General features: G+C 39.4%; 2 protein-coding genes, 1 non-coding gene and 2 pseudogenes across 3 annotated transcripts; 2 read left to right on the forward strand and 3 right to left on the reverse strand.

Moving 5' to 3' along the window:
* Positions 1-13,707: 13,707 nt before the first annotated feature.
* On the reverse strand, positions 13,708-17,496 carry LOC120874602 (annotated as a pseudogene).
* LOC120874601 (N-alpha-acetyltransferase 20) lies at positions 15,818-17,027 on the reverse strand. The gene is made up of 2 exons (XM_040256084.1): positions 16,954-17,027; positions 15,818-16,751 (listed from the first exon to the last, which is right to left on the reverse strand). Exons 1-2 carry the CDS (start codon positions 17,004-17,006, stop codon positions 16,268-16,270), a joined length of 537 nt encoding a protein of 178 aa, XP_040112018.1. The 5' UTR covers positions 17,007-17,027; the 3' UTR covers positions 15,818-16,267.
* A 7,934-nt stretch (positions 17,497-25,430) lies between the features above and the next one.
* LOC120874600 (solute carrier family 22 member 10-like) lies at positions 25,431-53,178 on the forward strand. The gene is made up of 10 exons (XM_040256082.1): positions 25,431-25,927; positions 26,866-26,969; positions 31,217-31,371; positions 31,474-31,642; positions 33,121-33,244; positions 35,745-35,860; positions 46,200-46,414; positions 48,472-48,580; positions 50,500-50,703; positions 53,073-53,178. The coding sequence occupies exons 1-10, from the start codon at positions 25,544-25,546 to the stop codon at positions 53,125-53,127; spliced, it is 1,635 nt and encodes a 544-aa protein (XP_040112016.1). The 5' UTR covers positions 25,431-25,543; the 3' UTR covers positions 53,128-53,178.
* LOC120874902 lies at positions 28,431-28,537 on the reverse strand. The gene has a single exon (XR_005723743.1). It is a non-coding gene; the product is annotated as a U6 spliceosomal RNA (small nuclear RNA).
* A 4,797-nt stretch (positions 53,179-57,975) lies between the features above and the next one.
* LOC120874603 lies at positions 57,976-59,702 on the forward strand (annotated as a pseudogene).
* Positions 59,703-72,089: the final 12,387 nt, after the last annotated feature.

Genomic DNA, 72,089 nt, shown 5'->3' on the forward strand with positions numbered 1-72,089 from the left:
GCTAGGACATGGAAGCAACCTAGGTGTCCATCAGCAGATGAATGGATAAGAAAGCTGTGGTACATACACACAATGGAATATGACTCAACTATTTAAAAGAATGCATTTAGATCAGTTCTAATGAGATGGATGAAACTGGAGCCTATTATACAGAGTGAAGTAAGTCAGAAAAACACCAATGCATTATATTAATGCATATATATGGAATTTAGAAAGATGGTAACAATGACCTTATATGTGAAACAGCGAAAGAGACACAGATCTAAAGAATAGACTTTTGGACTCTGTGGGAGAAGGTGAGGGTAGGATGATTTGAGAGAATAGCATTGAAATATGTATATTACCATATGTGAAATAGGTCGCCAGTCCAGGTTCAATGCATGAGACAGGACGCTCATGGGCCAGTGCACTGGGATAACCCTGAGGGATGAGATGGGGAGGGAGGTGGGAGGGGATGTTCAGGATGGGGAACACATGTACACCCATGGCTGATTCTTGTCAATGTATGGCAAAAACCACTACAGTACTGTAAAGTAATTAGCCTCCAATGAAAATAAATGAATTAATTTTTTAATAAAGAGTTTTATTCAATTGTTGGTTCTGAAAATACTTGTTAGGCACATAAAACTTACAAAGGACTTGACTTATTACCATGGACAGAGATTTAATGAGAAACAAGTATGAAATCAGATAAAACAGATAGTCCACAAATGTAGTTTCATGGTCACATTGTGATTCTCTACTAGTCCATTTGATTTTTACCTGGGAGGCTCAAGTCTCTGTCGCTTGGCAGGATTCCAGAATTATTTGAGGTCCATGTACCTCAAAATCTCCCCATTTGAGGGCTCAAGATACTAGCATCTTCATACAAAACCAAGATTATGAGTTAGAGATCAAAGAAGGAGTTTTCACTTATCTATTTAAAAGTGATTTCTAGGTCTCCAGCAGTGCACCCTTTAAAAAAATTTTTTTTTAAATTTATTTTATTTTATATTTTTTTCAATGGAATGCTATGGATTTATTTCACGTTTTCAAGGCTATTTATAACATGGACATAACATGGAAAACAACATGATATTAAGTGAAACACTGTAAGTAAAACTGTACTGAATGCTTCTCCCAGTAACATCATGTTACGTTGAAGGATATACAATTCAAACAACCGCTTCTTCTTCTCCAAGAATGCCCATCTCTGCTGTAAGCTACCCTCCATCCTTGCCTCTGAAGCCCTTCTCTTTTTTTTTTCCTTTATTTTACTTTACAATACTGTATTGGTTTTGCCATACATTGACATGAATCCACCACGGGTGTACATGAGTTCCCAAACATGAACCCCCCTCCCACCTCCCACCCTATATCATCTCTCTGGTTCATCCCTGTGCACCAGCCCCAAGCATCCTGTATCCTGCATCGAACATAGACTGGCGATTTGTTTCTTAATGATAGTATACATGTTTCAATGCCATTCTCCCAAATAATCCCACCCTCTCCCTCTCCCACAGAGTCCAAAAAGCCGCTCTACACATCTGTGTCTCTTTTGCTGTCCCGCATACAGGGTCATCATTACCATCTTTCTAAATTCCGTATATATGTGTTAGTATACTGTATTGGTGTTTTTCTTTCTGGCTTACTTCACTCTGTATAATAGGCTCCAGTTTCATCCATCTCATTAGAACTGATTCAAATGTATTCTTTTTAATGGCTGAGTAATACTCCATTGTGTATATGTACCACAGCTTTCTTATCCATTCATCTGCTGATGGAGTACATGTGTCTCTTTCAATTCTGGTTTCCCGGGTGTGTATGCCCAGCAGTGGGATTGCTGGGTCATAAGGCAGTTCTATTTCCAGTTTTTTAAGGAATCTCCACACTGTTTTCCATAGTGGCTGTACTAGTTTGCATTCCCACCAACAGTGTAAGAGGATTCCCTTTTCTCCACACCCTCTCCAGCATTTATTGCTTGCAGACTTTTGGATTGCAGCCATTCTGACTGGTGTGAAATGGTACCTCATTGTGGTCTTGATTTGCATTTCTCTGATAATAAGTGATGTTGAGCATCTTTTCATGTGTTTGTTAGCCATCCGTATGTCTTCTTTGGAGAAATGTCTGTTTAGTTCTTTGGCCCATTTTTTGATTGGGTCATTTATTTTTCTGGACTTGAGCTGCATAAGTTGTTCGTATATTTTTGAGATTAGTTGTTTGTCAGTTGCTTCATTTGCTATTATTTTCTCCCATTCAGAAGGCTGTCTTTTCACCTTGCTTATAGTTTCCTTTGTTGTGCAGAAGCTTTTAATTTTAATTAGATCCCATTTGTTTATTTTTGCTTTTATTTCCAGAATTCTGGGAGGTGGATCATAGAGGATCCTGCTATGATTTATGTCGGAGAATGTTTTGCCTATGTTTTCCTCTAGGAGTTTCATAGTTTCTGGTCTTACGTTTAGATCTTTAATCCATGTTGAGTTTATTTTTGGGTGTGGTGTTAGAAAGTGATCTAGTTACATTCTTTTACAAGTGGTTGACCAGTTTTCCCAGCACCACTTGTTAAAGAGATTGTCTTTACTCCATTGTATATTCTTGCCTCCTTTGTCAAAGATAAGGTGTCCATAGGTGTGTGGATTTATCTCTGGGCTTTCTATTTTGTTCCATTGACCTATATTTCTGTCTTTGTGCCAGTACCATACTGTCTTGATGACTGTGGCTTTGTAGTAGAGCCTGAAGTCAGGCAGGTTGATTCCTCCAGTTCCATTCTTCTTTCTCAAGATTGCTTTGACTATTCACGGTTTTTTGTATTTCCATACAAATTGTGAAATTATTTGTTCTAGCTCTGTGAAAAATACCGCTGGTAGCTTGATAAGGATTGCATTGAATCTATAGATTGCTTTGGGTAGTATACTCATTTTCACTATATTGATTCTTCTGTTCCATGAGCATGGTATATTTCTCCATCTATTAGTGTCCTCTTTGATTTCTTTCATCAGTGTTTTATAGTTTTATATATATACATCTTTAGTTTCTTTAGATAGATATATTCCTAAGTATTTTATTCTTTTCGTTGTAATGGTGAATGGAATTGTTTCCTTAATTTCTCTTTCTACTTTCTCATTATTAGTGTATAGGAATGCAAGGGATTGCTGTGTGTTTATTTTACATCCTGCAACTTTACTATATTCATTGATTAGCTCTAGTAATTTTCTGGTGGGGTCTTTAGGGTTTTCTATGTAGAGGATCATGTCATCTGCAAACAGTGAGAGTTTTACTTCTTCTTTTCCAATTTGGATTCCTTTTATTTCTTTTTCTTCTCTGATTGCTTTGGCCAAAACTATGTTGAATAGTAGTGGTGAAAGTGGGCACCCTTGTCTTGTTCCTGACTTTAGGGGAAATGCTTTCAATTTTTCACCATTGAGGATAATGTTTGCTGTGGGTTTGTCATATATAGCTTTTATTATGTTGAGGTATGTTCCTTCTATTCCTGCTTTCTGGAGAGTTTTTATCATAAATGGATGTTGAATTTTTTCAAAGGCCTTCTCTGCATCTATTGAGATAATCCTATGTCTTTTATTTTTCAATTTGTTAATGTGGTGAGTTACATTGATTGATTTGCGGATATTGAAGAATCCTTGCATCCCTGGGATAAAGCCCACTTGGTCATGGTGTATGATCTTTTTAATGTGTTGTTGGATTCTGATTGCTAGAATTTTGTTGAGGATTTTTGCATCTATGTTCATCAGTGATATTGGCCTGTAGTTTTCTTTTTTTGTGGCATCTTTGTCAGGTTTTGGTATTAGGGTGATGGTGGCCTCATAGAATGAGTTTGGAAGTTTACCTTCCTCTGCAATTTTCTGGAAGAGTTTGAGTAGGATAGGTGTTAACTCTTCTCGAAATTTTTGGTAGAATTCAGCTGTGAAGCCGTCTGGACCTGGGCTTTTGTTTGCTGGAAGATTTCTGATTACAGTTTCAATTTCCGTGCTTGTGATGTGTTTGTTAAGATTTTCTATTTTATCCTGGTTCAGTTTTGGAAAGTTGTACTTTTCTAAGAATTTGTCCATTTCTTCCATGTTGTCCATTTTATTGGCATATTATTGTTGACAGTAGTCTCTTATGATCCTTTGTATTTCTGTGTTGTCTGTTGTGATCTCTCCATTTTCATCTCTAATTTTATTGATTTGATTTTTCTCTCTTTGTTTCTTGATGAGTCTGGCTAATGGTTTGTCAATTTTATTTATCCTTTCAAAGAACCAGCTTTTGGCTTTGTTGATTTTTGCTATGGTCTCTTTTGTTTCTTTTGCATTTATTTCTGCCCTAATTTTAAGATTTCTTTCCTTCTACTAACTCTGGGGTTCTCCATTTCTTCCTTTTCTAGTTGCTTTAGGTGTAGAGTTAGGTTATTTATTTGATTTTTTTCTTGTTTCTTGAGGTATGCCTGTATTGCTATGAACTTTCCTCTTAGCACTGCTTTTATAGTGTCCCACAGGTTTTGGGTTGTTGTGTTTTCATTTTCATTCGTTTGTATGCATATTTTGATTTCTTTTTTGATTTCTTCTGTGATTTGTTGGTTATTCTTCAGTGTGTTATTCAGCCTCCATATGTTGGAATTTTTAATAGTTTTTCTCCTGTAATTGAGATCTAGTCTTAATGCATTATGGTCAGAAAAGATGCTTGGAATGATTTCGATTTTTTTGAATTTATCAAGGTTAGATTTATGGCCCAGGATGTGATCTATCCTGGAGAAGGTTCCATGAGCACTTGAGAAAAAGGTTAAATTCATTGTTTAGGGGTGAAATGTCCTATAGATCTCAATTAGGTCTAACTGGTCTATTGTATCATTTAAAGTTTGCATTTCTTTGTTAATTTTCTGTTTAGTTGATCTCTCCATAGGTGTGAGTGGGGTATTAAAGTCTCCCACTATTATTGTGTTATTGTTAATTTCCCCTTTCATACTTGTTAACATTTGTCTTACATATTGCGGTGCTCCTATGTTGGGTGCATATATATTTATAATTGTTGTATCTTCTTCTTGGATTGATCCTTTGATCATTATGTAGTGTCCTTCTTTGTCTCTTTTCACAGCCTTTGTTTTAAAGTCCATTTTATCGGATATGAGTATTGCTACTCCTGCTTTCTTTTGGTCTCTATTTTCATGATATATCTTTTTCCAGCCCTTCACTTTCAGTCTGTATGTGTCCCTTGTTTTGAGGTGGGTCTCTTGTAAGCAGCATATATAGGGGTCTTGTTTTTGTATCCATTCAGCCAGTCTTTGCCTTTTGGTTGGGGCATTCAACCCATTTATGTTTAAGGTAATTATTGATAAGTATGATCCTGTTGCCATTTACTTTATTGTTTTGGGTTAGGGTTTATACACCCTTTTTGTGTTTCCTGTCTAGAGAATATCCTTTAGCATTTGTTGGAGAGCTGGTTTGGTGGTGCTGTATTCTCTCAGCTTTTGCTTGTCTGTAAAGCTTTTGATTTCTCCTTCATATTTGAATGAGATCCTTGCTGGGTACAGTAATCTGAAGCCCTTCTCTTTCTAAGCTACTCCCTACCCCTGCCTTTCCTTGTTACTTTTGGGATGGAAGTGGGGGTTAAAGGCATAGAGCTGATGTCCTGAGTTGGTTGAAGCAGCAGAATAGGATGCTAAATTTATTTATTTTAATTGGAGGTTAATTACTTGACAATATTGTATTGGTTTTGCCATACATCAACATGAATCCACTGCAGGTATACACGTGTTCCCCATTCTGAACCCCCCTCCCTCCTCCCTCCCAGTACCATCCCTCTGGGTCGTCTCAGTGCATCAGCCCCAAGCATCCAATATCATGCATCGAACATGGACTGGCGATTCATTTCACATATGATATTATACATATTTCAATGCCATTCTCCCAAATCATCCCACCCTCTCCCTCTCCCACAGAGTCCAAAAGTCTGTTCTATACATCTGTGTCTCTTTTGCTATCTCACATACAACGTTATTGTTACCATCTTTCTAAATTCCATAAATATATGTGGTGCACCCTTTGTCCATGTCCACTTCACATTCTATAGCTCCTTGCCTTTTGCAATAGACTTTGTCAAATATATTGACATGAACATACAGTTATTTTCTTGTTTAGTCTCTGTAAGTGGTGAATTACACTGGTTCTTTTTTAAATTTTATTTTTAATTGGAGTATAAATGTTTTACAGTGTGATTCAGCTGCACGCATACCCATGTCCCCTCCCTCGTGAACTTCCATCCTACTCCCTCCCCATCCCATCTCTCTGGGTTGTCACAGAGCACCGGGTTGAGTGCCTTGTGTTATACCGCAACTCCCCATTAGCTGTCTATTTTATATGGTCATGTATATGCTTCAGTGTTACTCTCAATTTGCCCCACCCTCTCCTTTGCCCGCTGTGTCCACAAGTCTGTTCTCTATGTCTGTGTCTCTATTCCTGCCCTGCAACTATGTTCATCGGTACCATTTTCCCTAGATTCCATATATGTCATTAATATGCAATATTTGTTCTCTTTTTGACTTACTTCACTCTGTATGGGACTCCCTGGTGGCTCAGACAGTAAAGTGTCTGCCCACAATGCAGGAGACCCAGGTTCGATCCCTGGGTTGGGAAGATCCCCTGATCAAGGAAATGGCAACCTACTCCAGTACTCTTGCCTAGAAAATTCCATGGATTGAGGAGCCTGGTGGGCTACAGTCCATGGAGTCGCAAAGAGTCAGACATGACTGAACGACTTCACTTCTTTTTTTTACTCTGTATAACAAGCTCTAGGTTCATCCACCTCATGAAAACTGACTCAAATCCATCCTTTTTATCGCTAAGTAATATTCCATTGCATATAAGTACCACAGCTTCTTTATCCACTCATCTGCCACTTTCATGTCCTGGATGTTGTAAATCATGCTGCAATGAACATCGGGGTACATGTGTCTTTTTCAGTTGTTTTTCTCAAGGTATATCTCCAATAGTGGGATTGATGGGTCACTGCAGGCATGAAATTAAAAGACGTTTGCTCCTTGGAAGAAAAGTTACGACCAACCTAGACAGCATATTAAGAAGCAGAGACATTACTTTGCCAACAAAAGTCTACATAGCCAAAGCTATGGTTTTTCCAGTAGTCATGTATGGATGTGAGAACTGGACCATAGAAAAGGCTGAGCACCTATAAATTGCCGCTTTTGGACTGTGGTGTTGGAAAAGACTCTTGAGAGTCCCTTGGACTGCTAAGAGATCCAACCAGTCAATCCTAAAGGAAATCATTCCTGAATATTCATCAGAAGGACTGATGATGAAGCTGAAGCTCTAATACTTTGACCACCTGATGCAAAGAACTGAGTCATTGGAAAAGACCCTGATGCAGGGAAAGATTGAAGGCAGGAGGACACGGGGACGACAGAGGTTGAGATGGTTAGATAGCATCACTGACTTGATGGACATGAGTTTGAGCAAGCTCTGGGAGTTGGTGACGGACAGGAAATCCTGGCATGCTTTAGGCCATGGGGTCACAAAGAGTTGGGCACAACTGAGGGACTGAACTGACTGATGGCAGTTTTATTTCTGTTTTTTTTTTTTTTTTTTTTAAGGAATCTCCATACTGTTCTCCATAGTGGCTATACTGATTTACACTCCCACCATCAGTGCGAGAGGGTTCTCTTTTCTCCACAATAGCCATTCTGACCAGTGTCAAAACGGATATATTTTAAAGTGTTAAACTAACCTTCCACTAGAATAAGCCTGCTTGTTCAGGGTGTGATGACCTTTTAAAAACAACATAGTGGGAATTGACATATATATACTTTTGATACTACGTATAAAGTGGAGATTGACACATATACTATTGATACCATGTATAAAGCAGAGAACTGTTGAGAACAGACTCTATAGCTCAGGGAACCCTATCCAGTGCACTGTGGTAACCTGAATGGGAAGGAAATCCAAAAAAGAGGGGATATATGTATATGTAAAGTTGATTCACTTTGCTGTACAGTAGAAACTAGCACAACAGTGTGAAACAACTGTACTCAATAAAAATTAAAAACTAAAGTATTATTTTAATTGATTTTTAAATGCTTTAGCAAGAAGTTTTGCATCTATGTTAATGAAAGCTATTGGTCTCTAGATCACTTTTCTTCTACTTTCATCCGCTTTTGGTATCAAAATAATGCTACTCAACATAGACTGTTAGGAAGCCTTCTCTCCTCTTCTATTCCTGAAGAAGTTTGTGTAAAATGGGAATTTGGTCTTTCTTAAATATTTGGTGAAAGTTTCCAGTGAAAGTACTTGCAATTTTCTTTGTAGGAAGATGTATAACTATGCATGCCCATTTATTTTATGTAATAGGTAAAGGACTACTCAGCTTTTCTATTTCTTCATGAAAAGTGAATAACAAACTTTTTAATATAAATTTTAAATTTATAATACATTATTATTGATGATAATCAGAATGTTGTACATTAGATCTCCAGAACTTATTTATCTATAGGTGCATGTTTGTGCCCTTGAACATCTTTTTCACCAACCTGGTTACAACATGATACTCTCTATTTTTATGAGTTTGGCTCTTTGAAATGTTACATACATGTGACATCATATAGTATTTTATTTTTATCTCTGGTGACTTAGCATAATGTCCTCCAGGTCCATTTGTGTTGTCACAAATAGCAGGGTTTTCTTTTTTCTTAGTTGAGTAATAATCCTTTGTACATACAGACCATTTTTAAAAATCCATTTATCCATTAACACCCACTTAGTTTGTTTCCATATCTTGGCTATTTTGATAATGCTGCAGTCAAAATGGGAATGCATTTATCTCCTCAATATACAGTTTTAATTTTCTTCAGATGTATATACAGATGTGGGGTTACTGAATCATATGATATTCCTATTTTAAATTTTGTTGAGGAATCTCCACACTGCTTTTCATAGTGGCTGCACCAATTACATTCCCAGCACCAATGTAAAGGGTTCCCTTTTCCCACATCCTTAACAATACTTATTATTTTTTGTCCCCTTGCTGATCCCTGTTGTAAATGATGTGTGGTGATATCTAATAGTGGTTTTAAAATTTACATTTCCCTGATAATTAGTAATGTTGAGCATCTTTTCATATATCTATTGTCAGTCTTGATGACTTCTTTAAAAAAAATGTTTTGCTCCTCTGCCATTTTTTAAGCTGGATTTTTTGTTTGTTTATTTTGTTACAGAGTTGTATGAGCTTTTGTATATTTTTTAAAATAAATTTATTTATTTTAATTGGAGGTTAATTACTTACAATATTGTATTGGTTTTGCCATACATCAACATGTATCCGCCACAGGTATACACGTGTTCCCTAGTCTGGTATATGGTGTGCAAATATTTTCTCCCATTTAATTTTTTAAATTTTACTTTATTTTACTTTACAATATTGTATTGGTTTTGCCACACATCAACATGAATCCACCACGGGTGTACACGTGTTCCCAATCCTGAACCCCCTCCCACCTCCCTCCCCATACCATCTCTCTGGGTCATCCCAGTGCACCAGCACCAAGCATCATGTATCCGGCATCGAACCTAGACTGGCGATTCATTTCTTATATGATATTATACATGTTTCAATGCCATTCTCCCAAATCATCCACTCTCCCATTTAATTTTGCTGCCTTTTCATTTTGTTGATTGTTTCAGATCAATTTCATTTGGGATGTGGATGCAAAAATCCTCAGTAAAATACTAACAAACTAAATATGCATGCATGTCTGCTAAATCATTTCAGTTGTGTCCCACTCTTTACAACCCTGTGGAAGTAGCCCACCAGGCTTCTCTGTTCGTGGAATTCCCCAGGCAAGAATACTGGAGTGGGTTGCTGTGCCCTCCTCCAGGGGATCTTCCTGATCCAGGGATCAAACCTTCATGTCTTACATCTCCTGCATTGGCAGGCAGGTTCTGTACCACTAGCATCACTGGGAAACTCCAACAAACTAAATATACCAACATATAAAATGATTATAAACACAACCAAGTATTATTAACCCCATAAATACAGAATCAATTTAATACATATAATTAAATAATAAAATATAGCATGTTAAAGATAGAAAGTGAAAAATCACAAAATTATGTCATTAGAGAAAGAGCATTTATCAACAAGTTGAACTCTTTCATAGTAAAAAAGCTTAATAAACACATGATAGAGTGGGACTTCACCCTGATAAAGAGAATATATGTTGTTTCATTTCATTGATTATTTTCTTTGCTATGTAGAAGCTTTTGAGTTTGTTGTAGTCCCACTTTTCTATTCTGATTTTGTTGCCTGTGATTTTGGTCTTATCTATGAAATCATTGCCAAGACCAATGTCAAAAAAGTTTTCCCCTGATTTCTTTGAGGTGTTTTGCAGATCCAATTCTGTGTTCAAATCTCTCTTGCAAAAGAAATATTGTTTGGCCTTAAAAGAGAAGCCAATCCTGCCATTTGGGACAACACGGACAAGCATACAGATATTAAGATAAGTGAAATTAGCTAGTTACAGAAGGACAAATACTGAATGATTATGAGATTTTAAAATTATTCAAACTTATAGAAGTAGAGTAGAATGGCTGGTATTTGTCAGGGGCTGAGGGTTGGGGAGTGGGAACTCTCAGTAGTATGAGGTTTCTAGATAACTCTAGAAAATACCATATTATGCATCAAAAATGTGTCAAAGGAATGGATCTCATGTTAAATGTTGACTTAAAAAACTACAAAAGAACAAAAGGGAATTTTTGGATGTGATCAGTATGGTTAGTACCTTAATGTAATGATGATATCATAAATGTATATATATCTACAAACTCAAAGTATATATACTAAATGTGTGTGATAGTTATATATCTATTATACCTCAATTAACCTATAAAAGAGCAGATATGAAGAACATACAGAAATTGTCATCCTAAATGATGAAAGGCCAATTTCTTCAAAATGAATTCAGGTACAATATAATGTCAACTATCACCACGTATATTCAACAATTTATTGAAAGTTTTAGTGAGAATAATTAGATAAGAAAAACATATTATATTGGTTTTGCCATACATCAACAAGAATCTGCCACAGGTATACACGTGTTCCCCACCCTGAACACCCCTCCCAATTAAAATAAATAAATTTATATTAAAAAAGTAATAAAATAAATAAAATAAAATTGAGAATCACTATATCATGCACCTGTAATTTATATAATATTGTACCTCAACTATACCTCAATTTAAAAAAATATAGATTAAAAAAAGAAAAAGAAATTAAAGACATACATCCATTTTGGAAAAGAAGAAACAAAGTTATTTTTATTTGCAAATGGCATAACTTTATATGTAAAAAATACCAAACATCTACTAAATACTTATTAGTAATAAATGAGTTTACCAAATTTTCATGTTAAAAAATAAATTGCAAAATCAGTTTTATATCTCTGGTGATGATGATGGTGAGTGCTCAGTAGTGTCTGACTCTTTGGGATCCCACAGATTGTAGCTCATGAGGCTCCTCTGTCCATGGGATTATCCTGGCAAGAGTACTGCAGTGAGTTGCCATTTCCTCCTCCAGGGAATCTTCCTGACCCAGATATGGAACCCATGTCTGCTGTGTCTCCTGCATTGCAGGCAGATTTTTTTTTTTTAACCACTGGGCCACCTTGGGAGGCCCCCTATTTCCCTAGACTAACAATAGACAACACAAAATTAAATCTATAAAACCCAAATCAATTTACGATAGTATTACAGAGAATAAAATACATACAAAAAAATTAATAGAAGGTGTGCAAGATCTGTCCATTGTTAACTACAAAACATTGTTAGAAAATAAAGCGGATCTCAATACAGGAACGGAGAAGGCACTGGCGACCCACTCCAGTATGCTTGCCTGGAAACTCCCATGGATGGAGGAGCCTGGTAGGCTGCAGTCCATGGGATCACTAAGAGTCGGACACGACTTAGCGACTTCATTTTCACTTTTCACTTTCATGCATTGGAGAAAGAAATGGCAACCCATTCCAGTGTTCTTGCCTGGAGAATCCCAGGGACGGGGGAGCCTGGTGGCTTGCTGTCTATGGGGTTGCACAGAGTCAGACACAACTGAAGTGACTTAGCAGCAGTAACAATACAGGAAAAGATATCTTATATTTTTTATTGAGACAAACATTGGCAATAATGCAATATTACTCAAATCAATCTATAGATTGGACACTTTGTCTATCCACCTTTCAGCTGGCTTTTCTTCCTTTTGGCAGAAATTGACAAGCTGTCATTAGCATTCATATGAAAATCCAAGAACCCAGATTGCCAAGACAATACTGAAAAAGAAGAACTCATTTTTTTTTCAGTTTCAAATATTATTGCAAAGCTATAGCACTGTGTGGTTGAGGCCTAATAATAGACTTAGAGATATAGGAATAAAATTGAGAACACAGAAAAATAAACTCTAAAGTTATGGTCCATTGATTTTCAACAAAAGGAACAAGAAGTCTTTAAGAAATGATGCTTGATCAAAACCACACATTACTATATATAAAATAGATGACTAATAAGAAGCTGCTGTATAGCACAGGGAACTCTACTCAATACTCTGTAATGACCTATATGGGAAAAGAACCTAAAAAGAAGGTGGATATATGTATATATATAACTGATTCACATTGCTATACAGCAGAAAGTAGCACAACATTGTAAATAAACTATACTTCAATAAAACTTAAAAAGAAAAACTACAATGAAGTATCATACTACACTTGTCAGAATGGTTATTATCAAAATGTCTATAAATAATAAATGCTGGAGAGGATGTGCAGAAAAGGGAACCCTCCTACGCTGTGGGTAGGAGTGTAAATTCATGCAGCCACTTTGGAGACCAGTATGGAGGTTCCTTCAAAACCTGAAAATAGAGTTACCATATATGGTCCAGCAATCTCACTCCTGGGCATACATCCAGAAAAGATAAAAATTCTAATTCAAAGGTATGTGCCCAGTGTTCATAACAGCTCTGCTTACAAAGTTGTTGTCCTTGTTGTTTAGTCGCAAAGTTGTGTCCGACTCTTTTGCAACTCTATAGACTCTAGCCCACCAGGCTCCTCTGTCCATGGGATTTCACAGGCAAGAACACTGGAGTGGGTTACCATTTCCCTCTCCAGAGGGGATCTTCCCAACCCAAGGATCAAAGCTGTGTCTCCTGCATTGGCAGGTGGATTCTTTACCACTGAACCATCAGGGCATTTGTAATAACAAATAACATTTATGGAAGCAACCTAAATGTCCATTGACAGAAGAATGGATAAAGAAGATGTGATATTAACACATATAAACAACAGAATATTGCTGATCCATAAAAAGAATGCAATAATTCCATTTGCAGCAACGTGGATGGACCTAGAGAATATTGTACTGAGATAAATAAGGCAGAGAAAGACAAATACTGTACGATATTACTTAAATGCCGAATCAAAACTGATACTAATGAACTGGTTTTCAAAACAGAAAGAGATTCACAGACATAGAAAACAAACTTACAGTTATCAAAGGGGAAGGAAGGTGGAGAGAGGAATAAACTTAAGAGGTTGGGACTAACATATACACACTACTATATATAAAATAGATAACCAACAAGCATAGCACAGGCACAGGAACTATATTCCATATTCTGTAATAACATATAAGGGTTGTTATGTAGTTTCTAGTTCCTTGTTACAATGATCTGTGTTTCTTTTTTTTTTTTTAGTTCAATATGATTTTATTTAAAAATCTGCAAAGCCAAAGGAGGGTTCTGGTGTTTAGTTAAAACAATTTTCACAGTATATATTTCAGCCTTTTTTTAGCTTTGTGTTGAATAATAACAGAAAAGGAAGTTTCTGTTCAAGACCCTCACTCCAGCACAGCACACTTAGTCAGGCTCCCGGGATCAAGTGGCTGGGCAGGTCACCCTGGCCTGAGCTCATAGTGAATCCTCCCCTTCAAGTAGAGCCCTAGTTCTTCCCCAAGCACACAGACTTATTTTCACTGCTCTACACAGGCCCTGAGAATCCTTAAAGTTGAGAAAAGTGTGAAAGGATTCCTTAACTCATTGCCTGTAACAAACCCAGCTACTGGGTAACTCCTGACAATCACAAGTATAAAACACTTGAAATGTATAAGATGTTCCACGTTGAATGGAACAACTTAAATTTTAAAAAATTAAGTCAAGTAACATGCCTTCATGTTTTAACACTTTACTTAATAAAACTTACTGAGACAAGATATACAGCACTTTCTGTATTTGGTATTACAAACTCCTACTGATGATAAGCTACTTGATGGCTGAAAAAAATAAAAAGGAGAAGAAACCATACATATTGTTTTATAAATGATGCCTGAAGGAATGTCATGTTGTAAATTTTGTTACTAAGATTAAGCCTGGGGAAAAAAAAAATCTACAAAAGCAACACCCGCGTTCTTTTAAATGGTGAGGTAGATTTTTTCCTATGCAGCAAATGGAAGATAACCGAAAATGCATACAACTCACAAATCTTCTTTTAAAAAAACAAAACAGTTCAGGTTATAGTCACTTTCACAAATAAGACATTTATAAACCACGAGGTGGAGAGGTCATACTCGGGGAAGCTCCACACTTTATGTGTTACTCGGAGATTCGATAATCAATCTTGGATCAATTAACTCTCTCTAAAAAATGGTTATCCTCTTCTCCTGCGTCACAGCATACTCTACTACCTCAGCTCCATTTTCGTTGTGATAAACCAAATCAAATTTCCCGGGTTCTTTCATGGCAGGTAAGGATGAAAGAATTTCTATGTCTACTTGCTGGGTCTCCGGGTTATGGCTTAATATTCTTCCTTCCTTGTAGTCAGAGACATCAGGAGAATAATTGGATGTTAGTTCCAAAAGCATGAATGCAATCTTCTCTCCTACTTGAGGGGCGGCTGCTAACAGTGGTAGGAGACTGTAGTCCTTCCTGTGTGTCGCCATGGGATTCTGGAAGATGGTAGATGAGTTTGTCACCATTTCATTCAACTGTTGTTGCTTCTGATAGTCGGCATTTCTATTTAAAACATAGGGAACAGCATGCCCTCATCCTCGACCTCTCCCCCGCATAGCCCACCCCCTCGCTCCCTTCCAGGAAAGAAGGTCCTCTCCTCTACCCCAACCTCTTCCCGAACTGGCGGGGAGAGTCACATTGGGAAGAGGACAGAGGACTGTTTGGGTCCGACTGCTTCCATCCAGAGGCATTTGGAGCCTGTGATGATGGCCCTGGACAATTTCTTCCTACAAAGAGGCCTACAGTCTTTAAGAACTCTGCAGTACACTCAGGGGTCCTTTTTGGCATCACGCATTGATCGTCTGACTCTGAACTCGAGTCTGAACTAGAAGATGATGTTCTGGAGGTCTTGCCCTTGACAGGGACAGAGGTAAAACCAGTTTGGGGAGCCACTTTGTTTGCAGCTGTGGTTTTCACGGAGGATCTGTCCTTTGACACATCAGTCGAGATTTTCTCTGAGGAGTGTCTGACCTCCAAGATGACGTTGCTGAAGCCATCACTGGTTGATTCGTGGTAAGACACAGACTCCGAGGAGGAATCAGGACTGCCTTTTGTACGGACGACCATGCCACCTTTCCTGTTGGCTTTCACAAGGCTGTTTCTAGCAGGAAGAGCTTTAGGGCTGCACTTTTGGAGGGTCCACTCTTTCACAGACTGTGCTTTAGAAGACTTGGGAGTCTTGGCATGTTTTTTATATTCACGTTTCTCCTTTTTCTTTGGCGATTTTTTTTCAGACTCTCCATCATCAACCTCCACTGCATCACACGTGGCTTTGTTTTTCCTCTTTTTTTTTTTTTTAGAGTCAACAGTGCATTTTATTATACATCTTAGATTTATACATTTCATATATGCTTTTAAAGCTTAAGTTCAATACAAAATAAAAACTGTATATGCAGCAGTGGTTCTCAGGCACGGAATTTAGGGGGAGACTGGAGCAATCATTTTCCCTAGCACACCGTGAATAGTGTGTTATGCGTCACAACAGTGGAATGCTTCCTTCTCGCCTAACTGCCTTTTTTGGTTGGATTTTATTACAGTGAACAGCTTTAGAAGGTATGATATTGCTAACAGGAAACAAGAAGGCTTAAAATTTGATAACCTATATTTTCTTGAAGTCTTTAAGAGCTAAACGATTCCCCTTTCTCCTAATAGATCTCCAAGGTCACCTAATGAAAATAATATTGTCCATAATTCTATTTGGAGCATCATTCAGCCTAAGAACCACTGCTCATGGTTATTCAATGTCTTCTGGCCTCACAGGATGAGGTAATGGTATGATGGACTTCTTCTCAGTGTCCCTGGATAGAGCTTTCCTCATATCGTAAGCATCCTCGTCAGGCTCCCCATTGCTCGCCGAATAGTACTCTATGACTGTCCTGTACACGCTGTAGCCCAGCTGCTTGTACATGTTGACAGCAACTTGGTTAGACACTCTTACAAAGAGATCAACAAAAAATCCACCCTTTCTTTCTGAAATTTCCTCTAATAACTCCATAAGTTTAGCAGCCAAACCAAGGCGCCGAAACTCCGGGGCAACAGACAGAGCTGTGACATGCCCGTGCCATTCTTCCCTCGCCACTGAGCCTTCTGCTTTGCCCATGATATAACCCATTAACTCGCCTCCAGGGGCCTCTGCAACGATGAAGTACTCTGGCCAGTGGGCAAGGTACTGTAGGTAAAAAGGAATCCCATAAGTTTCTGTAAGTGGATCCAAGTTACTGGCTCTGGAGCTGCTGAGCAGCTGCCTCACCAGCGTGTCTGACCACAACATTCCCAAATCAGCATTTCCACACCTGCCTCCCTCCACAGAGAGCTCTGCCCCTCACTTTCCTACTCAGTCAGTGGAAGCACAATCCTGGCGGACCCCAGAAGAGCGCCCTCAACTCCTCTCACACATGCAGTTAAGCTCGTCCTCAGGACATGTTGTTGAAGCGAAACAGGTCGTCGCATGTAAAGGCCCGGAGCGTGGTCATCGCGTCGCCGCGGCCGCGGGAACCCCCTCTTGTTTTTTTTTTTACTCACACTCTGGTGGCTTTCGGTTCTAAATCCAAGGTCTTCTCACTGTTATTGTTCTCATGCCTCTTCCAATGCTTCTTTGAATTTCTGTAATCTAGTTCAGTTTCTTCATCTTCGTCCAACTTAAATGCCCGCTTCTTTGCTTTTCTAGGTAATAAACGAGTACTATCCCCATTACTAACTGTTACAGGACTCTCAGCAGTTCCTCTCTCTTCTAATTTAACTCAGGCACGCGCTCTCGGCGCGGGGCAAGAGCGCCCCCTCCAAGTAGAGGTCCAGGAGGGCCCGGGCACTGAAGCCGAAGCGCTGGCGGATCAGACTGATAAGGTCTGTGACGACTTGGCATCAGGTCAGGTCGATGAGAAGCCAGGAAGACGTGCAGTGCGGGGTGCCGGGAGGCGGGTAATCGAATTGAAGCCGTAGCCTAACTGTCTCGGAGGCTGCCATCTTGCTCGATGCGCAACAGAAGCCCAGTGATCTGTGTTTCTATTGATCAGTTCAGTTCAGTTCAGTTCAGTCACTCAGTCATGTCCAACTCTTTGTGATCCCACGAATCGCAGCACACGAGGCCTCCCTGTCCATCACCAACTCCTGGAGTTTACCCAAACACATGTCCATTGAGTTGGTGATGCCATCCAGCCATCTCATCCTCTGTCATCCCCTTCTCCTCCTGTCCCCAGTCCCTCCTGTGGAGTGTGCAGGCCGGCGCGTTTGCTAGGCTGGGGCTTGGGGTCATGGCACCGTGGTGGCTGCACTGCTTTCCAGTGTATGGGCTGCCTCCTTGGGTGTTTTCCCCCGAGATCTCTGTGCCCCAGATCCAGAACTAAACCATGCTGTGGAGTAATTGGATCTGGGGCCTTGGCCCTGCTCAGATTGGGGAGTGTGGTGAGGAGCAGCCGTCAGGACAAAGCTCTCTGTCCATGTTCACTGTTGGAGCCAAAATGTGTGCTCCCTTGTGTGTAGGGACACAAGGGACCCTACAAGACACCTCCGGCCCATCTCTTTGTCCCAATTGTTCTCCCAGCAACCAAGGGGGATTGTGCCATCCTTGCAGGGCCCCTGGACTGGGATTTCCAGGCTGTGACTCAACCAGCTAGCTCCCCAGAGTGAGGGTCTGCCCCTGAAGTACTTCTCTTATTTTAAGACTCCTTTCCTGGGCTGGGATCCTGACCCTACGCCTTTCCTCTGTCCTCCTCTGTTATGTGGAAATCTGTATTGCATCTTCAGTTGTATAGGAGTTCTGATAATTTCTAGTTAATATTTTGTAAGAATTGTCCCATATGTTGATGTATTTTTCATATGTTGATATATTTTTCATATGTTGATGTATTTTTCATGTATTTTCAGCTGAGCTCCACATCCTCCTACTATGCCACTTTGATCCCTTCCTTCTATATAACAACTTGTATTTATTAAAAAAATTTTTTTGCATTAAAAATTTTTTTCAATAACTTCATTTTATTAGAAAGAAATATAATGATTGATCCAATAACTTCCATTTTGAAGGACATTTAATCTCTTATACTTATGAGTTTTTATTATCATTTTTTATTTTTATTTTTTTTTAAATTTATTTATTTATTTATTTTTAATTTTTACTTTACAATTCTGTATTGGTTTTGGCATAGACTGACATGAATCCACCACAGGTGTACATGCGTTCCCAAACATGAACCCCCCTCCCACCCCCCTCCCCACAACATCTCTCTGGGTCATCCCCACGCGTCAGCCCCAAGCGTGTCATATCCTGCATCAGACATAGACTGGCATTTCGATTCTTACATGATATTATACATGTTTCAATGCCATTCTCCCAAATCATCACACCCTCTCCCTCTCCCTCTGAGTCCAAAAGTCCGCTATACACATCTGTGTCTTTTTTGCTGTCCTGCATACAGGATCATCATTGCCATCTTCCTAAATTCCATATATATGTGTTAGTATACTGTATTGGTGTTTTTCTTTCTGGCTCACTTCACTCTGTATAATCGGCTCCAGTTTCATCCATCTCATCAGAACTGATTCAAATGTATTCTTTTTAATGGCTGAGTAATACTCCATTGTGTATATGTACCACAGCTTTCTTATCCATTCATCTACTGATGGACATCTAGGTTGTTTCCATATCCTGGCTATTATAAACAGTGCTGCAATGAACATTGGGGTACATGTGTCTCTTTCAATTCTGGTTTCCTTGGTGTGTATGCCCAGCAGTGGGATTGCTGGGTCATAAGGCATTTCTATTTGCAATTTTTTAAGGAATCTCCACACTGTTCTCCATAGTGGCTGTACTAGTTTGCATTCCCACCAACAGTGTAGGAGGGTTCCCTTCTCTCCACACCCTCTCCAGCATTTATTGCTTGCTGATTTTTGGATCGCAGACATTCTGACTGGTGTGAAGTGGTACCTCATTGTGGTTTTGATTTGCATTTCTCTAATAATGAGTGATGTTGATCATCTTTTCATGTGTTTGTTAGCCATCCGTATGTCTTCTTTGGAGAAATGTCTATTTAGTTCTTTGGCCCATTTTTTGATTGGGTCGTTTATTTTTCTGGAATTGAGCTGCAGGAGTTGCTTGTATATTTTTGAGATTAGTTGTTTGTCAGTTGCTTCATTTGCTATTATTTTCTCCCATTCGGAAGGCTGTCTTTTCACTTTGCTTATGTTTTCCTTTGTTGTGCAGAAGCTTTTAATTTTAATTAGATCCCATTTGTTTATTTTTGCTTTTATTTCCAGAATTCTGGGAGGTGGATCATAGAGGATCCTGCTGTGGTTTATGTCGGAGAGTGTTTTGCCTATGTTCTCCTCTAAGAGTTTTATAGTTTCTGGTCTTACGTTTAGATCTTTAATCCATTTTGAGTTTATCTTTGTGTGCGGTGTTAGAAAGTGATCTAGTTTCATTCTTTTACAAGTGGTTGACCAGTTTTCCCAGCACCACTTGTTAAAGAGATTGTCTTTAATCCATTGTATATTCTTGCCTCCTTTGTCGAAGATAAGGTGTCCATATGTATGTGGATTTATCTCTGGGCTTTCTATTTTGTTCCATTGATCTATATGTCTGTCTTTGTGCCAATACCATACTGTCTTGATGACTGTGGCTTTGTAGTAGAGCCTGAAGTCAGGCAAATTGATTCCTCCAATTCCATTCTTCTTTCTCAAGATTGCTTTGGCTATTCGTGGTTTTTTGTATTTCCATACAAATCTTGAAATTGTTTGTTCTAGTTCTGTGAAAAATATCGCCGGTATCTTGATAGGGATTGCATTGAATTTGTAAATTGCTTTGGGTAATATACTCATTTTCACTATATTGATTCTTCCAATCCATGAGCATGGTATATTTCTCCATCTATTAGTGTCCTCTTTGATTTCTTTCATCAGTGTTTTATAGTTTTCTGTATATAGGTCTTTAGTTTCTTTAGGTAGATATATTCCTAAGTATTTTATTCTTTTTGTTGCAATGGTGAATGGAATTGTTTCCTTAATTTCTTCTTCTATTTTCTCATTATTAGTGTATAGGAATGCAAGGGATTTCTGTGTGTTGATTTTATATCCTGCAACTTTACTATATTCATTAATTAGCTCTAGTAATTTTCTGGTAGAGTCTTTAGTGTTTTCTATGTAGAGGATCATGTCATCTGCAAACAGTGAGAGTTTTACTTCTTTTCCAATTTGGATTCCTTTTATTTCTTTTTCTGCTCTGATTGCTGTGGCTAAAACTTCCAGAACTATGTTGAATAGTAGTGGTGAAAGTGAGCACCCTTGTCTTGTTCCTGACTTAAGGGGAAATGCTTTCAATTTTTCACCATTGAGGATAATGTTTGCTGTGGGTTTGTCATATATAGCTTTTATTATATTGAGGTATGTTCCTTCTATTCCTGCTTTCTGGAGAGTTTTTATCATAAATGGATGTTGAATTTTTTCAAAGGCCTTCTCTGCATCTATTGAGATAATCATATGGTTTTTATTTTTCAATTTGTTAATGTGGTGAATTACATTGATTGATTTGCGGATGTTGAAGAATCCTTGCATCCCTGGGATAAAGCCCACTTGGTCATGGTGTACGATCTTTTTAATGTGTTGTTGGATTCTGATTGCTAGAATTTTGTTGAGGATTTTTGCATGTATGTTCATCAGTGATATTGGCCTGTAGTTTTCTTTTTCTGTAGTATCTTTGTCAGGTTTTGGTATTAGGGTGATGGTGGCCTCATAGAATGAGTTTGGAAGTTTCCCTTCCTCTGCAATTTTCTGGAAGAGTTTGAGTAGGATAGGTGTTAGCTCTTCTCGAAATTTTTGGTAGAATTCATCTGTGAAGCCGTCTGGACCTGGGCTTTTGTTTGCTGGAAGATTTCTGATTACAGTTTCAATTTCCGTGCTTGTGATGGGTCTGTTAAGATTGTCTATTTCTTCCTGGTTTAGTTTTGGAAAATTGTATTTTTCTAAGAATTTGTCCATTTCTTCCAGGTTGTCCATTTTATTGGCATATAATTGCTGATAGTAGTCTCTTATGATCCTTTGTATTTCTGTGTTGTCTGTTGTGATCTCTCCATTTTCATTTCTAATTTTATTGATTTGATTTTTCTCTCTTTGCTTCTTGATGAGTCTGGCTAATGGTCTGTCAATTTTATTTATCCTTTCAAAGAACCAGCTTTTGGCTTTGTTGATTTTTGCTATGGTCTCTTTTGTTTCTTTTGCATTTATTTCTGCCCTAATTTTTAAGATTTCTTTCCTTCTGCTAACTCTGGGGTTCTCTAATTCTTCCTTTTCTAGTTGCTTTAGGTGTAGAGTTAGGTTATTTCATTTTTAAATTTATTTATTTTTAATTGGAAGATAATTGCTTTACAAAATTGTGTTGGTTCCTGCCATACATCAACATGAATCAGCCATAGGCGTACATATGTCCTCTCCCTTTGGAGTCTCTCTCCCATCTCCCACCCCATCCCATCTCACTAGGTTGTCACAGAGCACCAGTTTGAGCTCCCTGCATCATACAGCAAGTTTCCACTGGCTATCTATTTTGCATATGGTAATGTACATGTTGCTGTTTAGTCACCAAGTTGTAGCTGACTCTTTGTGACCCCTTGGACTGCAGCACACCAAGCCTCCCTGTTCCTCACCATCTCTCAGAGTTTGCCCAACTTCATGTCCATTGAGTTGGTGATGCCATCCAACTATCTCATCCTCTGTCACCCTCTTCTCCTTTCAAAGTTGTTATATACATTACCATTAGGGGAAAGAAGGACAGGATGGTAATGTACATGCTGTTGCTGCTGCTACTAAGTCGCTTCAGTAACGTCTGACCCTGTGAGACCCCATAGATGGCAGCCCACCAGGCTCTCCTGTCCCTGGGATTCTCCAGGCAAGAACATTGGAGTGGGTTGCCATTTCTTTCTCCAATGCATGAAAGTGAAAAGTGAAAGTGAAGTCACTCAGTCATGTCCGATTCTTAGCGACTCCATGGACTGCAGCCTACCAGGCTCCTCCGTCCACGGGATTTTCCAGGCAAGGGTACTGGAGTGGGTTGTCATTGCCTTCTCTGGTAATGTACATAACAACTTTTAAATGACAGAGGTAAAATAACAGAAAACAGATTCAGTTCAGTTCATTTCAGTTCAGTTGCTGAGTCGTGTCCAACTCTTTGCGACCCCATGAATCACAGCGTGCCAGGCCTCCCTGTCCATCACCAACCCCTGGAGTTCACCCAGACTCATGTCCATCAAGTCAGTGATGCCATCCAGCCATCTCATCCTCGGTCATCCACTTTTCCTCCTGCCCCCAATCCCTCCCAGCATCAGAGTCTTTTCCAATGAGTCAACTCTTCACATGAGGTGGCCAAAGTACTGGAGCTTCAGCTTTAGCATCGTTCCTTCCAAAGAAATCCCAGGGTTGATCTCCTTCAGAATGGACTGGTTGGATCTCCTTGCAGTCCAAGGGATTCTCAAGAGTCTTCTCCAACACCGCAGTTCAAAAGCATCAATTCTTCAGCGCTCAGCCTTCTTCACAGTCCAGCTCTCACATCCATACATGACTACTGGAAAAACCATAGCCTTGACTAGATGGACCTTAGTCTGCAAAGTAATGTCTCTGCTTTTGAATATGCTATCTAGGCTGCTCCTAACTTTTCTTCCAAGGAGTAACTGTTTTTTAATTTCCTGGCTGCAATCACCATCTGCAGTGATTTTGGAGCCCCCCAAAATAAAGTCTGACACTGTTTCCACTGTTTCCCCATCTATTTGCCATGAAGTGCTGGGGCCAGATGCAGTGATCTTCGTTTTCTGACTGTTGAGCTTTAAGCCAACTTTTTCGCTCTCCTCTTTCACTTTCATCAAGAGGCTTTTTAGTTCCTCTTCACTTTCTGCCATAAGGGTGGTCTCATCTGCATATCTGAGGTTATTGATATTTCTGCCGGCAATCTTGATTCCAGCTTGTGCTTCTTCCAGCCCAGCGTTTCTCATGATGTACTCTGCATATAAGCTAAATAAGCAGGGTGACAATATACAGCCTTGATGGACTCCTTTTCCTATTTGAAACCAGTCTGTTGTTCCATGTCCAGTTCTAACTGTTGCTTCCTGACCTGCATACAGATTTCTCAAGAGACAAGTCAGGTGGTCTGGTATTCCCATCTCTTTCAGAATTTTCCACAGTTTATTGTGATCCACACAGTCAAAGGCTTTGGCATAGTCAATAAAGCAGAAATAGATGTTTTTCTGGAACTCTCCTGCTTTTTCAATGATCCGTTGGATGTTGGCAATTTGATCTCTGGTTCCTCTGCCTTTTCTAAAACCAGCTTGAACATCAGGAAGTTCACGGTTCACGTATTGCTGAAGCCTGGCTTAGAGAATTTTGAGCATTACTTTACTAGCGTGTGAGATGAGTGCAATTGTGTGGTAGTTTGAGCATTCTTTGGCATTGCCTTTCTTTGGGATTGGAATGAAAAATGACCTTTTTCAAGATTTCTAGATCCCAAAAGTCAAAAAGGAAATGACAGGAGCAAGGGGAGGTGGCATATTTCTAATAGTACAAAATTAAAGATTCCTGTGGAGAGGGAATTCTTTAGTATCTTGACACTGGTGATGGGCACAGAAAGATACACAGATGATAAACTATGGTACTAAGTACAAGAACCCACAAATACAAGTACAGGAAAAACTGGGAAAATCTGAATAAGATCAGGAGACAGTGTAACTGTCAATATGTTAGCTGTGATTATCATATTACCATTTTATAAATATTACTATTGGGGGAAACTGAGTGAAGTGCATGTATGTAATATTTTTCTTGCTCCTGTAATGAATCTTCAATAACATCAATAAACATTTCAATTAAAAGTATGAATGGGGAACTTCCCTAGTGGTACAGTGAATAGGAAGCCACCTGCCAATACAGGGGGCATGGATTCCATCCCTGGCCCAAGAAGATTCCACACGCTGCAGAGCAAGCCCAAGCACCACAACGACTGAACTCCTGTGCTGCAGCTGCTGAAGGCCTGGACACCATGCTCCCAGAGAAGCCACCACGGTGAACAGCCCACACAGCACTCCGGAGAGCAGCACCTGCTCACCACCGCTTAGAGAAAGCTTGAGGGCAGCAATGAAGACCAGCACAGCCAAAAATGAATACATGAATAAAACTTTTTCAAACATAGAGGACTGGAAAGTTGTAGCTTGTAAACTGTAAGTATAAGAAACTTGGAATTGTTACACTGAAGTGAGTAAATACATACTCACGTAGGTATAGCAGAGCATTACTAGAGATAACAAGGCCAGGCACATTTTGATAAAAGGATTAGTTCATCAGGGTTCTGATCGGTAGCACATAAAAGACCCTTAATATATTCTGTAAGTGAAAACCTCAGAAGATAAGCCCTTAGGTGATCTTACCACTGTCTTTCTTCAGTATCTTTATTTGAAGGATTTAAAAATCATTGTGTATTCTTAGTGTGATTGAGACTGAAGCACAATAGCAGTTGCTAAAAGGTAGTAATTGTACCACAATTCACTTTGCTTTAATTAGAAACAAGGGATTATATTTTGTTAATTATTATAGCCTAAAGTCAGTATAAATAAGAAAAGCACTCACTTTCTGTTCTTTCCACAGAAAATTCATAGAGCAGTTCACTTCTGTATCTCTCAAATTCTGTTTTCCAGAAATGACTGAAGACTGTGTTGCAGGTTTATTTTAGATTATTTAAAAACCATGTTCATGTCAAAGTCCAATGATGATTTTACAGAATCACTGAGGACAAACGCATTAAGTGAGTAAACCTTTAAACAGATTTAATGTTCATCAGATAGAGGAATCTTTGGTAAATAATTTTCTCTATGACTTTACTAAAAAGCCAATACCTCGTGATTCCAGAAGGACTGAGGACACTGCTTCCACTGCTCTCTTACAGCAGCGAAGTGACGAGAACCGTTGATGACAAACTGGTGTGAGGTCACATAGATTCCATGTGAATTAATGAAAGGAAAATTTCCCCTCCCTTTGCCTCTTCACAATGGCTTTTGAGGAGCTCCTTAATGAAGTTGGTGGCCTGGGAAAATTCCAGATCCTTCAGATGGTTTTAGCTCTTCCTCTTGTTGGGATAGTAGCCTGTCATATACTGTTGGAGAACTTCACTGCCGCCATTCCTGGTCATCGCTGCTGGGTCTACATCCTGGATAATGCCACTGGGATCCTCAGCCCTGATGTCCTTCTGAGAATCTCCATCCCACTGGATTCAAGCTTAAAGCCAGAGAAGTGTCATCGCTTCCTCCACCCCCAGTGGCAGCTCCTTCACCTGAATGGGACCTTCCCCAACATGACTGACCTGGACACAGAGCCCTGTGTGGATGGCTGGGTGTATGACCACAGCCTGTTCTCCTCCACCATCGTGACTGAGGTAAGGCCCCATTTTTCTCTTCTGAATAGTTGGTGTGGGTGTTTAGAATAACATAAAATAGACACTGTTCAAATCTTCAGTTACTGAGAAGATAATGTAATGAGTTCTCTTTTACTCTTTCAGTGGTTTTTTATATTTTTATTTATTTTTTAATTAATTTATTTATTTTACTTTACAATACTGTATTGGTTTTGGTTATCTTTTTAAATTGCCAAGAACTTACATGATAATCACAGCTTTCCTTGTGGCTCATACAGTAAAGAATCTGCCTGTAATGTAGGAGACCTGGGTTTGATCCCTGGGTCAGGAAGGCCCCCTGGAAAAGGGAATGGCTATCCACTCCAGTATGCTTGCCTGGAAAATTCTACAGAGAGTGGAACCTGGTGCATGGGGTCACAAATAGACACAACTGAGTGACTAACACTTTCACTTCCTTTTTAATTAAAATTGAGAATGAGGAAATCAGAAAACTGGATATGAATTTTACTGTCACCAAACTTAAAATTTAATGAGGAGGTTGATGTTTAGATAAGTACATTTGATATAATGTGTAAAAAATTGTTTTTAGTTCCATGTTTTCAGCCTAGTTGTAATTAGAAGTACTTCTATTAACTTTAAAAAATTCCATTTCCTGACTAATTTTCAGAGAAACAAATCAGTGTATTTCACTCTAGGTGTGATCCAGATATCAGTGATAAAAAAAAAATCTCAACTATTTTCAGTGTATGGAAAAGATTGAGGTATGCAATGCTAAGTGAATATAAAGATTGGTCCTGATAAAATCTGAAAGACTGAGTTGAGAATTTCTAGAAAAGCCATGCTTAAACTGGGACTTAAATAGTATAGGCGAGTAAATGTAGGAAAGGAAAGCAGAATGTACTCACTGAGGCCTTTAAAATGCTGTGGCGCTCCTCTGTGCTGGTTTCCTTCTCTTCCAGTGGGACCTCATATGTGATCACCAGTCACAGAAATCAGTGGTTCAGTTTGTATTCATGGCTGGAATGCAGGTGGGAGGCTTCATATATGGCCATCTCTCAGACAGGTGAGTGTCTCCCAATCACTGCTGCCCTTCCACTGTGTGTTTTCACAGTTTATGATTGTTTCATAGAGAAATCATTACTGAGTTCCCATACACAGTTTACACTGTGGGTTGTCTTGGTTCCCAGGAAGTTATAGATGGAAATGTAGAATTAGACTCATTCTGATGCATGCCATTTTGTTGCCACTGGGCTCTCTGTACTGGACACAGAAATGTCACCTCCATAACATCTGAGGGGAATTTCAGAATAATACTTAGAGGTGAACTACCATAAACTTCATTTATAAAGTTGAGAAGGAGTTACCACTGGGAAGAAGAGGAAGGTGCTTCAAGACAGGAGGTTCTTGTTCTGTGAAAAATGCCATTGATAATTTGATAGGGATTGCACTGAATCTGTAGATTGCTTTGAGTAGTCTGAGCAAACTCTAGGAGATAGCGAAAGTGAAAGTGAAGTTGCTCAGTTTTGTCCGACTCTTTTCAACCCTGTGGACTGTAGCCCGCCAGGCTCCTCTGTCCGTGGGACTCTCCAGGCAAGAATACTGGAGTGGGTTGCCATTTCCTTCTCCAGGGGATCTTCCCAACCCAGGGATCAAACCCAGGTCTCCCACATTGCAGGCAGGAGATAGTGAAGGGCAAGGCAACCTGGCATGCTGCAGTTCATAGGATTGAGAAGAGTAGACACATCTTAGAAACAGAATAATAGCAATGCATTAAAGAAAAGAAGCTTGGAATATATGAAACAATCACTGACATAACTGAAGGGCAAAGTAGTTCTCTATTCATAGCTCAGAATGTCAGTACTTCAGTTTTAGTAATGGATTAAACATTTAAGCCAAATAATAGTAAGGAAATACAAGACTTGAGCAGCACTACAAACTACTAGAGCTAACAGACATGGATAGAACTCCCTTCTTGATGAAAGAATACACATTTGGTTCATGGAGTATTCTCCAGACTTGACAATGTATGAGGCTCAAAGCCAAAAATCAGAAAATTTTGCAAGATTTCTAGGCTTTTTAGATGTCCTGAGGTGACAATGTATGATAAAAAGAAGGGCTAGTGACTTAACCAATCTGTAAATCGTTTTGTTCTAATTGATAAAAATAAAAGGCAACATCTTAGATGTGGAATTGTTAAACCATCTCTGAGAAATGTGAGTCACGACTTATTCATTTAGGTTGGCAGCAGAGGAACAGAAGCAAATATAGAGTGAGGGCTGTGTGTGGATGTGTTCATATTTGTAGTTTGATGATAACCATTGATGTGTGTGCGTCTCCTGGCTGTACTACAGGAATGCATTGTTAAGTAATTAATTCAATGAAAACACACCTCCCTGCTAATACTTTAATAGCTGAGTTTGAATAATGAATCCTCTTAGAAGCATTATACTTTGTGTACTCTGTTGCTTTATGTCTCATTTTTAACTGAACATGAAGTGAATGTAGTATTTCTTTCTTTTTTTTTTTTAATATGGAATGCTTCACGAATTTGCATGTCATCCTTGCTCAGGGGCCATGCTAATCTTCTCTGTATCATTCCAATTTTAGTATATGTGCTGCCGAAGTGAGCACTGAATGTAGTATTCCAATCACAGCTCTACCAATATCTTTGTCTAGAGGCCTGTTGCCATTTTTCTCTTCTCTGAAATTTTTGTCACCAAAAAGGCATGATTATGTTTTTTTCCCTTAAAGATGGAGTGGTGGCTCAGACAGTAAAGAACTCACCTGCAATGTGGGAGACCTGGGTTTGATCCCTAGGTTGGGAAGATCCCCTGGAGGAGGGCATGGCAATCCACTCCAGTATTCTTGCCTGGAGAATCCTCACGGACAGAGGAGCCTGTTAGGCTACAGTCCATGGGGTTGCAAAGAGTTGGGCATGACTGAGCAACTAAGCACAGTATATTTTTGGTTAATGGCAAATATTCGAGATGTGTGAAATAGCATGATACATAACTGTCTGATCTTAATTACATAAAAATGGATGCTTAGTTGTGAAAATACACAAATGAGACCTAGGAGAACACATCAAATGGTAAACTGCTTGTGAATATGAATGACTTAGTTTTATCACTTCTTTTGCACATGTTAACTTTTAAGAAACAAATGTTATTTAAACAACCTTTTTACATATGGATGGCTAACAAACACATGAAAAGATGTTCAACATCACTTATTATCAGAGAAATGCAAATCAAGACCACAATGAGGTACCATTTCACACCAGTCAGAATGGCTGCAATCCAAAAGTCTGCAAGCAATAAATGCTGGAGAGGGTGTGGAGAAAAGGGAACCCTCTTACACTGTTGGTGGGAATGCAAACTAGTACAGCCACTATGGAAAACAGTGTGGAGATTCCTTAAAAAATTGCAAATAGAGCTGCCTTATGACCCAGCAATCCCACTGCTGGGCATACACACCCAGGAAACCAGAATTGAAAGAGACACATGTACCCCAATGTTCATCGCAGCACTGTTTATAATAGCCAGGACATGGAAACAACCTAGATGTCCATCAGCAGATGAATGGATAAGAAAGCTGTGGTACATATACACAACGGAGTATTACTCAACCATTAAAAAGAATACATTTGAATCAGTTCTAATGAGATGGATGAAACTGGAGCCTATTATACAGAGTAAGGTAAGCCAGAAAGAAAAACACCAATACAGTATACTGACACATATATATGGAATTTAGAAAGATGGTAATGATGACCCTGTATGCGAGACAGCAAAAGAGACCCAGATGTATAGAACGGACTTTTGGACTCTGAGGGAGAGGGAGAGGGTGGTATGATTTGGGAGAATGGCATTGAAACATGTATACTATCATGTAAGAAACGAAGTGCCAGTCTATGTTCGATACAGGATGCAGGATGCTTGGGGCTGGTGAACGGGGATGATCCAGAGAGATGATATGGGGTGGGAGGTGGGAGGGGGATTCAGGATTGGGAGCTTATATACACCCGTGGTGGATTCATGTCAATGTATGGCAAAACCAATACAGTATTGTAAAGTAAAATAAAGTAAAAATAAAATTTAAAAAAATTTTTCTGTGATTACAACAGAATGAAATTAGAAAACAGAAGCAGAAGGAAAACTGGAATTTTTACAAATACATGGAAATTTACTGTGACTCTTACATAAACCTTAACAACTTTGATGCATTGTTTCACTGATCTTTTGCATCAGTTGCATTTTAACCTGTCTGGTTCTAGAGATCAAAGTACACTTTTAGCTCTTTTGTGTCCTACACTGCAGGGGTTAACAGTCAGTCGCCTGTTGCTCTGGCTAAGCCATGAGAATATCACCATGGGAAAGGAATAAAAGCAAAATATAGCAGTACAGCACAAGCCAAATAAAAGTACATCAGGTTGATCAGTTGGGGCTGTCATACCCTGCTAAACTAAGGAAAAACATAATGTGGATCTTGGAACGCCGGGTCAGCGCAAGTTCAGAACACTGCTTGTGCACATACTAAGATGTTTTCCCAAGGCATATGCGGGTCTATGACCTCCAGTTAGGTGGTAGCCCTTGTACAAGAAAATAACAAAGACAGTTTAAAGTAATCAATAAAACAGGAGACGTGACCGGGGACACAGGAAGTTGACTTCATTGTAACACAATAGATACTTTCTGCTTGCCAAGACACTAAATAAAAGTGATGTGATCCAAGAAACAAGGCTCTTGACCCAAGAGGTCTTGAGTCCCCCAGTCCCATCTTTAAAACTTTAATTCTGTCTCTAGTTTCTTTTTTCCAAACTGTGCGTCGACCGCTTTTGATACCTACCTGCTGTGCTGGCTACAGCACTACACGCTATAGAGATTCTCTACTCTGCTAAATACATGAGTTAGTACAATGAGTGCTTATAGTATATTATAATTTCCAACACTGTAGTTTTTTTATGGGCTTCCCTGCTGGCTCAGATGGTAAAGAATCTACCTGCATTGCAGGAAATCTGGGTTTGATCCCTGGGTCGGGTCTCCTGGTGACTGGGTGATGAAGTTTCAGTAATTTTTTTAATACAAAACATTATAATGCTTGTTTAGGTAACAGTATACCTACTTGTTTAGGTAACAAGGAGTGTTACCTTGAAGCGATTTCCATTGTTGATCTGGTTTTTGTGTACTCAAGCTTCCAGATACAAAGAATCACTTATTAAAACATTTTCTAAACTTCAAAGTATGTCTTTTTAATTTTTCACCACAGATTATCACTATCCCCATAATCTAAGCTGACTCTGTTTCTTAGGTTTGGGCGAAAGTTGATTCTCAGGTGCTGTTTGCTCCAGCTCGCCATCTCTGGGACCTGCACAGCCTTTGCTCCCACTTTCCTCATTTACTGCTTGCTACGCTTCTGGTCAGGCTGTTCTGCTGTGGCCATCATAACAAATAACTGGATGCTCAGTAAGTCAACAGTTTTGTTCTTCTTCATTTTCCAAGCCTTGAATTTGATCTTGAAATTTCACCCTTAGATGACATTAATATCCCAATTGGGTTTTCCTTTAGTTGCAGAGTGGACAAGGTCCCAGTCTAAAGCCATGGTGATAATGCTGATAACTTGTGCTATTAGTATTGGACAGATGATGCTGGGAGGACTGGCTTTCGTTTTTCGAGAGTGGCGCACCCTGCAGCTGGTGGTGTCTATACCATTCTTTGTCTTCTCTTTCTCCTCAAGGTATGAGCATCTCTCTCACTGTGTTTTAAGGGAACCTGGGATGAAAATGCTTGCTGAATTGGGATATATTGATTTTCTTATTTCCTGAACCCTTTCTTATTGTTTCTGCCTAAACCAGGGTCTTTCATCTGTTTACTCTGTTCAATTTGAGATTTGATAAGCAGAACACAGAATAACAATGAGCTTTCTGCCTGTGAGTTCCAGGTATTTTCTGCCATTTTGCTTCCTAAATCTTACCTAGTGTTGTGTCATTGAGTTATTCCATTACTATTTTTCTTAATATAAAATATATACTTAAGTATTTTTGAAAGATAAAGCTTCAATTTTTTGGCTTTGGAATGAATATGATATAATCAAGTTCTCAGTGATTTTCTATGTTGCAGATTAAATCGGATAAAGGAAGAGGCAGAAAATGTATTCATAGAGCAAATTTAACAAAATAGCAGCTTAATTTCTCCAGAAGAGAAAATGACATGCAGATTGGGATGATTTACATTATGTGTTCATCACTCTGTCTTCCCTTAAGTAATTTTAACGAACATTTATTTATGGATAATCTTATCCCTACACTTAAAACCATTCTAGGGAGAGTCATATTCAGTAGATCCCCAAAAGATTGCTATGGATTTAGTACAGTGACATGCGTACAAAGAGAGAGAAATAAAAAGGATAATCCACATCAGACTCATCTGCTAAGTCATTCTATCCTCTTAACCAGGAAGGTGTGTTTATTGTCTCTGTTTATTGATAAGGAAACTGGAGCAGATATAAATAGGTGACCCCCATTTATGTAGCTGTTGTTGTTCACTCAGTGGTGTCTGACTCTTTATGATTCCATGGACTGTAGCACACCAGGCTTCCCTACATTTGCATTCCACCGACATTGTTGAAAGTAGCAGGTGTATTGATAATATTTGTTGGTGTAAAAGCATACATGGTTGGATGGCATCACCAACTCGATGGACATGAGTTTGAGCAGGTTCTGGGAGTTGGTGATGGACAGGGAAGCTTAGCCTGCTGTAGTCCATGGGGTTGCAAAGTGTCGGACTTGACTGAGTGACTGAACTGAAATGCATTCGGGGGTTTCTTTTTTCAAGATAACATATATTATGAATATATGCTATGTGCACAAATGTGCTGGATCTCATGCTTAGCTTTGGAGGGAATTATGCAAGTGAGGGACTCTCAAACTTAAGTTTCTTAGGCCTCTTGGAAAACCTTCTGCTGAGTAAGCAGAGAGGCAATCTGACTGTAAACTCTATGATCCTTTGCATGTAGAACATCTTTCAGATGTACTACATAAAGGGGTCATTCTTGTATTTTCCTAGCAGTATGTAACAAAACATGAGCTCCTCTTCCTAACCCAGTACTTGAAGTGGTGAATATTGGTTTGAAGGCAAAAAGCATATGCTGTAATTAACCATAGGACAAATAAGCAAGAGGGAACTGCCTGCACTTGTGGGCTCTTCTTTCATCAGGTGGCTGGTGGAATCTGCACGGTGGCTGATTATCACCAATAAAACAGATGAAGGATTAAGGGAACTTAAGAAAGTTGCACGCAGAAATGAAATGAAGAATGCTGAGGCAACCCTGAACATAGAGGTGAGCAGAAAGGGAAGATGGTTACCACTGAATAGGAGTCATAAACTGACACCTGCCTTCTCCTAATGAGATAGGCAAGCTGCTTTTCTAACAAGGGCAGCTAGTTGAGAATACAAATTCCCTGGTTCTTTATGGCCATAAAGGCCATAAAGCTCATAGAGAAGAAGCTTTGAGCACTGTACAAAGCTTCTTCCTTTAGCTCACTTCCTGATCTGACTGTATATCCTATGTACTCTCCAGGATGCCCTGACCCCTCTGTGCTCTCCTTTTCAAAATTTAATGGTTACCATTTAATTTCCTGGAGTATCCCTTAACTCCTTACCTACTCCATCATATCAACATCACACCTGTGATTGCATGTGTAATATTGTTCAGTTGCTAAGTCATATCCAACTCTTTGTGAGCCCATGGACTGCACCTCGCCAGTCTTCCCTATCCCTCACTATCTCCCGGAATTTGCTCAAACCCATCTCCATTGAGTGATGCCATCCAATCATCTCGTCTTCTATCACCCCCTTCTCCTCCTGCCCTCAGTCTTTCCCAGCATCAGGGTCTTTTCCAATGAGTCAGCTCTTTGCAGCAGGTGGCCAAGTATTGGAGCTTCAGCATCAGTCCTTCCGATGAATATTCAGGGTTGATTTCCTTTAGGACTAACTGGTTTGATCTCCTTGCTGCCCAAGGGACTTTCAAGAGTCTCTTGCATGCAATTCAAAACATCAGTTTTTTGGTGCTCAGCTTTCTTTATGCTCCAACTTTCACATCTGCACATGACTACAAAACCATAACTTTGACTATATGGACCTTTGTCAGCAAAGTGATATCTTTGCTTTTTAATGGAACGTTGAGGTTTGTCATAGCTTTTCTTCCAAGGAGCAAGTGTCTTTTAATTTCATGGCTGCAGTCACCATCTATAGTGATTTTAGAGCCAAGAAAATAAAAGTTGCCACTGTTTCCACTTTTCCCCCTTTTCCCCAACTATTTGTCATGAAGTTATGGGACTGGATGCCATGATCTTAGTTTTTTGAATGCTGCATTTTAAGCCAGCTTTTTCACTCTCCTCTTTCACGCTCATCAAGAAGCTTTTTTGTTCCTCTTCACTTTCTGTCATTAGAGTGGTATCTTCTGCATATCTGAGGTTGTTGATATTTCTCCTGGCTATCTTGATTCCAGCTTGTGAGTCTTACAGCCTGGCATTTTGCATGATGTACTCTGCATGTAAGTTAAATAAGCAGGTTCACAATGTATAGCCTTGATGTACTCCTTTCCCAGTTTTGAACCAGTTCATTGTTCCATGTCCATTCTGTTGCTTCTTGACCTGCCTATAGGTTTCTCAGGAGGCCAGTAAGGTGGTATGGTATACCTATTTCTTGAAGAATTTTCCACAATTTGTTGTGATCCACACAGTCAAAGATTTTAGCATAGTAAATGAAGTGGAAGCAGGTGTTTTTCTGGAATTTCCTTGCCTTTTCTATGATCCAGCAGATGTTGGCAATTTGATCTCTGGTTCCTCTGCTTTTTCTAAATCCAGTTTGTACATCTGGAAGTTCTCATTTTGTGTACTTTGAAGCCTAGCTTGAAGGATTTTGAGAATCACCTTGTAGCATGTGAAATGAGTGTAATTGTGCAGTAGCGTGAACATTCTTTGGCATTCCCTTTCTTTGGGATTGGAATGAAAACTGACTTTTTCCAGTTCTGTGGTCACTGCTGAGTTTTACAAATTTACTGACATATTGAGTGCAGCATTTTAGCAACATCATCTTTTAGGATTTTAAACAGCTCAGTTGGAATTCTATCACCTCCACTAGCTTTGTTCGTAATAATGATTCCTAAAGTCCACTTGACTTCACACTTCAGGATGTCTCACTCTAGGTGAATAAACACACCATCATGGTTATCTGGGTCCTTCAGACATTTTTTGTGTAGTTCTTCTGTTCTTAATCTCTTCTGCTTCTGTTAGGTCCTTGCCATTTCTGTCCTTTACTGTACCCATCTTTGCAAGAAATGTTCCCTTGGTATCTCCGATTTTCTTGAAGAGATCTCTAGTCCTTCCCATCCTATTTTCCTCTGTTTCTTTGCATTGTTCACTTAAGAAGGCTTCCTTATCACTCAGTGCTATTCTTTGGAACTCTGCATTCAGATGGGTATATCTTTCCCTTTCTCCTTTGCCTTTCACTTCTCTTCTTTCCTCAGCTATTTGTGAAGCCTCCTCAGGCAACCACTTTGCCTTCTTGCATTTCTTTTTCTTTGGGATGGTTTTGGTCTCCACCTCCTTACAATATTATGAATCTCCAGCCATAGTTCTTCAGGCATGCTGTCTATCAGATCTAATCCCTTGAATCTATCTGTCACCTCCACTGTATAATTGTAAGGGATTTAATTTAGGTCATCCCTGAATATATCACACTAGAAAGAAAGGACACACATCTCTCCTATCCTACTGGCACTCATCACAATACCTGGCACTATACTAGCAAATGATACTTGTTTGCTTTTGTTCAAGGGTTTGAGAGTGACCATGCAGGAGGAGCTGGAGGGAGCACAGACCAAAACTACTGTGTTTGACTTTTTCCGCACACCCAACCTGCGTAAAAGGATCTGTCTCCTCCTCTTTGTGAGGTGGGCTACCCACAATGTATGACAACTTGAATGGGAACATGAATCTGTTTATTACAAAAGGTTATGATGGTGTTGTGAGAGGGAGGGCTTATTTGTGGTTAAAAGATGAGGAAGAGAGAACAAGATGGCGAAGGAACAGGTGGACGTGGAGTTCATCTCTCTCCACGGATACATCAAGAATACACCTTCAGACATAGAAGTGCATGCAGAATACCAGTTGAGAGCAGACAGGAGTACCTGACCAGTGGAAAAGAATATATAGAATCATGCAAAACTCGGTAGGATGAAGGAACTATCGGCGAAAATAGGAGTGTTGGTAGGACTGGACCTGCCCTTGGTGGGAGGGGCAACTGAAGCAGGGGTCCAGTCTCCACAATGGGACAATTGTCTGAGTCAGAGGAGAAACATTTAAGGCTGAGAGTGAAACAGCTGATCTGTGGCAGCCTAAATGGAATGAGAATCAGTCCTTGCTGCAGCCATACATACCCTGGACAGGGATGTGGGTCCCCTGGAAGGCATAGTGGCTGGGACCTGGATTTTGGGGATTGTGGAGTGATCCCAGGGTGAGGGCTGCTGTTGACTGTGGAGAGACAGATTGAGAGGAAGTTAAGCAGGGGGTAGATTGTGGTGGGGAATGCCGGTGGAGGAAAGCCTGGCAGCCATGGAAGCAAGGTGATACTGCTGAGTCACACATAGGGGGTGGAGCCATCACCGTAGCCTCTCTCTCTCCCCACACACCAGCATCAGTAGCTGAACAATAGAGAGCCTGGCCCATCAAATGCCTGATGCACTGAACTAAAGAGCAGGACCCCACCCAAAGTGCCCCTTTCAGTGACTGATATGCCGATCTACAGAGTACAACTCCAGCCAGGGGGACCCCTCTATGTGCCTGATGCACAGAACAAGAGAGAAGGACCCCAGGCAAGGGAGCCCTGCAAGGGCCTGAACGGGTGGAGCTACAAAGAAAAAATGGCCAAAGAGGCCTTCTGATTGCCAGCTACAAGAGACTTGAAGAAAGACTCTGATAGGGCCATAACTCCTGCAGCAGAGGCAGTCTGTGTCCCTGCACACTTGGTGCCACCAGGGTCCCTGCAAGCCAAGCAGCTGTGCCACCTTCATTCTCAACTCTCACTGGGGCAGAGCTCCCACAGGCAAAAAAAGTCTTGGGTCTATGCACACAAGGTCACTTCAGTCGTGTCCAACTCTTTATGACCCTGTAGACTGTGGCCTGCCAGGCTTCACTGTCAGGGAGGGTGGTTCTCCAGGCAAGAATACTAGAGCATATTGGCCAATACTCATTGCCATACCCTTCCAGATCACTATATTTCCTGCTGCTTTAGCTGCCAACTTCCCTGTGTACCTGGTGCTGCCAGAACCCCCGTGATCCAAGCACCTGCACCACCTCCACACCTGGCCCTCACAGAGGCAAACCCAAAACCTCCAGGGCAACCTCAGGGGCAAACCCAAGTGGATGACCCACATGTAGAGGTGGAAATAAAACCACAATTTAAACCCAGGGGCAGCGTGGCTAAGGAAGAAGACCCCAAACCTTCCCACCAGCTGAACAAACAGCAGATTATATCCACACAATCAACTAGGTGGACTCTGTGTCTATGGAGTATATAAAAGGTTGTTGAGAGCTCTCACAAAAGAAAATGCACTAGTTCTGATAGCTGTGGATCTTGGAAGCAAGAACCCATAGGAGTAAGACCAGATTAGAATCTGAGCTGCCCCCATAGCAGGTCCAGAGGTCAGCACAGTGTTGGAGGGCATCCTAGGGAGGTGAGGTAGACTGTGACTCCCAGCGAGGGAAAGGATTCTGACAGCAGTGACTCAAGAAAAACATTTATTATTCTTACATTCTGACTTGTTCTGTACATTCTTTTGGATTTTTTCTTTTTTCTTTTTCCCCTTTCCCCCCTCTGCTGTAGTTGTCAATTTTATTGGCACTATGAAACCTAATAAAGCTTTTGAGCTTTTTTTTTTTCAGTGACTTTTTTTTTTATTGTTGATATAAACCTCTGCCTCTATATTGGGCTTTTGCAGTTCTGTGAAGATTTCCTTTTTTCCCCCCTTTTTTTAAAATTTTAATCTTTTAAACCTATAACTATTTTTCTACATTTATTCCTTTGTTTGCTTTTCCTACTGTTCTTTTCCCCTTGCAGTTAATCATTAATAGATACAAATCTTCTTCATCTACCTCTATTTAACTTTGCATATCTATTCTTTCTTTCCTGTCTCTCTTTCCTTTCCTCTCAACATAATTGTTAGTTTTGTTTTCATTGCTTTATTCCCCACTTGGCACCTTGCTTTAGTGTTGTTTTCCAGTTTGTCTTTTAGTTAGTTTTGTTCTTAAATGGTAAATATAATTTTTGATTTCTTTGTTTGCCAGGTCAATCTACTGTACTTTATTTTCGTTGGACTGTTTTCACTTTGCTTATGGGTGTATATGTATAGGTGTATATTCCATTATTTTGATTATTATTTGCCTGACTTTATAACTGCCATTTGTCTGAGGTTCATCTTTGGTTTCTCATTTTTGCATTTTTCTTTAATCTCACTTAATTCCATAACAAGCCACTTGTGGAATCTTTGTCACTGACCAAAGGTCAAGCCCTGAGCCTTTGGAGTGGGAACACCTACTCCAAGACCCTAGACTTGTATCAGAGAACTAACCTGAAGGAGTATCAAACAGTGAGAACTCATACAAAGGAAACCACTTGAATACAAGACGCCACATCACGCAACCACCAGTAGCACCCTGTGAGCGCTACAGTGTTTAGATGAGGACGCCTCATCTAAACAACAAACAAAACAACAATAAAAACCCAATCATCAGCAGACAGGATTACCACCTCACTCAGCCTTGCCCATCAGAGGAAAAACAAACAAAAATATAAACAAGCAAACAAAAATATAAACAATCAAACAAAAACTCAGCACAAATCTCACCTTATATGAAGCTTACGAAAACCAGTGCACCAACCTTAGGACGGCAGAAACCAAAAGGACGAAAGAATTCAACCTTGAAGTCTGGGAAAAGGAACCTCAACACAATAAGTTAAAAAAATTAATGAAAAGGCAGAGATATACTACACAATGAAGGAACAAACTAGAAACACAGAGGTCTAAATGAATGAAGAGGAAATAGGCAAACTACCTGAAAAACAATTCAGAATAATGATAGTAAAAATGATCAAAAACCTTGAAAACAAAATGAAGAAAATACAAGAATCAATTAACAAAGACCTAGAAGAACTAAAGAATAAACATACAGAGACAAACAACACAATTACCAAAAGTAAAAATACCCTAGAAGGAGTCAATAGCAGAATATCTGAAGCAGAAGAATGAATCAGTGAGCTGGAAGATAAAATGATGGAAATAACTTCTGAAGAGCAGAATAAAGTAAAGGAATGAAAAAAACTGAAGATAGTCTCAGAGACCTCTGGGACAATATCAAATGCACCAGCATTTGAATTATAGAGGTCCCAGAAGAAGAAGAAAAAAACAAAGTTTATGAGAAATTTTTTGAAGAGATTATAGTTGAAAATTTCCCTAACATGGAAAAGGAAATAGTCAATCAAGTCCAAAAGGCACAAAGACTCCCATATAGAATAAACCCAAGGAGAAACACACCAAGAGACATACTAAACAAACTAACAAAGGCTAAGTACAAAAAATATATATATATTAAAAGCAGCAAAGGAGAAGCAACAAGTAACATACAACGCAAACCCCATGCACTTAACAGCTGATCTTTCAGCAGAAACTCTGCAGGCCACAAGGGAATGGCAGGATATATTTACAGTACTGAAAGGGAAAAATCTACAACGAAGATTATAGTACCCAGCAAGGATCTCATTCAAAATTGATGGAGAAATAAAAAGCTTTTCAGACAAACAAAAGTTAAGAGAATTCAGTATCACCAAACCAGCTTTACAACAAATGTTAAAGGGACCTATATAGGGTCAAGAAATACAAGAGAAGAAAAAAGATCTACAAACTCAACCCCAAACAATTAAGGAAATGGCAATAGGAACATTGCAACCCTATGGACTGTAGCCTATCAGGCTCCTCCATCCATGGGATTTTCCAGGCAAGAGTGCTGGAGTGGATTGCCATTTCCTTCTCCAGGGGATCTTGTCGACCCAGGAATCAAACCTGGATCTCCCACATTGCAGGCAGACGCTTTACCATCTGAGGCACCAGGGAAGCCCTAATAGGAACATACACATCAATAATTACTTTAAATGTAAATAGATTAAATGCTCCAACCAAAAGACCGACTAGCTGAATGAATACAAAAACAAGACCCATATATATGCTGTCTACAAGAAACCCACTTCAGACCTCAAGACACATATAGACTGAAAGTCAGGGGATGGAAAAATATATTCCATGCAAATGGGAAGCAAAAAAAGCTGGAGTAGCAATCCTCATATCAAATAAAAACAGACCGTAAAGAATACTACAAGAGATACAGAAGGACACTGCATAAAGATCAAGGGATCAATCCAAGAGGAAGACCAACAATTGTAAATATCTATGCACCCAACATAGGAGCACCTCAGTACATAAGACAAACACTGCTGCTGCTGCTGCTAAGTTGCTTCAGTCGTGTCTGACTCTGTGCGACCCCATAGATGGCAGCCCACCAGGCTCCCCCATACTTGGGATTCTCCAGGCAAGAACACTGGAGTGGGTTGCCATTTCCTTCTCCAATGCATGAAAGTGAAAAGTGAAAGTGAAGTTGCTCAGTCGTGTCAGACTCTTAGCGACCCCGTGGACTGCAGCCTACCAGGCTCCTCCGTCCATAGGATTTCCAGGCAAGAGTACTGGAGTGGGGTGCCATTGCCCTCTTCCAAAGATAAACCCTAACAGACATAAAAGGAGAAATTGACAGTAACACAATAATAGTAGGAGACTTTAACACCCCACTCACACCAATGGACAGATCATCAAAACAGAAAATTATAAGGAAACACAAGTCTTATGATGCATTAGATGAGATGGATCTCATTTATATCTTCAGGACATTCCATCCAGAAGAATACACCTTCTTTTCAAGTGCACATTGAACATTCTCCAAGATAGTCCACATCTTGGGTCACAAATCAAATCTCAGTAAATTTAAGAAAATTGAAATTGTATTAAGCATCTTCTCTGATGACAATGCTGTGAGACTAGATATAAATTACCAGAAAAAAAGTGGTAAGAAACACAAACACATGGAGATTAAACAACATGTTTCTAAATAACCAACAGGTGACTGAAGAAATCAAAACATTTCTAGAAACAAATGACAATGAAAACACAACTCAAAACCTATGGGATGCAGCAAAAGCAGTTCTAAGAGGGAAGTGTATAGCAATACAATCCTACCTCAAGAAACAAGAAAAACATCAAATAGACAACTTAACTTTACACCTAAAACAACTGGAAAAAGAAGAACAAAAAAACCCCCAAAATTAGTAGAAGGAAAAAAATCATAAAGATCTGAGCAGAAATAAATGAAAAAGAAATGAAGGAAACAATAATAAAGAATAATAAAACTAAAAGCTTGCTCTTTGAGAAGATAAAATTGACAAGCCTTTAGCTAAACTCATCAGGAAAAAAAGAGAGGAGAATCAAAACAAAATTAGAAATGAAAAATGAGAGGTTACAACAGACAATGCAGAAATACAAAGGATTATAAGAGATTATTATGAACAACTATATGGCAATAAAATGGATAACCTGGAAGAAACAGGCAGATTCTTAGAAAAGTTCAATCTTCCAAGACTGAATCAGGAAGAAATAAAAATTATGAACAACCCAATTACAAGCACTGAAATTGAAGCAGTGATCAAAAATCTCCCCAAAAACAAAAGTCCAGGACCAGTTGGCTGCACAGAAGAATTCCATCAAATATTTAGAGAAGAGCTAACAACTATCCTTCTAAAACTCTTGTCAAAAAATTGCAGAGGAAGGAACACTTCCAAACTCATTCTATGAGGCCACCATCACCCTGATACCAAAACCAGACAAAGATAACACAGAAAAGAAAACTACAGGCCAAAATCACTGGTGAACATAGATGCAAAAATCCTCAACAAAATTTTAGCAAACAGAATTCAGCAACACATCAAAAAGCTCATATACCTTGATCATGTTGGGTTTATTCCAAGAGTGCAAGGATTCTTCAATATATGCATATCAATCAACATGATCTACTATATTAACAAACTGAAAGATAAAACCATATGACAATCTCAGTAGATGCAGAAAAAGCCTTTGACAAAATTCAGCACCCATTTATGATGAACAGCCTTTAAAAAATGGGCATAGAAGAAACTTACCTCAACATAGTAAAGGCCGCATATAATAGGCCTACAACAAACATTATTCTCAATGGTGAAAAAATGAAAGCATTCTCCCTAAGCTCAGGAACAAGACAAATATGTCCAATTTCACCACTATCATTCAACATAGTTCTGGAAACCCTAGCTACAGCAATCAGAGAAGAAAAAGAAATAAAAGGAATCCAGATTGGAAAAGAAGTAAAGCTCTCACTGTTTGCCGATGACATGATACTGTACATAGAAAACCCTAAAGATACTATCAAAAAATCACTAGAGCTAATCAGTGAATTTAGTAAAATTGCATGATACAGAAATCACTTGCATTTCTATATATTAACATTGAAAAATCAGAAAGAGAAATTAAGGAATCAATCCCATTCACCATTGCAACAAAAAGAATTAAATATCTAGGATAAACTTACTAAGGAGACAAAATAACTACACAGAAAATTATAAGACACTAATGAAAGAAATCAAAGATGACATAAACAGATGGAGAGATAGTCCATGTTCCTGGGTAGGAAGAATCGATATTGTGAAAATGACTATACCACCAAATGTAATCTACAGATTCAATGCCATCCCTATCAAATTGCCAATGACATTTTTCACAGAACTAGAACAAAAAGTTTCACAATTCATATGGAAACACAAAAGATCCCGAATAGCCAAAACAGTCTTGAGAAAGAAGAATGGAGCTGGAGGAAATCAATCTTCCTGAATTCAGATTATACTACAAAGCTACAGTCATCAAGACAGGATGGTACTGGTGCAGAAACAGAAATCTAGACCAATGTAACAAGATAGAAAGCCTAGAAATAAACCCATGCACCTATAGGTACCTTATTTTTGACAAAAGAGGTAAGAATATACAGTGGGTGCAAAGACAACCTCTTCAATAAACGGTGCTGGGAAAACTGGACAGCTACATGTAAAAGAATGAAATTAGAACACTTCCTAACACCATACACAAAAATAAACTCAAAATGGATTAAAGACCTAAATGTAGAACTAGAAACTATAAAACTCTTAGAGAAAAACATAAGCAGAACACTCTATGACATAAATCAAACCAAGATCCTCTATGACCCACCTCCTAGAGTAATGGAAATAAAAACAAAAGCAAACAAGTGGGGCCTGATTAAACTTAAAAGCTTCTGCACAGCAAAGGAAACTATAAGCAAGGTGAAAAGGCAAACCTAGAATGGGAGAAAATAATAGGAAATCATGGCAGATTCATGTTGATGTATGGCAAAACCAATACAATATTGTAATTAGCCTCCAATTAAAATAAATAAATTTAAATTAAAAATAAAAACTGACAAAGGACTATTTTCCAAAATAAACAACTAGCTCATACAACTCAATGCCAGAAAAACAAACAACCCAATCAAAAAGTGGGAAAAAGACCTAAACAGACATTTCTCCAAAGACATACAGATGGCTAACAAACACGTGAAAAATCCTCAACATTGCTCATTGGTAGAGAAATGTAAATTAAAACTATAATATCATATCACCTCACACTGATCAGAACAGCCATCATCAAAAAGTCTACAAACAATAAATGCTGGAGAGGGTATGGAGAAAAGGGAACGCTCTTTCACTGTTGGTGGCAATGCAAATTGATACAGCCACTGTGGAAGATGGTATGAATAAAACCTCCATATGACCCTGCAATCCTATTTCTAGGTATATACCCTGAGGAAACCAAAATTGAAACAGACACACGTACCCCAGTGCTCACTGTAGCACTATTTACAATAGCTAGAACAGGGAAGCAACCTAGATGTCCATCGACAGATGAATGGATAAAGAAGTTGTGGTACATACACACAATTGAATGTTATTCAGCCATAAAATGGAACGCATTTGAGTCAGTTCTGATGAGGTGGATGAACCTAGAACCTACTATACAGAGTGAAGTGAGTCAGAAAGAGAAAGATAAATACCGTATTCTAACGTATATATATGGAATCTAGAAAAATGGTACTGAACAGTTTATTTACAGGGCAGCAATGGGGAGACAGACATAGAGAATAGATTTATGGACATGGGAGACGGGAGGAGAGGGTGAGATGTATGGAAAGAGTAACATGGAAACTTTCATTACCATATGTAAAATAGCCAACTGGAGTTTGCGGTATGGCTCAGGAGACTCAAACAGGGTCTCTGTATCAACCTGGAGGGGTGGGGTGGGTTGGGGAGGGGAATAGGAGGGAGGTTCAAAAGGGAGGGGGTATGTATACCTATGGCTGATTCATGTTGAAGTTTGACAGAAAACAACAAAATTCTGTAAAGCAATTATCCTTCAATAAAAAAATTTAAAAAGAAAGATGAGGAAAACATAGCAAATAACACTCACATGGAGCTGACTATATTATGAACAGTTCATTATGTCATATCACACTATCAGTCTCCTCATTGATGTTGAGAACTTCTATTGCACTAGAGATTTGCATACTGAATTATCATTATTTTTTCTTTTAGTTTTCATTGATGCAAGTGTTGCAAACAGAAACATGAAGAGATCAGGAATATATGTGTAAATCAATGAGTATGTCAGTATGTAAAAATGTAACCAACATACAGATCAAGATAGAAAATCGTGAATCCCATGGAGTCCCCCAGTACCACCACCACCAGCACTACCCCTATTCTCTCCTCAACCACCCTCTCCTTTGCCAGACAAAACTTAACAGCTGTTCTGCTCTCCTTCACTGTAGACGTGTGTGCACTGATCTCGAGCTTCACGTAATGTAAATTATAAAGGGTTCTGGAACGGCCCCTGCATCTCATGCTCACTCATGTAGATTCACGCATTCAGTTGCATGTAACAGTAGGTGATTCTCCTCTCTAGTGTTTTTGTTCCCATTCCATGAATACACTACAATGTTTATATGTACTTCAATATTGATGGACTTTTGTTTACAATTTGGATACATTTTGTGTGTGTGTTAGCACATGGCCTTCTGTGAAAGTCTTGTTTGTTATCTCTTGAGGGAATGCCTTGGTAGAGTCAGGAGGAGAAATTTTAGATTCTGAATTTTTGAAGATGTATGTACATGGACCAAAAAAGCACACAGGACAGTATATATCACTGCCAAACTTAAAGTGACTATTGAACAGTATATTTTATCTCTTCCCAGACATATCTCAGTAGACTGCTGATTCACTTAACTACATTGTGCTTTTTTGACCTTTTCATATCCACTAGGACATGAACTTAAGTTTCTGAATCATAGATGATCAGAATGGAAGGGAGAAATACAGATAATGGTCAAGAGAAGCCCTGTTTGCAATTGCTCTAGTGGTTTCTTCTCTTGCAACGTCTCAGTCTAGATCTCTCTGGTAAAGGAGAGCCTTAAAGTGGATTCCATTCCCTTAGGTGCTCCTTGGTTAAAAGGTAGATCCTCACCAGGGATCTTTGATTCCATATCTGGTGGTACAGTTGGTGCATGTTTGCTTTCCTGCATTCTTACATCTTCTTTTAGCCTGGTGAAATCTGATATGAACTTTAAATTTACCAGAATTCTGTTTGGACACCAGCATACTATGCTGCCAAGTCAAGGGGACACAGGTAGCTTCTTTGCAGTTTCAGTCACTAGTTGAGAAAAGGGAAGTGCTTTACAGTATTGGCTTTGGGGGAAGAAAGAGAGGACTCTCTGCATACAGACAACCCTCAAAAAGAAGTTACTTCCCTAAATTTTTAGTTTTAATGCTTATGTTTTCAAATTCTCTGTACCAACCAGTTTGGCGATTGAGTCACATTATATTTTTACTGACAACTCTTTGCTTAGAGACTCCAAAAAGGACAAAAGGAATATTGTTTTCATTTATAGCCATGTAATTATTTATGGCAATGTTACCATCTAAAATTGAAGAAACTAGGTTGAGACTTTATTCTTTAGCCGCCTGGGTGGATAAAGTCATCAGCTGCAGCACCTGGGCTCTCAGTCTTATGGCTTGTGTCTTTCTTCTTTTGTTCACTGCAGATTTGCTGTCACAGTACCCCTTTATGGCATCTCTATGAATCTACAGCACTTTGGAAGCAATATATTCCTGTTCCAGGTCATCTTTGGAGCTCTCACCACTTTAGCCCGATGTCTCGCACTTGTAGTACTGAATCACAAGGGCCGTCGACCAACGCAGATGTTTTTCTTGTTCCTGGTGGGACTTTCCATTTTGGCCAACACATTTGTGCCCCAAGGTGAGAGGAGAGTGGACTTTGGGGAAAGGAAGAGTCTTTTCCCCATCCTTCAGGGACTGTAATTGGTCACCCTTGTCTGAAATTAGGTTTAAAGAAAGGTTCATATTTTGAGCTAAGTATTCCCCCAAAACAATCTGATGATTTATGAGGTTTTCTGTTAATATTTTGGGGGGAAAAAATCAAAGGTCAGTGAAGGGCAAATAAGGCATCTTCATCAGATCATGGAAGTGTCCATAAACTGGTAGCATTTATTCCAGACTATCTCCCTAGGGAGCACTTGTTCTCTTGCCCTTTGTCCATTCACACTTTGAGTAACAAGTATGGGGGGAGGGCTGAGGCTTTGCACTTATATCCCAGATGACGATCACCTATATCCCAGTATGCACTTATATCCCAGTATGATCACCCCTTTCTTTGCACTCTTTGTTAGCACCTTTGATGACTGGTCCACTTTCCCATCTCTAGTATGCACATGTGAGTGGGCTGTTAAATCACCATGACTACAGCTCTTGCTTATGGTAGTCTCCCAGGAAATGAAAAAAAAAAATTCTCCTTTTTCCAAGGAATGAAGGAGTAAACAGCAGGAACAGGATTTAAGCAGATTAAAATCCCTGTCCATTCCATGTTAGATTACTTTATAAGTTAACAGAGCAAAAATATGTATTGATTAGGAGAACCATAATGGACACAATATTTCACCATCTCCCAGTGCAGGAATGTGCTGCACAGCCTTAGAGATGGGCGGGCTCTGCTCCTCAGAATGTCACTAATGACACAAGCTTACTCCCTTACAAGAGTGTTCTTTACAATGTTATAAAGTCATAACCAGATTTCTTTTTATACTGTGCAGAGAACTGTTTCTCCAAAAATTTTTTTAATGATCCCATTATCCAAACAGAAGTTTCCTTTCTTGGCTTCTCATGTCTAACATTGATGTAGACCTGGGTTCTCTTTAGCCTTTCCACTAACAGAGCAGTCCTGTCTTCCTATTACTCTCTGGTGCCATACCTATGGCAGTACTGTTTCTACACTAGGTCAACTGACTCACTGAGGTTTGCCTAAGAGTTTCCTGATTTTTTCCATGAAAATCCCACATTGCTAAAACCTCCTAAATCCCGAGGAACACAGGATGACTGGTCACTTTAAATTCTACACTTTAATTGTGAAGTCCTTAACTCTAGAGCTGAGTCTTCCACATGACAGTCCTACCTTCTACAATAAAAATATAACAATATGGGACAGAAAAAGTAGATGCAAATTTCTGCCAGACTCACTTTTTCTTCCTGTTCTCTGGCAAATCTCAGATATGCAGAGAGATTTGCTATAATTAATCCAGATCATTTTATGTACATTTTACAACCTATGTTGATAATTTTATATCTTTCAGATTACAAAAGACTCCATGATCTCTGCTATTGTAATATTTTATTTTTTTATTTAAATTTTATTTTTTTACTTTACAATACTGTATTGGCTTTGCCATACATTGACATGAATCCACCACAGGTATACATGAGTTCCCAACCCTGAACCCCCCTCCCACCACCCTCCCTGTACCAACCCTGAACCCCCCTCCCACCACCCTCCCTGTATCATCTCTCTGGGTCATCCCAGTGCACCAGCCCCAAGCATCCTGTATCCTGTATCGAACCTAGACTAGCGATTCGTTTCTTACATGATTATTACTCAACCATTAAAAAGAATACATTTGTTCAGTTCTAATGAGGTGGATGAAACTGGAGCTGATTATACAGAGTGAAGTAAGCCAGAAAGAAAAACACCAATACAGTATACTAACACATATATATGGAATTTAGAAAGATGGTAATGATAACCCTATATGTGAGACAGCAAAAAAGACACAGATGTAAAGAACAGACTTTTGGACTCTGTGGGAGAGGGAGAAGGTGGGATGATTTGGGAGAATGGCATTGAAACATGTATGCTATTGTAATACTTTCTACAAACAACGTTCAAATAGTCTGTAGAGCTGTTGGTGTTGACTAAACTTGCTGGACGCTGATTGGTTCCACACAGTTGTCTTACCCTCTCTCCAGAAATGCAGGCTCTGCGTGTGGCTTTGGCAAGTGTGGGAATCACCTGTGTTGCCGCTGCTGTCACCAGTTACTGCGTCCACTGTGATGAGCTCATGCCCACTCTTCTCAGGTATAAGACCTTTTATATCTCAGGAAGCCTGTTTAAAGTTTGATATATAGTGTCCAATAGTTTAATAAAATTTGTGGTTTAAGGAAGGGACCATGAAAATGTTCTAATTCCACATATAAGAAGGTGGTAGTTTACCATTTGTAAGTTCCAGGTATGAGTGTAAAACAGAAACACAAAATACTGAATCAGTCAGTTCTAGTGAGGTGGATGAACCTAGAGCCTGTTATACAGAGTGAACTAAGTGAGAAAAAGAAAGACAAATATCATATACTAAGGCGTGTATAGGGCTTCCCTGGTAGCTCAGACAGTAAAGCATCTGCCTCCAATGTGGGAGACCCATGTTTGATCCCTGGGTCGGGAAGATCCCCTGGAGAAGGAAATGGCAAACCACTCCAGTACTGCTGCTGCTGCTGCTGCTAAGTCGATTCAGTCGTGTCTGACTCTGTGCAACCCCAGAGATGGCAGCCCACCAGGCTCCCCCATCCCTGGGATTCTCCAGGCAAGAACACTGGAGTGGGTTGCCATTTCCTTCTCCAATGCATACAAGTGAAAAGTGAAAGTGAAGTCGCTCAGTCGTGTCCAACTCCTAGAGATCCCATGGACTGCAGCCTACCAGGCTCCTCCGTCCATAGGATTTTCCAGGCAAGAGTACTGGAGTGGGATGCCATTGCCTTCTCCACTCTTGCCTGGAAAATCCCATGGACGGAGGAGCCTGGTAGGCTACAGTCCATGGGGTTGCAAAGAGTCGGACACGACTGAGTGACTTCACCCCAAGGCATGTATATGGAATCTAGAAAAATGGTATTGATAAACCTCCTTTCAGGGAAGGAATGGAGATGCAGACATAGAGAACAGACTTGTGGACACAGTGGAGGAGGAGAGAGTGGGACAAATGGAGAGAGTAGTATAAACATACATACACTGCTGCTGCTGCTGCTGCTGAGTCGCTTCAGTCGTGTCCGACTCTGTGCGACCCCATAGACAGCAGCCCACCAGGCTCCCCCGTCCCTGGGATTCTCCAGGCAAGAACACTGGAGGGGGTTGCCATTTCCTTCTCCAATGCATGAAAGTGAAAAGTGAAAATGAAGTCACTGAGTCGTGTCCAACTCTCAGCGACCCCATGGACTGCAGCCCACCAGGCTCCTCCATTCATGGGATTTTCCAGGCAAGAGTACTGGAGTAGGGTGCCATTGCCTTCTCCGATACATACACTACTGTGTGTAAAATAGGTATCTGGTGAGAAGCTTCTGTATAACTCAGGAAGCCCAACCTGGTGTGTGATTATCTAGAAGGGTGGGATGGGGGAAGGGAAGGAGGCTCAAGAGGGAGAGGATATATGTATAATTATGGCTGATTTGTGTTGTTGTATGGCCAAAACCAATACAACATTTTAAAGAAATTTTCCTTCAATTAAAAAATAATAATAATGAATGAAAATAGGTTACAGAATTTTTATACAAAATGTAAATATTTTAAATATTCATAAAAATAAAGACAAAAATAAATGCCTAGAAAAGAAATGGGAAGTACCAAAAATATTAGGAAATAAAACCAAAAAGTGGATTTAATTTTAATTACTGTTGACTTTGGATATGGATTTTCTAAAGAGTGATGTTTTAATATACCAAAGATAATTATCACCAAGTTTATTGAAGAAGATGACTTGGTGCCATGTACTATACTAAGCAGTATTTCAATGCATCTGTTTAAAATGATGAAAATGGGTCTAACACATCTCAATCTTGTCAAAGACAGATGGAAAATCACAGAGTAAATCACAAAATCAAGTGTTTTTCATAAAGCCCATGCATATATAATAATTATGTTTTATTGTGTTACATAATCACATCAAAAAATAGATCATAAGTTACATATGTGGATTTTTACTGGATTGTTATATAGTCTTGTTTATCCCTTAGGGCAAAAGCTTTTGGATTAGATGCAATGGTTAGTAGGTGTGGGGCAGCACTGGCTCCTCTCCTAATGACCCTAGTGCTGTATCTACCCACCCTGCCCTGGATCATCTATGGAGTCTTTCCCATCATTGCTGGTCTTGTTGTCCCATTCCAACCTGAAACCAAAAATATGCCTCTGTCTGACACTATCCAGGATGTGGAAAATACGTGAGTAAACCTTCTGCCATCTCTTGGGAGGGACTGTGTGCTTTGGATATGTGAGTGAGAAAGGCAACACACCGGTTGGGTCCTTCAGATCACTGGGGGAGATGAGCCTTGCCTGGGATACTTCCATCTCAGGCCATTGCCTTCATGAGTGGTGAGGTCATGTCTATCCATTACAAGTTCCAGTCTAGACTGCAGAGATCCTCTATACCTTGTTCTTGTTGGTAGTTTTAGTCCTAAAGAGATGATAATTAGCTCTATTGTGATGGCATATCCTCCTGCCCTCATGATGGTATTTAATGATACTCAGATCCACAAGAAAGAAAATATTAGTTGCTCAGTTGTATCTGACTCTTTGTGACTCCATGGACTGTAGCCCTCCAGGTTCCTCTGTGCGTGGAATTCTCCAGGCAAGAATACTGGAGAGTGTAGCCATTCCCTTCTCTAGGGGATCTTCCCAACTCAGGGATCCACAAGAGCCTGAGATATGAAAAAGGACATTTTAATCAGGAGGCATGGTCACTCATACAGAATGACTGGGAGTGTCATGCTATATCAACAACAGCTTGACCAAAATATTTAGCGAGACAAGTCTTATCTCAGTGGAAAAACATGGACAGAAGTCTGAGAAGATTGAATAAATAATGAGAGATGAGGAAGCGGAAACAATAAGTGTAAACAGCACTTTAGAGAAATCTCACTGTATGCATTTGAGATTAGGAAAACCACCTGAAATGGCTGATGGAGGGGGACAGAGGACAAGAGCAAAACCAATACAGTATTGTAAAGTAAAAAAATAAAATAAAATAAAAAATAAAAGGAGTCTTTATAAAAAAATAATAATAACAAGCAATATTTCACAGAGTTTCACTACTGGTTAGAAGTAATGAACTGAACTCTCTGAGGTTTTGGTCATTTCTTTATTGTTTCCCATTCTCGTTTGAGTACAATGTGTTAGTCATTCATGCTGTATCATTCAGTGCCCAGAGTCAAATAGATCTAGAATATGAAAATAACTCATATTTAAATGTATGTGTTTCCAACATCATGTATTTTATTGTTTGCAATTAATGGGTTCTAACCTCATGAAGATATTTGGATTTTTTGTTTTATAAAACAATTTTCCTAATTTGAATTAAGGCATTTCAACTAACTAGATAAGATCTCTTTCTCTAAGCAAGAGAGATTCAAAAACTTTGAGAGAAAAATTAATTATTGTTAAAAATGGAACAAGCTGTAGAAATTATGCTATTACAGTGATTATTTATACTTTTTTCTTGGTATGAAATTGTTGATATTTATTATAGTTTAAAACAAATAAATCATATTATAGAAAAAAATGCAATGGTAATAAAGAAATTAATCTTGTTTATGAGCCTGTAAGATTCAGGCAAATTTTGTCACTACACTTCAGGGAAAGTATCAAGGATAGGAGGAAAAAGAAACTAGTAGAAGTATTTTAATGTGAGAAATATGGTATCTTTGTGACATTGGACTTCTATGTGGAACTTAATTAGTTCCACAAACTGAGTGAATCACACAACAGAAATGTATTTTCTCACAGTTTGGGAGCTTGGAAGTCCAAGCTCAAGTTGTTGGTAGGGCCATGCCCCCTCTGAAGGCTCTAGGAAAGGGTCTGATTCAGGTCTCTCCTGGCTTCTGGTAGTTCCTTGGCTTGTGGCAGTGTAACTTCAATCTTCATATGGCATCTCCCTGGTATGCCTCTATGTCGAAATATCCTCTTTGTATAATGACACCGGTCAAATTGGTTTAGAGACATAACCTACTCCAGGATGATCTCATCTTCATTAATTATAACTGCAAGAACCGTGCTTCCAAATATGATAATGTCACATTCTTAGATACTGAGAGTTAAGATTGGATATATGAATTTTTTTATTTCCAGCTTTATTGATGTATAATTGACAAATTAAAATTATTTAGGATGTACAATAGGATTTTTAAAAGGTATACAGTGTGATGATTCAACACATGCATTTTTAAAGAAACTTTTTCTTTTATTAACACAACTTTTTAAATAACATATGAATTTTTGAAGGGACACATTTCAATGCATAACAAATGGGGTTAACATTTCCCATTTGCCTCTTGACTTTCCAAAGATGTCCTTGGCCAGAGATCTAAAGAGACAAATGGGAGTAGCATCCTTCAAATTTGCTTTCTTGTCAACAGCTTTTGCAGCATCAGTATCAATCTCTCATGGATTTTACTGGATTACAAGAAGCTGATGGTTAGAGGATCAGTTTGTACTTGTGCAGGGAGGGCATCCAAACTTATTTTTTTTCTGTTTTTTAATGTTTGTTTCTATTTGCTAATTGGTTGGTTGATTTGCTTCTGTTTTGTTTTTCCAGCAAAAGAGTCTCAAGAGAAGCAAAAGATTTCTACATAAAAGTGACAAAATTTTAAGTGGATTTCATGAGATGACTGGTGAGGAAAATAAAAATATGAAGAAAAAAACGGGAGTATACCTTTATCTTTACATACTAACAAGAAAATATACTGTAAAATGAATCCCATTTACAATCATGGCATTAATTTGCAATTAAACAGGAGACATGGGTCCAATCCCTGGGTTGGGAAGATCCCCTGGAGAAAGGGGTGGCTACCCACTCCAGTATTCTTGCCTGAGAAATCCCATGGACAGAGGAGCCTGGTGGGCTACTGTCCATGGAGTCACAGAGTCAGACACAGCTGAGCAACTAAGCATACACACACACACAAACATAATTTCTTGGAATATAATTCCATGATCAGAGCAATGGTGCCCACATAGAATGAATGTTAGAAAACATTTTTTTCTCTTCTACTCCTGAAGGAGTTTGGGTAAGATGGGTTATATGTCTTTCTTAAATAATTGGTAAAATTTCCAGTGAAGATACCTGTAGTTTTCTTTGTGGGAGGATGTTTAACTATAAGTTTATTTTGTGTAACAGATGTAAGACTATTCAGTTTATCTTTTTTCTTCATTTATAGTTTCTATCATCATCATGTATCCTATTTTCCTATAACTTTTCTCTACCTGGTAATGTTTGATTGATGCCAAGCATTGTGACTCAACTTCTGGGATGTTAGATAACTTTTTTATCCCTAAAAGCACTGAGCTGTTTGGGACATGCCTAAGTTACTTGAAAACATTGATCTTTTTGGGTCTGGGGGAAATCTTGGGCAGTGTGTACCAGGCAGCTGCTTGGATTCATCCATAGGCTATCAATACTGGCAAGGGGCCAAAGAACCATGGATAAAAGGGCTGTCTAGACATATCTCCTGGCTTGCTCGTCAAATTTGTAATCCATCTAGGTTTGCCCACTGCAGGACAAGTCAAACACCGAGTCACTGAGGTTTGCCACAGAGAAAGTGTTATTTGTGAGGTAGCTAAGTGAGGACACAGCAGAACAAATCTCAGCTCTGCATCCCCAAAGGCCAGAGACCTGAGATATTTATGATACAAAGAAGAGGAGTGGTCTCAGGCGTTTGGAAAGGTGATTGGAGGCTGGGAAAATGTGAGGTAATTCATTTCTCTGCAGGCCCATGTTTAGGGTCAGTGGGCTCAACTAGTTTTGGGGCAGGCGTATTGGGCAGGGCATGCCCAAGTCACTTCAGTCATTTCCAACTCTGTGTGACGCTATGGACTGCAGCCTTCCAGGCTCCTCTATCCATGGGATTCTCCAGGCAAGAATACTGGAGTGGGTTGCCATGCCTTCCTCCAGGGGATCTTCCCGACCCAGGGATTGAACCCTCGAGTCTTTTTAGTTTCCTGCATTGGTAGGTGGATTCTTTACTGTAGTGTCACCTGGGAAGCCAAGTGGGTATTGGATAGGAGCTGACTCCAAATTTTTGGAAAACAACTTAAGCCCCCATTACTATGGTGATTCATACACCAGAAGTATGTGGTTAGAAGTCTGATGATAAATTACATATGGTTCATGAAGCTGGGAGGGTTTGTAGTTAGAGACAAGGGAAAAAAATAACTAAAGTAGGCTTAACTAGTAAAGGCAGGTTACAAGTAGAGGGTTTTCTAAGAAACTGTTCCCTTTTCTGCTACTCTGTAAGACATGTTCAATGAGTTCTGTTAAGTGCCAGCTTCCATTAATCCTATGGAACATGGTTTCACAATTTCTCCCTCTTCATTTTCTTTCTCTGTCTTGTTATCAACTGTATGTGTTTCTCTGCTTCCTGGTCACTTCCCTTATCCTATTTTTTTATTTTTGCCTTTAAAATTTCTTTTTTTAATAAGGAAAAGTATTTGTTTGTGCCTTGCACAATTTTTGAAAGCCATTATTGCTATTTAATTTTTGTTATTTACTACAATACTGCGTGCAAAGTTAACAAAAGAAATGCTTACTGAATAAATGAATTTCAGGATGAATGAACTGATAGTAATTTCTTAAGAGCTCAAATTTCATTACAGTGACCCTTCTAGGCAGCCCCATAGGGGTTCAGCACAAGTCACAAATATGCTTGATCTGCTGCAAAGTACATTCATTTTTAAGAATGGAATGCTTACATGAGGCAAAACTTGGAGGTCACTACCCAAAAACTAGCATATGCCAGCCTGCACTAAGGTAAATATCAGAAACTCTAACTGCTCAGTGTTAAATTAACCAAGGGTTCATATAGGTCCCTCAAAAGAAAAAAAAAAATGTGTGAGGAGTATGTGAAACAATCATTTTTAGATGAATGAAATGACAGAAATCACAATCAGTACAAACTAATAACTAAACAATAGTGGAATCAGTTCAGTTCAGTCTCTCAGTCATGTCTGACTCTTTGTGACCCCATGGACTACAGCACACCAGGCCTCCCTGTCCATCACCAACTCCCGGAGTTTACTCAAACTCATGTCCATTGAGTTGGTGATGCCATCTAACCATCTCATCCTCTGTCGTCCCCTTCTCCTCCTGCCTTCAATCTTTCCCAGCATCAGGGTCTTTTCCAATGTTCTTGTCTTTGTATCAGGTGACCAAAGTATTGGAGTTTCAGCTTCAGCATCAGTCCTTCCAATAAATACTCAGGACTGATTGGAAGGAATATTCATCGGAAGGAAGAAAAAGATATCTTTCATGAAATGAACAAATTCCTAGAAAGACAAAATTTACCAAAACTGACATGAAGAAGGAATAGAAAATCTAAATAAGACTATAAAGGTTAAAGATCTTGAGTTAGTAATTTTAAAACTCAAGCTCAAGCTTATTTAGCTTCACTGGTGAATTCTACCAAACATTTCAAAGGAATTAACATGAATCCTTCACAAACTCTTTTAGAAAATAGATGAGAAATGAGCAATAAAAGGGGACTTCACCCTAATGAAGAGCATGTATACCTTTTCATTTTGTTGATTATTTCATTTGCTTTTTAGAAGTTTTTGAGCTTGATGTAGTCCCACTTTTCTATTTTTGGTCTTGTTGCCTGTGATGTTCATGCCAAATCCTAGAAATCACTGCCAACAATAATGTCAAAGATTTTCCCTATCTTTTTCTTCTGAAGATTTTTAGAGTCCCAAGTCTGTCTTTAAGTCTTGCTTAAGATGCAATATTATCTGTGCATAACAAAGAAGTAAATCCTGCCACTGGGACAATGTGTATCAGCATATAGACATTATGATACCTGAAATAATCTGATTACTGAAGGACAAACAGCATAATTCCACTTATACAAGGTTTTAAAATAGTCAAATTCATAAAAGAAGAGAGTACAATGAAAGGTAGTTGTCAGGAGCTGAAGGGATAGGACAAGTTGAAAATTATTTCCCAATGAGTATAAAGTATTTTGTTCAAGATGAATAAGGCTATATATAGTTAGTTAGTTAGTTAGTTAGCAACATTGTATTGTGCATTTTGTAATATGTTAAAGGGATGGATGTTATGTTGTGTTCATTTAAAAAATTACAAAAGAACAGAAGAGAATTTCTGGAGTCAGTATGCTAGGTCACTTCAGTCATGTCCAACTCTGTGCGACCCCATAGACGGCAGCCCACCAGGCTCCCCCATCCCTGGGATTCTCCAGGCAAGAACACTGGAGTGGGTTGCCATTTCCTTCTCCAATGCATGAAAGTGAAAAGTGAAAGTGAAGTCACAGTCGTGTCTGACTCTTAGCGACCCCATGGACTGCAGCCTACCAGGCTCCTCTGTCCATGGGATTTTCCAGGCAAGAGTACTGGAGTGGGGTGCCATTGCCTTCTCCAGGAGTCAGTATAGTTAGTTCCTTAGTGTAGTGATGGTATTGTAAGTGTATGCATATGTACAATCTCCACAAGATGTACAATTATGGAGTGTACCAACTATACCTCCTAATAAAGAGCAAATATAAAGAACCTACAGAAATTCTCATCCTAAATGCTGAAAGACTGATTTCTTCACCATAAATTCAGGAAAAATATAATGATGTCAACTATCACCATGTATATTCAACAAAGTATTCAAAGTTTTAGTGAGGGTAACTAAGAGAAGGAAAATAAATAAAAGATATATATATTGGAAAATAAAAAATACAACTGTCTTTATCTGTAGATGACATAATTTTGTATGTAGAAATTCCCAAGGATCCACTAAATATCCATCAGAAATAACAAATGAGTTTACCAACTTTGCAGAATACTAAATAAATTGTAAAACTCAGTTGTATTTCTCTACACTAGCAATGTGTGTGCTGTGCTTAGTTGCTCAGTCGTGTCCAACTCTTTGTGACTCCATAGACTGTAGCCTGCCAGGCTCCTCTGTCCATGGGGATTCTCCAGGCAAGAATGCTAGAATGGGTTGCCATGCCCTCCTCCAAGGGATCTTCCCAATCCAGGGATCAAACCCAGGCCTCCCACATTGCATACAGACTATTTACCATCTAAACCACACTAGCAATAGACAATACAAAAATAAATCTCATAAAAATCTATTTAAAAGAGGATGGTAATGATAACCCTGTGTGCTAGACAGCAAAAGAGACGCAGATGTATAGAACAGTCTTTTGGACTCTGTGGGAGAGGGAGAGGGTGGGATGTTTTGGGAGAATGGCATTGAAACATGTATAATATCATATATGAAATGAATTGCCAGTCCAGGTTTGATTCATGGTACTGGATGCTTGGGGCTGGTACACTGAGACGACCCAGAGGGATGATACAGGGAGGGAGGAGGGAGGGGGTTCACGATGAGGAACACGTGTATACCTGTGGTGGATTCATGTTGATGTATGGCAAAACCAATACAATATTGTAAAGTAATCAACCTCCAATTAAAATAAATAAATTTATATTTAAAAAAAGAGTATCACAGAGAATAAAATATACAGAAAAAATTAATAGACGAAGTCTGAAGATGCTACCACGAGGTGACATTTTGGAGGTAAATGATTGTCCTCCACCCTCCTGGAAATCCTGTCCTTTCTGAATGGATGGTATTATGCTACCTATTTCCTGCTAGAACTCCTTGTATTGCTGTATAAAGATCTCCTGCTCCTATATCCAACAGCCAATCTAGTACTGGATGTGATGATACTCTTCCTGTATCTTGGAACTGAAGTAATTTGACTACTTTTTGGTGCAAAGGGAAGTCTCTGTCAATGGAAGATGCCACATGCTATTAATCTTGACCTTCCTGTCCACTATGGTGGCCTCCTATTACCTGCTGCTGCAGACCTCTGTGATCTGCTTGGAAGCCATCATGAACAGCATCTTGTTCTTCTGTAGCTCAGAGCTGCTGCTTGAGGTGCTAACCCTGGCCACTTCCTCCAGTATGGACAGGACATAAAGTACAAAAATTTCAGCCAGCAGCCCTCACAGGCTGAGACCGCACATACAGCTGGTACTTCAGCCTCACCAGTGAGAAGTGGCAGGCCATGTTGGAAAAAGTTGCAGCTTTTCCTCGGCACAGACACCTGGGGAACAAACCCAGCATAAGGCCACTGGGCACCATCTTCTCAACCAGGACCATGAGCCCGGGAGACTCTTCTACACTCCAAGGCTATAGCCTTTCTGGCTCCTCTAGGAACCAATTCCCTTCTGACCTCAGGTTTTTCTCTTTGATCATCGTGGCCAGAGCATCTTGGGTGGGCCGTGCAGGCTTCCTGGGCTTCCAGCGGGACCTGAGCCACACGCTCCCCGTGTGTGCTGTGCCCCACATGTCCTGCAGGAGCGTAGGGTGCCTCAGGAGGGTGTGCTCCCAGAGTGATGCAAAAGCCGCTCATCCCATTTCTCAGACAGAGCTCCAGAACTTTTTAAGTGATTCATAGTGTTAGTTTTCTACTCTCATCATGAAACAAAAATTGTTTTATAATATGTATTTTCTGTTAACAAATTAATAGGAGTGTAAGAATTGTCAACTATAAACCAAAAAAAACAGTGTTCTGAGAAAATAAAGATCTCTAATATATAAATGGAAAGATAGCTCTAGAAGGCTTAGTATTCCCAATCCTGATACCACCCCCCTCCTCATACTACCCGTGATGGATTCATATTGATGTATGGCAAAATCAATACAGTATTCTAAAGTAATTAGCCTCCAATTAAAATAAATAAATTTAAATTAAAAAATTAAAATAAAAAAGAAGGCTTAGTGTTGTCAATAAGGCAATGCTTCTCAAGTTAATCTATAGCTTCAACACAATTTCCATCCAAATCTCAACTGACTTTTTGGGGCAGAAACTGACTTTAACTGTCAATTCTATCATTAATTGTCAATTTGTAATATCTTTGTTATTAATATTAATATGTATTCAAAGACACAGATTAGCCAAAACAATATTGGAAAAGAGAAACTTAGAGGACTTTCACTTTTCACTTTCAAAGATTACTGCAAAGCTATAGTACAGTGTGATTCAGGCATTAGAACAGAATTTGACATAAAGGAATAAAATTGAGAGAACAGAAATAAACCCTAAAGCTATGGCCAACTGATTTTTAACGAAGGGGACCAGAAAAATCAGTAAGAGAAAGGCAATCTTCATAGATAATGCTTGGAGAAAAAGATATACATACACATAAAGTTTTAGGACCTCTATTGTATACTGTGGGGCTTTCCGGGTGGCTCAAATGGTAAAGAATCTGCCTGCAGTGTGGGAGACTGGGATTCGATTCCTGGGTCAGGAAGATCTCCTGGAGAAGGAAATGGCTACCCACTCCAGTATTCTTGCCTGGAAAATCCCATGGACAGAGGAGCCTGGTAGGCTACAGTCCATGGGGTCACAAAGAGTCAGACATGACCATAAACAAAAAAGTTTCAAAATGAATCCTGGACTTGAATATAAGAACTAAAACTGAATTTTCAGAAGAAAATATAAGATTACATATTCATGGTTTTGGTTAGTCAATGGTTTCTTAAACATGGTATGAAAGTCCAAATGATAAAAAAAGATCAGCATCAGAAAGATGGCAGAGGAGGATGCCCCAGCCTTCCTGTTCCATGGAAACACCAATTTAACAACTGCCCGTGGATGAAAGTTCCTTTTTGAGGCACCCGGAATCCAGGCAAGAGGTTTCATCAGCCTGGTGCAGCACAGAAATGAGAAAAGACTCATTTCAAAGGGAAATAGAAAAGCTTCACTTTCCTCCTGTCATCCTCCTCTCAACAAAACACAAGCAGCGCTGAGAAAAATCCCTTTAGCCTAAAAGTTCTTTCATGGCAGAAAGAAAGAGAAAGCCTGTCTGTGGATTTTGACATTAGACTCCGCCCGTGGACCTCACCAGGCAGCCCACCCAGTTCAGTTCAGTCGCTCAGTCGTGTCCGACTCTTTGCAACCCCATGAATTGCAGCACGCCAGGCCTCCCTGTCCATCACCAACTCCCGGAGTTCACTCAGACTCACGTCCATCGAGTCCGTGATGCCATCCAGCCATCTCATCCAGGGTCCCCGACAACTGGCCTGTCCAGAGTTTCTGGCCAATGTGACTGGTGTAGAACTTTCCCTGCCAAAGCCAGTCTGTAATGCCTGGAAGGGGTGACTGCTTCTTCAAAAATGCAAGGTTACAAGGATCATGAAGAGTTGGAGAAATATGATACAACCAAAGAAACAAAATACAGCTCCAGGAACTGACCCTAAAGAAGTGGATATCTATGAACTACCTGACAAATAATTCGAAATAATCGTTTCAGAGAAGTTCAGGTAGCTCTTTAAGTTGCAAGGAAATAATGCTAAGCAGCAACACAAAAACATAAGAAAGGACAAGTCTCACTGGTAAAGGTAAATGTAAAGACAACTAATAATATAACATTGGGATGGTGGTATGTAAATTACCTTTTAACCTCGACATAAAAGTTAAATACAAAAGCATTAAAAATTCATGACCATAATTTTTTTTATAAATATAGAATTAATTAATTATTGCTCAGTCGTGTCTGACTCTTTGAGACCCCATGGACTGTAGCTTATCAGGCCCCTCTGTCCATGGGATTTTCCAGGCAAGAGTGCTGGAGTGGATTGCCATTTCCTTCTCCAGGGGATCTTCCCAACCCAGGAATCGAACTCGGGTCTCCCGCATTGCAGGCAAACGCTTTACCGTCTGAGCCACCAGAGAATTTGTAAATTCTGACACCAATATCACATGCCCTGTGTGTTTATGGCAAGTAAATTCGTAGAGCTTTTGTATGCAACTGAAGTTAGTTGTTATCAGGTTAAAATAAACTGTCCAAAGTAGAAAACATTTTATCCAAGAATTATGGTAACAAGAAAGGAAAACTCGACAGTTGATACAAAAAGATAAAGAGGAAAGTATCAAAGTACATTAACACACAAGCAAAAAGACCTTTTCATTGATATGCTACAGCTCACTTCATTGATTTGATCTCATTGAAAGCCTTCGACAGCATAAAGGGGCAAAATCAGAGTTCATATCCATGTTTGCTTAATGGAGACAGACTGCACCTAGACCATGTGAGAAATTTCTATTAGGCAAGACTGTTCTGCAAATTGAGGCCTTCTCAAAAGTCTTCCCAAGAAAGATGCCCCAGAAAGATGCTACCTTCATCCTAAAGACATATTCTACTAAATCAGTGGAATCAGAACTGCCCCAACCTTCGGTGAGACAAGGAAATACAGGACGTAGAAGAATTCTGTAGCATGAGATAAGCTTTATCTAAGAACTACCAGGCTCCTGATGTACAAACAAGGAGTGAGTTATTCCAACTTAAACAGAAAACAGAATAAACTTCTGATGAACCCACTTTCTTCTTCAGGTACTGCCTTATTCTCTTATTTCTTTCACAGAAAAAAATTCTTTCTCATTTTCTTCTCATCTATTTCTCTTTTTAACCATTCCTATAATACATTCAATTATTCAGTCGCAGGAGGACTTCCCTATAGCTCAGATGGCAAAGAATCTTCCTGCAATGCAGGAGATCTGGGTTTGATCCTTGGGTCAGGAAGTTTCCCTGGAGAAAGAAATGGCAACCTACTCCAGTATTCTTGCCGGGGAATCCCATGGACAGAAGGGCCTGGTGGGATACAGTCCATGGGGTCCCAAAGAGCTGGACATGACTAAGCAACTAACACACACACACACACAATGCATTCCATAGGGCAGTTCTCCTGCGTTCCCTTATCATACCACTCTCCCCCCACTGCCCCTTCCCAATAAAACCTCTTGCTTGGTCAGTTTGTGTGTCTCCTTAGACAATTCACTTCCAAGTATTATATAAGAGCCTACTTTTGGGCCCTGGAGAAGGAGTTCCCCTTCGTACAACAAATGGTGACTCAGATGGGGACTCTTCTTTGCTGCAACTGACATCCTAACCACTTAGGATACTCAACAATGGGCTTGCCTGCCGATAGACCAGGCCCAGTGGACGCAACTGGGATCCTCTTGTCCTTGGTCTCCTTCTAATGCAGATGACTTCCCAGAGTGCCCCGACTGGGTAAGGAACAAGAGGCTTTATTGACCTTTCTCCCCTTCCTTCTCTCTTTCATCTTCTTAATCCTTCCTATCCTACCATTTTTTCTAGTGCCCTGGTTCTGGACCCAGGAGTTTGGTCAAAGGGCCTCAGCCTGAGATGAAGGTCAGAGCCTGAGCACCTTCAGTTGGCAGAGAACTCAAATTCTGATTCTGTTCTGGTCTGGTCTGGTCTGGTTTCTGGTTGAGCCAAGTTCTAGCCCTCCCTTCCCTGGAAGCCCAGTGTAAAGTCTCATAATGCCTGGGTGTCAGCAGGTGGCAGGAGACATCTGTAAGGCTACCCCTTTTGACTCCCTCCCCTGGAAGATCCCCTGAAGAAGGAAATGGAAACCATTCCAGTATTCTTGCCTGGAGAATTCCATGGACATAGGAGCCTGGCAAGCTACAGTCCATGGGTTTGCAAAGAGTAGGACATGACTGAGCTACGGAGCACACACACATACACGTAATACATTCAGTCCCACCGAATTTCTTAAAATCCTAATGTTTTCTGTATTTTCACATCCAAATGTTTGTGTGTTCGTTGCTCAGTCATGTCTGATTCTTTTGTGACCCCGTGGACCGTAGCCCACCAAGCTACTCTCTCCATGGGATTCTCCAGGCAAAAAATCTGGAGTGGGTTGCCATTCCCTTCTCCAGGGGATCGTCCCAACCTAGGAATCAAGCCTGGATCTCCCACCTTCCAGGCAGATTCTTTACTGTCTGAGCCACCTTCTTCAAGTGGCATTCAAAATCTGACTGCCCTTCACGACCTGCACTATTACTTACCAAGTGTAATTCACTCTCATTTCTCATCTGGACTATTCTCCCTTTTCCAATTCACACATAATTTTTCAATGAAGTCTTTTAAAATTCTTCATGTGATGCCAGATCTCAGCTCAAATATCTCTTGTGGCTTCCATCTCATGCAGAATGAAATTCAACAGTCTTACCTTCAATATTAGATCTAGCCTCCTCTGTCTCTTTACCTCTCTAACCTTACCTAACTTTTTATAGCCTTTCTGCAACCCCATGGCCTGCAGCATGTCAGGCTTCCCTGTTCTTCACTATCTTCAAAGAAAAGTATATAAAAAGTGTGTATATATATATATTTAAATTATTATTAAAAACAGCTATAAACTACTATCAAAGTTACAAACTGTAACACATTAGTAACTAAGAAGACACATATTTGTCCCTCCAGAATAATATTTTATTAGAAACCACCCACTAGATGTTTGTAGTAATTACTTTCATACACATCACTTTGTTATTGTTCATGGTTCCTTTATTAGATAAAATTCACACATGGTCACATGTATGAATTCTAAGTTCAAAATTCAATATATTTGATGATACTGGGCACGTTCAGGATTGTATGGAGTAGACAAAAAATTCAGTGTATTTGGATAAATTCATATATCAGTATCAGCCACAATTCTATAAACAGGCAGATTAATTCCATCAGCCTAGAAAAACCTTTTGTGTTCATTCATTAGTCAGAATTGTTCCCTAGTCCTCATCTCTCCTCCACTATATATTTCAGTAGGTATTACTTTTGCTTACTCTAGAACATCACCTAAATATAATTACAGACTATTTTTTTTTTTGCATTTGGCTTTTGCTCAGTATAGTGTATATGAAAGTCATGCCTGCTTTTTTTTTGTATCACTACTGTATTTCTGTTTACTGCTAAGTAATGTTACATAGTACAGATGGGAAAATATTTGCAAACCATAGTGCAATGTTCTTCTGCATTATACATTAACCAGACCTCCAAAAAGTGATAAAGCCTGTTTGATCATAAACATCAATGTTCTTTTTTCTTTTTCTTCCAATGTCAGCAACCCTTTAGAAGATTAATTTCTGTTTTCCTAGTTCTCTAAGGGATCACAGAGACCCGCTGCTCACTTCAAATGTGCAGATCTGAACTAGGTAGCTTTTGTGAACTTCATAAAATGTCTGTATTATTTTTATGTATGATCCTTTGTCTCAAAAGTGTATAGACTATGCCTTTGACTTCTAACAAGTGAAACACTTCTCAGCTTTCTAAAGACTGTCTCCGAGATTATAATCCTCTATTTGGCTCAAATAAAATCCTTTATTTCTCCTTTGATTTGATGTTTAGTTAATAGCTATCATCAGGAAGACATGAGATAGTTAAGTGCTGGTCAGGATGTGGACAAGGGCGAACTTTTGGACACTATCGGTGGCAATGTAAATAAGTACAGTCACTATGCAAAACAGCAAGGAGTTTCCTCTGAAAATTAAAAATAGAATTGCCATACGATCCAGTAATCTTGCTCTTGGCATATAGCCAAAGGAAATGAAAAGAGGAAATTAAAAAGATAACTGCCCTCCCATGTTTATTGAAGCACTATTTACAATCTCTAGGATATGGAAACCATCTAAATGTCAACCACTTGGTGATGGATAACCATGTATATACACACACACACATGTCCGTTGCATACATCTAATGTATATGATGAAATACTGTTTACCCGCGAGGAAAGGGAATCATGACAACATGGGTGGACCTTGAAAACACTGTACTAAATGAGATGTCAGAGAATGACACATTCTGTGTATAACAGATGTCAGATCTAAACCCGTCAAACTAGTGGAAACGGAGTAGAATGGTGGTTATTGGGGCTGGAAGTTGGGGGAATTCGTGCAAGTTTTAATGGTATAAACTTGTAACTAGTAGATAAATAAGTTCTGCTGGTGTAATGCACAGTTAGTGATTTTCATAGTCCACGATTCGTGTTTGTGCTCATGCTCAGTGGTGTCCAACTCTGTGTGACCCCATGGACTATAGCCTGCCAGGTTCCTCGGTACGTGGGATTTCCCAGGCAAGAGAACTGGAGTCGGTTACTATTTGCTTCTCCAGGGGATCCTCCCAACCCAGGGATCAAATTGCATCTCTTGGGCCTCCTGAATTGACAGGTGGGTTCTTTACCACTGAGCCACCAGTCCATAATACTACATTATAAATTTCAAACTTAGTAACAGCCTAGATCTTAACTGTTCTCACCACAGAAAGGAAATGATAATTCTGTGACATGAATAAAGTGTTAGCTAACACTATGTTGGTCATCATATTGTAATATACAATGTATCAAATTAACACATAGTATATCTTAATCTTATAAATTTTATTTGTCTATTATATCTCAATTGTGAACAAACAAATCCAAAACCTGAAAACTATCTAGATGGCTTTCATCAGGTGATGGGTTAAACTAACATTTGTATCTACATTTCATGTATTCATCAGCAGAAAAAAATAAGCTATTGATAGCAACTTCAATGAATATCTGTATAATTTTGATTGGTATGAAAGCAAACTTCAAAATATTACAATATTATTATTTGGTTAAAATTACAATTTTCAGCTTCATGAGATAATGTAAGAGATATGTCTTACATTAACACCGTGTATATTTAAGATGTACAGCATAATAATTAAATATATGTATGTATTGTGAAATAATAAAATAACCTTAGTTACCACATACAACACCTCACATAGTTACAATTTTCTGTGATGAGAACTTTATATGTAAAGCACATATTCTTTATCCATCCATTGATAGACTGCTAGGCTGTTTCCATGTCTTGAGTATAGTAAATAGTGCTGTAATGTACTTTGGAGATGAGATGCAGATATCTCTTTAAGACGGTGACTTCGTTTCTTTTGATTTTGTATCCAGAAGTAGGAATGCTAGATTTTATGATAGTTATATTATTAGTATTTAGAGGACTTTCCATATTGTTTTCTACAGTGGTTGTTCCAGCTTACTTTGCCTCCAGCAGTCTACATGGCTTTCGTTTTTGTCCTCATGCTTACCGGCACTCGTTATCGCTTATTCTTTAATGATTATGTGATCATTGTTTTAACAGATGTGAGGTAGTATCTCATTGTAGTTTGGTTCACATTTCCCTGTTAATCAGTGATACTGAAATGCTTTCATTTATCTGTTTGCTTTTTGAATATCTCCCTTGGAGAAATGTCTGTTCATGTGCTTTGTTTATATTGGTAGGATTTTTTTTTTTTTTGCTGTTAAATTATGTGTGTTTCTTAAGTATTTTAGATGTTAATTTCTTATCAAATGTGTAAATTGAAAATATTTTGTCACACCATATTTTCTATTTAATTTATGGATCACTTCTTTAATGTGTAGTAGCTTTCTAATTTGATATAGTCCCACTTGTTTAGTTTTGCTTATATAGCTTGTAGTCCAGTGTCATCAGTAAACTCATTGCCAAGACCAATGTCAAAATGCTTTCCCCCATGTCTTCTTCTAGGAGTTACACATTTTGAGGCTGTATGTTTAAGTTCTTAACCCATTTTGAGTATTACGTTTTGAAAGTGCTATAACAGAGGGGTCCAGTTTCTTTCACGCATGAATATCTAGTTTTCCATCACCATTTACTGAAGAGACTATGTTTTCTCAAATAAGCATTCTCGGCTCCTTTATCAAATATTGTTTGCATGCTAAGTCCCTTCAGTTGTGTCTGACTCTTTGCAACTCTACAGACTGTAGCCCACCAGGCTTCTCTGTCTATGGGATTCCCCAGACAAGAATAGTGGAATCGTTGCCATGCCCTCCTCCAAGGGATCTTACTGACCCAGGGATCAAATCCTCATCTCTTACATCTCCTGCTTGCAATGCAGAGTTCAGTCCTTGGGTTGGGAAGATCCCCTGGAGGAGGAAATGGCAACCCACTCCAGTATTCTTGCCTGGGGAATTCCATGGACAGAGGAGCCTGATTGGCTGTAGTCCATGGGGTCACAAAGAGTCAAACATGACTCAGCAACTAACACTTGTCAAATATGAAGTTGATTCTATATGTAAATGATTTATTTCTGGGCTTTATATTGTATTTCCAGGAGTGTCACAGCCTGAGCTCCCCTGAGGAGACACATGGCCCCCCTGGGACTGTGCCCTCACGGAGCACCTGGAAAACTGAGCAGCTTGGATCTGGGAAGTACACGAGGCACATGGCCCAGCTGGATGTAAAAATAAATTATCATCTAATAAAGCATAATGAGAAAGAATATATACAGCTGAATCACTCTGCTGTATAATAGAAATTAACACAACATTGTAAATCAACTACACTTCAATAAATTTTTTAAAATCTGCATTCTATCATGACAGAGCACATAGTCTGCATACAGAAAAGAATCGGTTGAGTGTCCATCAGCCTCGTTGAATCCTGTCAGCTACCCGGCTCCAGGCAGCCTTTCAGTGACAGCTTTGTTTGCCACTAAAGAGGAATCAACAGGAGGACAAGAAATTTATATTTCATTGTCTAAAAAGCGATCCATTGAAGACAAGTCACCAAGCCGAGTTTGTCAACCTCGGGAAATGACATTTTTTAATGGGGGGTGGGGGAGACAAAAATCATTGCTGGTTAAATTGACAGGCTTATTTCTCTAAGGTGGGGACTCACATTTGAAAATCCAATCAATCCTGCCTTAATAAAGTGATCCAAAAAAGCAGAAAGAAAAAATTTTTTAATCTGATCATAATGTTATGGGAACTCTCTTTTAAGTTAAAGCCACTTTTCTGCTGGTGCTTTCAAACTTTTTTCTTTGTGTTTGACTTCTGACAATTTAATAATATGTGTCTCAGTGTAAATACCTTTCAGGTTTAATTTATTTGGGGTCTGGGTGCCATGAATCTGATGTTCATTTATTTTCCCATGCTTGGGAATTTTTAAGACATTTTTTTCTTGAAATTAATTTTCTGTCCCTTTCTCTTTCCCTTCTTGGATTTTCATAAGCAGGTATTATTTTCTTTGTGCTGTCCCATTAGTCCCACGGCTTCTCTTCACTCTTTTTCATTCTTGTTTTCTTTTTTTCTCCTCTGACAGGATAATTTCAAATGACCCATCCTCTGGTTCACTGATTTCTTCTGCAATGTTTGGTCTTATATATAAGTTCTCTATTAAATTCTTTAGTTCAGTTGTATTCTTTTTTAAAATATAGATTTATTTATTTTAATTGGAGGTTAATTACTTTACCATATTGTATTGGTTTTGACATACATCAACATGAATCCACCACAGGTATACACGTGTTCCCCATCCTGAACCCCCCTCCCTCCTCCCTCCCCGTACCATCCCTCTGGGTTGTCCCAGTGCACCAGCCCCAAGCATCCAGTAACATGCATCGAACATGGACTGGCGATTCGTTTCTTTCAGGTCAGTTCCTGGAGCTTTAATTCCTTTCGTGGTTTAATGTCCACTTGATTTTCTGTGACCCTTGGTTCCTTGTATTGGCATCTATGCTATGAGCAAACAGTCTCCTCTGCTAGACTTTAAAGGTCTGCTTCAGCAGGGAAGGTCACTGTACAACCTTCCTTGTTGTGTGGGGCTTCAGGCTATGTTCTACACTTGGGTGAGGTTTTTGGAAGAGGGATGAATAAGGCTGCAGACTATGTTCAGTGATCAGGCAGGGTCATAGGCTGGGTTGTGATATGAGGTGAGGCTGTTTTCTAGGCTTTGCAGCTAGGTAGTACCATAGTTGGGCTCTGAAGATCACTGTTCAAGGTGCTTGGTTATATGGGTTCAGAGATTATTCTTAAAAGTAGAGCAGAACTTCTGGCTTGACTTCCTGTCCACAGATGGGTACTGTGTCTGCCTGGGTTCTCTGGGCAGGGTTCCTGGTTGGGTGGAAATGGAAGCTATACTCAGAAGTTAGGCAGACTTGTGAATTTGCTTCCCTGCTCAGGCAGGGCCATAAGCCAGCACCATGCCTAGTATGGCTTGTAGGCTGGAAATCCAAATAAGGTAGAATTTCCAAATGAGCTCTTTGGCTACCAGCTCAGTTCTGCAGATGAAAAAAACCACTGGCTGGGCTCTCTACTTGGATTCCGTGGCAAGCAGAAATGCAGCCCACCAAAACACGAGTGCTGGTTACTGTGAGCTCTGCCCACTTCTTCATCTCAATTTGATTCCTAGTGATTGAACCTAGGAATTCCCCTAGTGATTCCTACAAGGCCAGACCTGAGTGGGCCTCCTGGGAAGCCTGTCATAATTCTATGGCAGATGAATGTCCACTTGGATCCTTTTTTTTTTCTCGCTGGAGATACTGTAAGCTCAAGGGGGCCCTATTGGTGTGGTGCTGTGTTGGGCTGGGGGAGGAATAATGTGGTCAGAGTGTAGTCACTCCTCTTGTCCTTCTTAAGTGTTTTTCTCTATCTTTGTCCTTCAGCGATTGCTTCATCCTTGTCCTCAAGTTCTGGGATTTTCACAGCGATGACTTGTCTGAGGATAGTTGCTAGCTAATCTATAGAGAAGGACTCAGATAGGAATGACCTCCTAATGGCTTCACTTCCCCATATTTTTCTTTGTATATAACAAGATTTTAATGACAGATTTTTAAAGTGGAAAACAGATTAGTAGTTGCCAAACATAGCAAAGGGAAAGACAGGAGCAGGTGCAAGGTGAGTATATTTATATACTCAAGAGGGATACATACATATATATGCAAGAGGCATATCAGTGGAGATAGATCTCTAGTATCTTGACTGTGGTGGTGGATGCACAAAGCCAAACAGGTGATACACTGCTGCTGCTGCGGCTAAGTCACTTCAGTCGTGTCTGACTCTGTGCGGCCCCATAGAGGGCAGCCCACCAGGCTCCCCTGTCCCTGGGATTCTGCAGGCAAGAATGCTGGAGTGGGTTGCCATTTCCTTCTCCAGTGCATGAAAGCGAAAGCTCAGTCGTGTCTGACTCTTCGTGACCCCATGGACTGCAGCCTACCAGGCTCCTCCGTCCATGGGAGTTTCCAGGCAAGAGTACTGGAGTGGTTTGCCATCTGGTACCAAGTACCTCCCCTCAACACACATACACAAATGTACAGGTAAAATTGACTGGGGAAGTCTGAATAAGGTTAGTGCATTGTATCAGCATCAATAAATTAGTACTAATATACTATACTTTTGCAAATATTTCTATTGGGGGAAAATGGGTACTGTGCAGACAATTGCTCATTACATTATTTCTTGCTGCTGTATGTGACTCTACAGTTATCTCATTAAACATTTTAATAAAGTATATAAAGAATTGGTAAGTTATAGCTTGCAAAAGCTAAATATAGGAAACTTAGAAGAATATATGAAAATGAGAAAATATATGCTTGAAATCAAAGAGTATTACCAGAGATAACTAGGCCAGTTTCATAGTGATAAAAGGATTGGTTCATCAGTATTCTGAAGAATTGCACATAAATTATACTTAATACATTATGTAAAGTATTAGTTGCTCAGTTGTGTCTGACTCTGTGACCCCATGGTCTGTAGCCTGCCAGGCTCCTCTGTCCATAGCATTCTCCAGGCAAGAATATTGGAGTCGGTTGCCATTCCCTTCTCCAGGGGATCTTCCCAACCCAGGTATTGAACCAGGTCTCCTGGATTGCAAGCAGATTCTTTCTGTCTGAGCCATCAGGAAGTCCATATATTATGTAAACCAATAATATATTATGTAAACCAATAAATAAATCCAAGAAAATAAATTCACATGAGTTTACCACTGCCTTGCCCCTGTACCTATATTTCAAGGAACTTAAAATTATTGTGAGTTTTTTGTGTAATTTAAACTGGAGCATGATATCAGCTACTGAAAACTAGTAGGGCTGTGTTTTGTTAATTATTTTAATCAGATTCAGTATTAAACAAGAAAACATTTGTTTCCTATTCTATCCACAGAAAAATCATAAAGCAATTTACTTCAGTGTCTCTCGAACTCCATTTTCTAGAAATACTGAAGACTGTGTAGCAGGCTTATTTTAGATTATTTAGACCATGTTCATGTCAAAGTCCAATGCTGATTTTACATAACCACTGAGGACAAACACATTCAGAGAGTAAACCTTTAAACAGATTTCATTATCAACAATCGAAAGTATTTTGGCAAATAATTATCTCTATAACTTTACTTTAAAAAAAAGAACAGTATTATATCCTGATTACAAAAGGACTGGGAAAACTACTCTGTTGCAAGTAAGGTGACAAGACTCATTAATGAGAAACTGGTGTGAGGTCACATAGATAGTTTGAATTAATGTAAGGAAACTTTTTGTGCCTCTGAACTTATCTCTGTAATATCACCTTTTCACAGTGCCCTTTGAGAAGCTCCAGGATGAAATTGGTGGCCTGGGGAAATTCCAGATCCTTCAGATGCTTTTAGCCTTGCCTTCTCTCATGATGATAGCATGCCATATACTGCTGGAGAACTTCACTGCAGCTGTTCCAGGGCATCGCTGCTGGGTCCACATCCTCAATAATGACACTGTCTCTGATAATGATACTGGGACCCTCAGCCTTGATGTCCTCCTGAGAATTTCCATCCCCTTGGATTCTAACTTGAAGCCAGAGAAATGTCATCGCTTCCTCCACCCACAGTGGCAGCTCCTTCACCTAAATGGGATCTTTCCCCACATGAATGACGTGGACACAGAGCCCTGTGTATGGCTGGGTGTATGATCGCTGCTTGTTCTCCAC

The sequence above is a fragment of the Oryx dammah genome, unplaced genomic scaffold (assembly GCF_014754425.2).
Source record: "Oryx dammah isolate SB20612 unplaced genomic scaffold, SCBI_Odam_1.1 HiC_scaffold_15, whole genome shotgun sequence".
Lineage (NCBI taxonomy): Eukaryota > Metazoa > Chordata > Mammalia > Artiodactyla > Bovidae > Oryx > Oryx dammah.

Bases quoted from the DNA above. Each gene is read 5' to 3' on its own strand.
- LOC120874601 (XM_040256084.1), bottom strand. From the start codon at position 17,006: ATGACCACGCTCCGGGCCTTTACATGCGACGACCTGTTTCGCTTCAAC. The intron at 16,752-16,953 runs GTCCTGAGGACG...CTCCAGAGCCAG, and splicing joins CTGTTTCGCTTCAACAACAT to TAACTTGGATCCACTTACAG.
- LOC120874600 (XM_040256082.1), top strand. From the start codon at position 25,544: ATGGCTTTTGAGGAGCTCCTTAATGAAGTTGGTGGCCTGGGAAAATTC. The intron at 26,970-31,216 runs GTGAGTGTCTCC...TCTGTTTCTTAG, and splicing joins TATGGCCATCTCTCAGACAG to GTTTGGGCGAAAGTTGATTC. The intron at 35,861-46,199 runs GTGGGCTACCCA...TGTTCACTGCAG, and splicing joins TGTCTCCTCCTCTTTGTGAG to ATTTGCTGTCACAGTACCCC.